The sequence below is a fragment of the Schistosoma haematobium genome, chromosome 2 (genome assembly GCF_000699445.3).
Source record: "Schistosoma haematobium chromosome 2, whole genome shotgun sequence".
In the NCBI taxonomy this organism is placed as follows: domain Eukaryota; kingdom Metazoa; phylum Platyhelminthes; class Trematoda; order Strigeidida; family Schistosomatidae; genus Schistosoma; species Schistosoma haematobium.
In genome coordinates, this window is record NC_067197.1 from 4,955,104 (window position 1) to 5,008,841 (window position 53,738).

The 53,738-nt window shown below is 35.1% G+C and overlaps 2 protein-coding genes across 2 annotated transcripts; one reads left to right on the top strand and one right to left on the bottom strand.

Moving 5' to 3' along the window:
• Positions 1–575: 575 nt before the first annotated feature.
• On the top strand, positions 576–35,460 carry TATDN3 (putative deoxyribonuclease tatdn3). Its single transcript, XM_051214167.1, has 11 exons — positions 576–1,072; positions 1,327–1,380; positions 4,879–4,985; positions 12,164–12,209; positions 13,827–13,871; positions 13,915–13,977; positions 14,052–14,161; positions 17,912–17,967; positions 24,160–24,272; positions 32,390–32,473; positions 35,272–35,460. The coding sequence occupies exons 1-11, from the start codon at positions 1,055–1,057 to the stop codon at positions 35,407–35,409; spliced, it is 834 nt and encodes a 277-aa protein (XP_051067316.1). The 5' UTR covers positions 576–1,054; the 3' UTR covers positions 35,410–35,460.
• Positions 35,461–39,455: 3,995 nt separating this feature from the next.
• On the bottom strand, positions 39,456–49,648 carry MS3_00010727 (uncharacterized protein; the record flags this gene model as incomplete). Its single annotated transcript, XM_051219122.1, has 9 exons — positions 39,456–39,466; positions 40,671–40,739; positions 41,925–41,984; positions 44,013–44,078; positions 46,058–46,114; positions 46,165–46,212; positions 47,897–47,962; positions 48,758–48,811; positions 49,546–49,648. 9 exons carry the CDS (start codon positions 49,646–49,648, stop codon positions 39,456–39,458), a joined length of 534 nt encoding a protein of 177 aa, XP_051067317.1.
• Positions 49,649–53,738: the final 4,090 nt, after the last annotated feature.

Sequence of the window (53,738 nt, forward strand, 5' to 3'; positions counted from 1 at the left end):
TTAGCGACCCCATCCTGTAGAAGGATAACTCACTACAAAAAACGCGAGCCAGAAAATAATTCAAATTATTTCTTTAATTTTCACTTTTAAAAAATGTCACATATTCATCTATATTTTATTAGCAAAAGTCTGTATTATCCGACTGTCGATGTTTAAAACTGACTTTCGATCGTACTCTATCAATATGGGGTTGTGGAGATTATTAAGTTTTTGATTGACATCATGAATCGATTGATGTTAGACCACCATTGAAGACCTGGAAGCACTGGACCGCCATTTCGTTTTATTATGGGACTTCTCAGAAGCATGCATCCATGATACGGCTCGCAGAATTCGAACCCAGAACCTTCGATCTTTTGGACCACTGAGCCGGCTGGCATCCAATGGTGTTAATATCTAACCTCAACCAATCCACGAAATTGTGCGACTCAGTGGTCTAGACGGTAAGCGTTCACGCGCAAAACCGAAGGTCTTAGGTTCGAATCTTGCCTGCCGGATCGTGAATGCACACTGCTGAGGGGTCCCATAATAGAACGAAACGCCCGTCCAGTGCTTTCAGATTTTCAATAGTGGTCCAACATCAATCGATTCATGATCTCGATCATACATTGTCAGTATATTTTACAGCCAATTGAGTGCTCAGTGGATAAAGCATTGATGTTTGAACAAAAGTGCATTGAGTTCGAGTCTCTGTATGAATATAAACACTTGTATGCAGGCACACGCACACATTTGACGAGTCAAAAATAAGAAAACAAAAACACTAGATCTTTTTCTAAAAAAAAGTGAGGATATGTATAGCGTTACATTTATGCATATTACAGTATTCATCCCATGTAACTCTTTATTCATAATAAACATATGGTTGTCTATTGAAATATTCCCAAAGAATTCTCTTTCATCTGATTTGCCCAAAATCTAAACTAAAAGATAAATAAACAAATTTATTGGATTACAAAATGATCCATATAACATATGAGTTTTGATTGGTCTAAATAGGCATAGTAACAATTTTCCACATTTCAACATTATTTGTATCATTTTTAGTAAACAAATGTCTGCATTACATAATGTAAGTAAACCGTGTTTATTTTTTTAAAGAGTTTAAGAATATATTTAAAACTGGAAAACCTAAGATGTGCACTGCTGAAGAATCACACAGTAGGACGAAACAGTCGTCCAATGCTTCCAGGTTTTCTATGGTGGTCTAGTTTCAATTGACTCATAATGTAAACTATTAAAATTACTAATAATATTCACAAAATACCTTCTGATATAAATCTAAAATCATTATAATATGAACGTTTGTGAATGTTTCCTTTTTAGAAACGTTCTGTGATTGATACACATTGTCATTTGTGTGAATCTATTTTTGATAATGTAAGTTGATCAAGTTAATAATTTGTTTTTCTTAAAAAGTTTGTGCTGGCTAATGTTTGTGTTTTTTTAAATATTAGAATTACCCTCTTATTGTATCATCATTTAGGTATTTTATCCAAGTAATTGTATAAGTTATTACGTATGTTGGTAATGAATTTCAATGTTTATTCATTTCTGTCTATTACTAATAACAAGTGTTAATTATCAGTAACTTGATCGGTGTATTCATTATTTGTTTATTTAAACACATAAACATTGGTACAAGGAGGCACCAAATAGATATGCGCCACATAAGTCATTCGATTTATGTGAGAGCTGGAATACTACCCGGGTGCCAAAACCGAAGCAGGTGGTTTTTTAGAGGGCAACACCTGGAGCCTTTGATCTAAAGGTTTAATTTACAAGGAAGTAGAGCAACGTAAGGAGATGCAGTCCCATGGTAGCCAGTGACCAACAGTAGGTTCATACGCCATTTAATCCTACAGGATACTGGAGCTCATGTGCACCATTGGTTTGGAATGAGGGTTTTCCAACTCCTCTAGGTGGACTCTCCTTGTCTACCAACCCGGTTAAAGCGCCGAACATTCGATTTTCGTCCTCTCAATTTTATAAAAAAACACCTCCAGTGCTAGAAGTAGTTGTATGCACGTGGCCATGTGAGAGCATTCCTAGAGGGAGGGCTGACTCTCCTCACTCTCGGCCGTACCAGGTCATTTGGGAGGCTTAGGGTATGAAGTGTTCTACTTTCAACCATTAAATTACCGGTCCCAAACTTCCTCACTAGCCCTCATACTCGTGACTTGTATCCAAATATACTAAGCTGTATCCAGTGAATTAGTCAAAACATTTAGCTTTCAACATTTTTAAAATCTAAATTCTAATATTTTAAATTGCCTCATGTTCTTCTTTATTCAGAAAAAACAAAACAAAAGGTTATTCTTTTTATTTCGAAGTTAAATACCTCGTTTTTCTTTGTTTTCTCTTTTTTTTTTGTAAGTCAACAGTTCATCATATAATGAAAATCTATTTGTTCAGTATAGATACCATTATTAAGGACAAAAGTCTTATTACGATAATCAATAATGATAATAAGAGATATATCCTTATGAAGAAACGTATATATATATATATATATATATATATATATATATATATATATATATATATATATACGTTTCTTCATAAGGATATATCTCTTATTATCATTATTGATTATCGTAATATATATATATATATATATATATAATTAAATAAATATATTCCCTTTTCATGTCAATATTTCCTCTTTCTTTTTTGATGTTAAAAAGCAGTTGAATACAGTTTGACGCACGCTACTTTGTCTTACCTGCATCTCAGAGTTGATGTTTGCTCCAGAACTCCAATCCAGTACCGTTCACTTCAAACGCTATCGCGTTATTTACTTAGCTACTGAGTCCTGATAGCCACCTGCTTGTACAATGGGATAAAGTTTAAATTCATCTGGTATTGTTTATTTATATCTTTTCATTGTTACTTAGGATTGTAATTGATCAGTCTCTTGTTGATATATGTGTATCAGGACTCAGTAGTTAAGTGGTTAACCCGATGGTGTTTGTAGTGACCTGTACTGGGTTCGAGTCCCAGAGTGTAGATCAACTTTGAGATGCAGGTATATCCAGATGATAAGCCTCAAATAGGATGAAACGTGCATCAAACTGGATTTCATTTCTAGCCACTATCCATCTTTGCTTAAAAAAGCTTATGACTTAAGGCTATATATAGGCGATCCGCACATATGCCAACAAGAGACTGATCGATTGCAGTCGTAAATAAACATGGGAAGATACAAGTAAAACAACATCAAGTGAATTTATTACTATTCAGTTGATTTATATTAAGTAACTGAGTCAAACTAATTATTCATCTTTTTTTTGGCGAGACTATAATTTGTGGATATACCAATCAGATTTAAGCTAGCAGATCTTGAATTTTGGAACGAAATTCATTCACTTATTTGACCAAATATCATTTTAGCATTAAAGCTGATATCAGTTTCCCTCTTTTTAATATAAACTGACATTGATAAACAAAGAAAAAAATTAGTTTAGCAAGAACAAAATCAACTCATATGAATTCAAACGTTGTTAGTTTTGTCTCTTAGGTAACAAAACCTTAGAGATAAAGAAATTTCCGAGCCTAGAATACGGGAATTAATATTTAGAAATATATATAACTATCATTGTGTGACTGAACTAATTTAATTTATGATCACATTGATTTTCAGTTAATTAAAACAGAAATGAAATCATCACATTTCTTCGGAAAGATTATATTGTGTTGTTATAACTTGTGGCCTTGTGCCCTATTAATATATATGACGTAATGATACCGCCAAATAGAGAACAGTGAGTTGTCGACCGGGCCAATGAGGCGTAAACCCATACAAGCAGTCTATAGTCTTTGCCGGTCCTTCTTTCTTCCTACCCCTGCATGTTGAGTCCAGAATACAAATCTCAGTTTCTGCAATGTGAATTATGTATTTCAAACATACTGGGCTTATATACAAATCAGACAGACCACATCGTACCATAAAATAGAAAATAACATTTATACAAGATTTAGCCAAATGTGAATGTGAATGTGGGAGACTGTCATTGATAGACCGGGCATAACTTAAGAACGTAAATCGTATAATAACAGTCCATATGTCGAAATAAGGCTTAAAATAAGAGGAACATGAATATGCATAGTTTAGTTGCATACCAATTATACTATAAAAATATATGTATTGTATTGATCCATAAATAGTTCTCAAAAGTTACCATTCATAATTGTCATCGTGGTACAACCGTCAATGAAACTGAATCATATTGACTTGTATCATTAACTTATAAGATATTCAAATGAGATCTATAGGTTTTGTATACAAACCTATATGATATCACAGATCATTATAATTAACGAAGTTCAAACAAAGACAAAAATATTATTCTCTGTATTCCAAGATGATATCAAATCATCATATAGAATAATTTAATTGTATCAGAAAAATCTCAACTCATTCGTCTCTTATCCATTGAGCGGATGTCATCATCAACAGCCTACTGTGGGAGAGAACAAACCAGCTTCCATCTGAAGAGGAAATCGGAAAAAGACGATGGAAATGGATAGAACATACATTACGGAAATCACCAAACTACATCACGAGGCAAGTCCTAACTTGGAATCCTAAAGGGAAGCGGAAAAGAGCAAGGCCAAAAAACACATTACGTCGAGAAATAGAAGCACATATGAAAAAGATGAATACCGACTGGAAAGGATTGCCCAGGACATGGTTGGATAGAGAGTGCTGATTGGCGGGATAAGCTCCTCCACGAGGAGTAACAGGCGTAACTAAGTAAAGTAAAAGTACCTATTGGTTTAGCTAATACAATACGTTATATATATATTTTTTTCAATATCAGTCAATCAAAACTATGTTCTAATAGTTGTTGTATTCTCCAATATTCATTCATTTAGGATATTGACAATGTAATCACCCGTGCAATATCTTCAAATGTTCATGGTGCTATTGTATTAACCGAGAATAGAAATGATTTTTCAAAAATATTTGAATTAAAAAAGAGGTACACTACTTATTATTCACATGTACATTTCATTTATAAATTAATTACTTAATTTATATCATGGTCAAAGCACGAAATTTATTATGCAATAGTTGAATCAGTCAATTAAGGATTATCAGAAGTAGTTTTGTGGAGATTTTAGAAATTTCATTAGTTGAAATCATGAGTCGACTTCCATGGAAAACCTGGAAGCACTGGACGGCCGTTTTGACCTGGTATGGAACTCCTCAGCGGTGAGCATCCACGATCCCGCCCCCCGCGGGATTCGAACTTAGGACCTATCAGTCTAGCTTCAATTGACTCATGAGATCAACTATAGCAATTAAGGATTATTAAAGCAAATCAAAGTAATGATTTAAAAAAAGTAATTATGTGATTCTTCACGTTCACAATTCCTTTCTATTTTCTCTTCTATTCTCTTCAACTTTACCTTCTTAGCCTTCAGATGCCAGTTTTCAATTTCGATTGGTGTTACACACTACTTATGCCTGTCGACATAAGTAGCATACAACGCATTAGTAATAATATACAGATTTCCTAGTTGAAGGATACTAAGAACAGTGTAAAGTTGTGTAGATTATCAAGCTTTTGGTTGAGATCATGAACTGATTGGTGTTAGACCATCATTGAAAACCTGGAACCACTGGACGGCTGTTCCGTCCTATTGTGGGACTCCTCAGCAGTGAGCATCCACGACCCCGCTTGCGGGATTCGAACCCGAAACCTACCAGTCTGGCTCGCGAACGCCTAACCTCTATACCACTGAGCCGACTGGCATCCAACAGTGTTAATGCCTAACCTCAACCAATCCACAACATTGCGCCACCATCTTCTATTGTACTGAGGTACATAACTGTCTCTACCTGACATGGATTAGCTCCACTGGTCACAACTTCTCACTAGAACCATATAATGAGTTCAGTTTACCTCGTAGAGTATGTTTCCCTTAAATCTTAATAGTAAATTTAATAATATCAATTATCTTTAATTTTTAAAGGACTCTAGTAATAGAATATTGTTTATTTACACCCGTTTTAAACATCAGTGCCTAGGAAGTATTTTTCTTTTAAAAATACTTGAGGGCAATGTTAAAGTATACCCTTTCTTACTTATTTAATGTATGAATATGACTTGAAAATTTTGGGTTGAATATCTAGATGTTGTACATGGTTGGGGGAATCTCTATTCATTGAAATCCATTATATATTACTTATATAAATAATGTTTAATGAAATAGTATAATCGAAATGATTTTTCTCTTCTCCTTTTTCAAATGGAAACAAGGATAAAATCAATAGCTTAGTGAATTCATTAATTCATTCATTCTCTTTAATTTTTCACAGATACTATCCAAAAATAGTAATATTCAGTGTTAGAAACAAACCAAACATCAAATGTACAGTCACTTAAACTAGTGATGATCAATCAATAGTAATTATTAAACATAAGCCTTAATTGAAGTTGGTTACAACATACAGGTTTAGATTATTGATCAATGTTGGACTGTCATTGAAAATCTGCAAGCACTGGAAGGTCGTTTCGTCCTAACATGGGGCTCTACAGCAGTTCATATTCACGATCCCATACGTGAGATTGAGGCCCAGGACTTTCGGTCTCGCGAGCGAACGCTCAATCTCCAGACCACTGAGCCGAGGTCCAACGGTACTGATGTCTAACTTTAATCAATCCACGATATTTTGCGTCCATTTCCTTTTATCTTTGGTGGGTAACTACCTCACACCCGACATGGATAAGCTTCACTGCTCACAACTTCTCATTAGAACTCCGAAAGTTCCATCCTGAATTTAGTCACTATTGGGCACATAATTATCAGTATAGGGTTGTAGGGATTGTTGAGTTTAGATTGAGATCAATATTGGAACATTACTGAAAACCTGAATTCTATGGACGGCCGTTTCATCTTAACATGGAACTCCTCAGTGAGCATAAACAATCTTGTACAAATAATGTGGATGAATTAAACTAATCGTTGGTGCAGTCAATTATCTTAGCGTTTGTTATACCAACATGATAATTCAACCAATCCGCAAAGAGGCATGCTATGCTACTGTCCAGTAGTAGCATGCCACGTTGATATTCTAGAAAGCTCCATCATGTTCTGATTGAATGGAAACTCTTCGGTTTCTTTAGGGTCTCCGGAATTCTCGGAAGCCGTCTTAACACCATTTTGTTGTGTCTAGTACCTCTCTAGCCTCTTGAAAAGCTAATTTATTCATCCTTCTTGAGTCAAATTCTGGTCTTCTTAATTATTCACTTATCAGTCTTGACTGTTTTTATATGAGTATATGTGTGCGTATTTCTTATCTAATCACATTTCTTTAACTTATTTTTTATCTGACCACAAACATTGAACTACGCATGACCCAATCAAGTTGGCTCTCTCGCCTTCTCCAATCTGTCTCGCTCCTCTCTCTCCTTTTCGCTTGTTTTTCTGATCATCTGTCTGGATCAACGATTGTGTGAAATATACGTCTTCGAAATTCATCCTAATATTTGTCTTATTTAATTCTGTTATTCATTAATGCGATTTAAGTTGATGATTATATACGAAGGTTACCGGGATATATATTTTCCTATGATAATCATAATATGATTTAATTATAGTCAGATAAAAGGTCATCACAATTCAATGATGATGATTTCGGCGAAGCTTAATAAATTAAACGTGATTAACTCATTAATTTATTACTTATAGGTTGTAATGATCTAAAGAAAAGTCACAAGTGATACTTCTGTTTACCTACTTCAGTTTTTTTAGTTTTCTTAATTAATTGTTTTGGGTTAAACACTTTTCTGATTGGTTGATAAGTGGTCAATCCCATCTGTATAGTTTACTTCTCAGTTCGAATAATTTTCTTCTAAATAAACATGGATCGCTTTAAAGTGAATATAGATTGTATTAGCTATATTAATTACTTACTTACGCCTGTTACTCCTAATAAAGTATAAGCCACCGACCAACATTCTCCAACCCACTCTGTACTCGGCCTTCCTTTCTAGTTCTATCCAATTGTTGTTCATTCTTCTCATGTCTATCTTCATTTCTAGATGTAATGTGTTCTTTGGTTTTCTTCTTTTCCTTTGACCTTGAGGATTCCGAGTGAGGGTTTATCTTGTGACGCAGTTCGGTGCTTCCCTCAATGTGTGTCCTGTCCACCTCCAGCACTTCTTCCTAATTTCTTCCTCCACCGGAATCTAGTTTGTTCTCTCCCACAGTAGGTTGTTGTTGATGGTATCCGGCAAACGGATCAGAAGTATTTTGTGTAGACGACCTTTGGTAATCATTTGTATCTTCTGGATGATGGTTTTCGTAGTTCTCCAAGTTTCTGCCACATACAGTATAATCGTCTTGACATTTGTATTGAAAATCCTGACTTTGGTGTTGGTTGACAGTTGTTTTGAGTTCCAGATGTTCAGTTGTAGACATACTGCTTTTGCTTTGCGGATTCGTGCCTTCACATTTGCATCAGATCCATCATGTTCATCAGTGATGCTGACCAGATATGTAAAGGGTTTTACATCGTCCAAATCTTCTCTGTGAAGTGTGATTGGATTGGTACATACTGTGTGGCATCGGTGAATTTTGCTTTTCCCTTTGTGTATGTCGAGACCTACTGCTGCTGATATACTGGTTGTCTTCTCCTGCATTTGTTGTTGCGTATGGGATAGAGAAGCCAGATCATCTGCGAAGTCTAGTTATATAGTTGAATTCAATCTATCAAATCTATATTTTACTAAAGTTTTGTGTTATTCAATACTTGTCAATAAAGTTAATCTAGTGTCTTCAGACAATTGATCATCCTCCGAAAACTGTTGACATAAGTCAACAGACATGAAATATTCGTTAAAGGTCTTTGACTGACTACCCATTATTATCTAACAAAGAAATCCAATTCAAACAATACTGAAACATAAAGATAACTGATTAATTTCCTATAATACTAGATCACAATACAATACTGAAAATTCCTCATTTTCGTTCATTTTTTCAGCGCAAATTATATATCCTAGACAGATATATTAATTTATTTATGCATAATTTCATTACTGTTTTGATCTTCATTCTTAACTAAAAGGTTTACCTTTACCATAGACCCCACATAATACTTACGTAATAAGGTTTGAATAAAATGTAACATTTAGTAGGTCTCAATATACACAAAGGGAAAAGCAAGATTCTCCGATACAACACAGCATGCACCAATCCAATCACAATTGACGGAGAAGATTTTGAAGATGTAAAAACCTTTACATATCTGGGCAGTATCATTGATGAACACTGTGGATCTGATGCAGATATGAAGGTGTGGATCGGCAAATCAAGAGCAGCATATCTACAATTGAAGAACATCTAGAACTCAAAACAACTGTCTGTGAACCAACACCAAGGTCAGGATTTTCAATAAAAATGTCGAGACAGTTCTACTGTATGGGGCGAAAACTTGCGGAACTACGAAAGCCATCATCTAAAAAATACAAGTGTTTATTAACTGTTGTCCACGCAAAATACTTCTGATCCGTTGGCCAGACACTATTAGCAACAACCTACTGTGAGAGAGAACAAATTATATTCCAGTGGAGAGAGAAATCAGGAAGAAGTGCTGGAGGTGGATAGGAAACACATTGAGGAAAGCACTGAACTGCGTCATAAGGCGAGCCCTCATTTGGAATCCTCAAGGTCAAAGAAAAAGAGGAAGACCAAAGAACACATTACATCTAGAAATGAAGATAGACATGAGAAGAATGAACAACAATTGGATAGAACTAGAAAGGAAGGCCGAGTACAGAGTGGGTTGGAGAATGTTGGTCGGTAACCTATACTTCATTAGGAGTAGCAGGCGTAAGTAAGTAAGTAAGTAAAATGTAACATTTCCTATCTGAAAAGCTTTGATCTTCTCAAGATGTTAATTAAGTAAACGTATGAAGCTATATTGTATTGAACAAGAACACAAGTGGGGACAATCAAATGTATTTGAATACAATATTACAGAATATCTTAGTCAATTCTGAGAACCATACAGCAAATATTTCAATTGCAAAATGTCAATCATTCGTCTTAGATTTGATTGTTCTCTTGTTTCCACACTAATCATTCTTTGTTATTGTTCTCTTTTTCTATGATCTTCTTAACCTTCTGTCGACAGATATTTCACTATCGATTAGTGATACATACTACTTATATCTGTCTAGATCAGTGGCACATACCACAATATGAGTTGTAATTTAGAAGTAGAAAATAATTTTAATAAAACACGTCAAAAAACGTTTCTAAATTAATTGAAATATCTTAGAAACAACATAATCAACTATTTATGGTCATAAAAGTTTAATTCTATGATGGAATTCGACCTCATTTAGCTTCTATGAACAAGGTAGAACAAATTTATGCTTGAATCTCATTTTGGTTAACTGTCAGTTAGTCAGCTACAACGTAGGACCAGGCACATATATGCATCGGTCCAAGTTGCCATGCCTCATTAACACACAACACCTGATTTATAAAAGTAGTTAATTCAGAGGTGGCAATATATAAAAGAAAGATTGCATATAAGGATTGGTTCGTAGAAAGAAAGATATGAAGCGATTTTATTCTCTTAGTTTAAGGGAAGACAAAGAGTGTATACACCGACGCCACTCTGATCGATTCTGAGTCATGTCGCCAAGAGTCTCCAACCACTGGTTACGACAGTCACGCGGACCCCAACCAAGTAGTCTGCATCTCCCAATATGGCTCAGACTAGAAGTTAGTGACTTCAAGCACTGGTGCCACGTTTTGGTTTGGCTGCCCCTAACTTTCTTCCAACCATCTCCAACACCACTTAGCATTGCATGTCGTGGTAATCGGTGTTCGGGCATACGTAACACATGGCTCAACCATCTCAGTCTATGAAGATTCACAACCTCATCGACTGATTTACCATCATTCCCTAGTACCCTGCGTCTAACCTCACTATTACTTACCTGGTGATCCCAGCAGACGCCAGCAATATTTCTGAGGCATCTGTGGTCAAATACTGGTAGCTTACGAGTAACTTCTACTCTTAGTGGCCATGTTAAGAGAGAACGGACTGCCGCGCAGTATACTCGTCCTTTTGTTGATAGACGGATATCTCGCCTTCGCCATAGGTGACGTAAGTTGGCAAAAGCCAAACGAGCTTTTCGAATCCGTGCTGACACCAACCCATTAGGGCTGATCAGACTTCGAAGATATGTGAAGTTGTCAACGCGTATGACTACTTCACTCCCTATCATTGATTAACTGTAGTTGTTAGAGAATTGAATAATTTATTTAAAGAACTTATCAGAATTAAATTTGATAGGGGAACTTTTAGAATTCAAATAACGATCAGGATTTGTCACGATCTAATTGAATGCTGTCAGAATATTCCAAGAATATTTCAAAATAACACACAACAACGAAAATAATCCTCACGATCATTATAAGTAGACGAAATTTCAATAGAAATATATTTGTTTGACAATCATAAGGATTGAACAAAGTCACAAATTGACATTAACACCGTTGTATGCCAGCTCAGTGGTCTAGAGTTAAAGAGATTGTGCGAGAGACTGGCGTCCCCTGGGTTTCATTTCCAGATTCAGGGTCGTGGATAGGAATTGTACAAAAATTACTCAACAGGTCCATCATATGAATGAGTAGTATAGAGTTATCTTCATTTTAATTAAGAACATTTATATATCTCCATTAGCTTCCTTGACACTATGAACATTTGGTTAAGAGGGAATGACCCTTGAAAAATAAATGGTATTATTACTATGATGCATAAATCATTATAATCAAGTAAAGTTAATGATTCTGAGTTCTTTTCAAAGTACAATGTATGATATCATAATACAGAATCATTTGTAAAATGGAGTCCTTAAAATGTTTAATTATTATTATTTAAATAGTTGAAATCATGAGTCGATTAAAGGTAGACCACCATGTAAAATCTGGAAGCACTGGACGGCAGTTCCGTCCCACTACGGGACTCCTCAGCAGTGCGCATCTACGACAAAACGGTCGTCCAGTACTTTCAGGTTTTCCATGGTGATCTACCTTTAATTGACTCATGATCTCAGCCATTGAAATTACTATAATATCCACAAAAACCATTCTGATATTATTATTTATTTTTATTTTTTTTGATATTTAGATATCCAGACTGGATTAATGTTTGCCTTGGGATTCGTCCTGTTCAGGTAAAAAAAAACACTTTACATGTGAATTACAAAAGACTATCTCATCTATGAATTCATTTAATTCCATAGGTTTATATCTAAAGTGTTACATAAATTATTTTCCACTGGATAGAAGTTTCAACGAATAACATTACAGTTATGTTTAGAAGATTTTAATGGAGAATGAATAGTCGCTTGCAATGGAATCTAATACGTGCGTTTCGTTCTATTTACGACCCGTCGTCAAACTCTTCTTATAATGCTTGTGAATTAAGGCTATATCGAGGCAATCCGTTCAGAATGCACACATGTCAATAAGAAAGTGATCATTTGCAGTTCTGAATATCATTGGGAAAATTCAATCAACCAGTGCTCAAAAATGAGAATGATTTAACTTATGGTTCATGTTCTTCATAACATGCGAGATAGTTCGACGATTACCCAATTCAGCGGTAGCCTTATTTGGGTCAATCTGTAGTGGACACAACCTATAGAGTAAAGCGATCACCACAAAACTCCCATAACTGAATTATAGTAGTCAATTTACTAATGACTTATTTCATGAAGCTCCGAAAATTCTAGTGAGAATTCCTAACTGATGAAGAACAGACATATCGGGAGTAAAGCCGATGTCATTAACAGCATTGAATGACTGTCTTTTAATATCAGAACTTGAATAAATTGAAATAGTAAAATTGGATGCAAACACAGTGGCTCTAATTGTTGGGTGTTAGCCGAGAAACTTCGAAAATCCTATGTTCGGTACTTTGTAAGTTATGGGTGTTCGGTCCGTAGTCATCCTAAATAGTCATTACTGTATCCTAAAATTGTATTCATAGTGCATTATTTAATGTTAAAAACATATAGAGAATCGAATGGAATTTCACACTTCTGACCATCTCAAGTGATTTATTAAATTGTGCTGATGACAATTGTTTAAACACCACCAATCACAACTTCACACTGAAACTTCAGAACCATTTTGAATCAAGCTATCATAGAGCCAACTATAAAAGTTTATTACTATAATAATTTAATAGTTAAATTGATGATTCAATTGAAGCTAGACCAAGACTGATAGGTCCTAGGTTCGAATATCGTGAGGCGGTAATCGTGGATATTCACTGCTGAGGAGTCCCATACTAGAACGAAATGGACGTCCAGTGTTTCTAAAAGTTTAGTTGAAGGAATTTTTTCATAGTTCAATTGATAAATTTTATTTGTCATAAAATCAATTTAATCTTCATTTCAAGATGATCATCAAGCTCTAATGTTAATTTATCACTATGAAAGTTCAAGTATTTCATCATTACATATTTATTTTAACGGGAATAACGGTGAGACTATAATTTATGGACAACTTTTGAGTGACTTCGACAGTGTCCTAATAACTAAAACCAAATGAAGATTATAAACCAGTATGAAGGATTAGAATTATGATTTACAATTGATAGTCAAGATTACGGATTAGATTTAGAGTTTTCATGACGAACTGACGTGAGCTATAATGCCGAAATGGTATTTTGTCAAATGGGTGAATGAACCTGATTAGTTCATACATAGATTATAGTCTCTCCGGAATAACTTCCAGTTCCTTTCTCCTATTGTTATTCTCGTTTTTTTTTGTTTTTTTTTTAGAAACAAGAAGGAACTCACAATGGACAACGTAGTGTGAACATGAAAGTTTGTCAATAAAATTTCATAGTAAAATTCTTATTACTTTTAGGATTTAAAACATATTCGTGATATGATCCTTCAACATAAATATGAAATTGTTGGCATTGGAGAGGTATGTAAAAACTATAATGGTAGAAATTCCTTTTCTTTTCTTTTTTCTTCAATCTTATTCTTTATATACATTAGATTGGATTAGATTTTACACCGACAATATGTTCAACTAGTGAATTACAAGATTTACAAAAAAGTATATTTACTATACAAATTCAATTGGCTAAACAATTGAATTTACCAGTGTAAGTTGAAATGTTTGTTGTTCTTGTTGTTGTTGTATTTTTTCTTCATTAAAAAACGATTTCAGTGTGATTCATAAATACCGTTGAGATGGTAGAGAAGATTTGTAGCTCAAGTGGAGTTTTATTCTCTAAGCTGTATGATTTGATGGTGGAGCTTTCATTGTTATTCTGAATGACATCATCAGCATAAACTTCAAATAGAAGTGAAGTATTCGAATTTTTCCGCATGTGACTGACAGCTTTTCCTGTAGACCTAGAAGTTGATTGATTACTGTTAACCTTTAAACTGTCATTGTTTACTTCTTTATTTTCTTTGTATCTCCTATTAATGGGAATTCCGGTCAAATATTTGTACATAATTTTACTGGTTGGTTGATAAATTGGATCGATTTCAATCAACATCAAGGTCTACAGGATAAGCTGTAAGCCATATGTGGAGAAATTCGAACACTTCACTTCTACCTGAAATTGGTGCTAATGATGTCGTTCAGAATAACGACGAAAGCTCCACTACGGAATCATTCAGTTCGGAGAGGAAAGTTCCATCAAAATAATTACCGTTATTATCAATAATATTTCATAAAATTGTTCAAACTGATAATTAAAACAGTAATCATGGACTGTAATTAGCAATGGAATCCAGAATACACGTTTTGTTCTACTTGAAACATCTTGGAATGTTATGTTTTCATTTCATTGTTGACTATAACCTAGTATTTTTCACGAGACAATGGAATCCATATTGCCACTATCTTTTTTAATGCTTATAAAGGTAATATAAAGAGTTGAAGTTTGATTTTTGTCGAAAATCCACCAACGATAGATATAAGGCAAGAAAAACTGATAGGTTATAGTACTGATTTTTAATAGCAAGAAATTACAAACTACTATAAATTGTAACCATCGAACTTGGTTGTAACGAATTTTGTGCTTATAGCAACAAGATTGTTGAAACAACATTGGACTGTTTTTCCGTAGTGTAAATTAAATATAATTTATTCAAAAAATCCATCAAATGTACTTACTTATGCCCGTTACTCCTCGTCAAGGAGCGTAAATCGCTCACCAGCATTCTTCATCCAAATCTATCCTGAACAATCATTTTCACTTGTTTCCAGTTGTTATTCATCCTTTTGATGTTTGCTTCCAATCCTCGTCTTTTCCTAATTTCGTCTTCAGTTAAAAGTTAATTTTGTTCTCTTTCAGCAACAGCCTACTATGGGAGAGAATAAGTCAGATTTTATCTGAAAAAGATATTAGGAAAAGACTATGGAAGTCGATAGGACACACATTGAGGAAATCATCAAACTCCATCACGAAGTACGCCCTAACTCGAAATCATGAAGTTAAACGGAAAAGATGAAGACCAAACAACACATCAAACCTACTATCATCTATCGATTGAAAGTCTCATTCACTCAGATCTTCAAGTATACTACCTTGGAACTTTTATTAAGTTTAAACAACACTATACGATTTATTTATGTTAAATGAAGAAACATATCAGTTTGTAAACAAACTAAGCACCTAAATATTGTTTGATCTGAACGATTTTTGTCCCAGACTGAAACCAATTGATGAAGTGTCAAAAATAAACAAGGTTGACACAGACTGTATTTATATTGTTAATTTCGTACATCCACAACTCTAAGACGAATGAGAATAGGAGCTGTACATTCATGTCGACCATAAACTGCATTTCGATGAGAAAGTGACAATCTATCTCGTTCAACCTGACAAATTTTCATTTAAAACTCTCCATCATCAAATGAAACTGTCATCATTGATTTATTTTGATTTCTTAAACCACCAACATTTCGACCATATCATCACTATTCATTTTGATTCAATAACATAGAATTAAGTTCACATTGTTACCTCATTTTTATTTCTCTAAAATAAAAGATTGAATTGTAAGTTCTCAATTGTTAATCTATTTCCCCACCACCACCTCCACCACCACCACCACCAACAACAACAACAACAGGAAAAGAAGATAGACAAAAATTAAGAACGATAATGAATTGTTCGGTATGAATCATTTAAGATTGAATTATCATTTTAATATTGTCCTAATCTCTTTTTTTTTTAAATAAGTTCTATGGTTAATGACCTAATCAGCAACTATTAACTAAATGATAATAAAAATGAGGTAACAATGTGAACTTAATTCTATGTTATTGAATCAAAATGAATAGTGATGATATGGTCGAAATGTTAATGGTTTAAGAAATCAAAATGAATTAATGATGACAGTTTCCTTTGATGATGGAGAGTTTTAAATGAAAATTTGTCAGGTTGAACGAGATACATTCTCAATTTCTCATCGAAATGCAGTTTATAGTCGACATGAATGTGTAGTGTCAGTTATTATGCCAAGCCCATATACCTTATTCGAGCTTTCGGACATCCCATTCTATTCATTTTACTTGAGCCATACATTGACCTTGTTATTTATTCGCTTATCAATCTAGACTGTTTCTATATGAGCGTATATGTGTGTGCCCATCTTATCCTATTAATCACATGTCTGTAGCTTTATTTTGTCTGACTATAAATATTGAGTAACGCTTGACAAAGATGGAGTTGGCTTCCCAGCCATCATCCATACGTGTCATTTTGCTCTACTCTTTTATTCGCTTCATATTCGAAATATATGTATTCTCAAGTCAATTCTCGTTATTCGACTTATTTAATTCCGTTATTGGATAATGCGATTTAAGTCGACGATGATATACGAGAAAAGGCGATAACAAACATCCATACAATCTAAAATGGAGTCAGATACACGGGCCACTAAAAATGTACAGCTCATATTCTCATTCGTTATAGAGTTGTGGATGTACGAAATTAACAATATAAATACAGTCTGTGTCAACCTTGTTTATTTTTGACACTTCATCAATTGGTTTCAGTCTGGGACAAAAATCGTTCAGATCAAACAATATTTAGGTGCTTAGTTTGTTTACAAACTGATATGTTTCTTCATTTAACATAAATAAATCGTATAGTGTTGTTTAAACTTAATAAAAGTTCCAAGGTAGTATACTTGAAGATCTGAGTGAATGAGACTTTCAATCGATAGATGATAGTAGGTTTGATGTGTTGTTTGGTCTTCATCTTTTCCGTTTAACTTCATGATTTCGAGTTAGAGCGTACTTGGTGATGGAGTTTGATGATTTCCTCAATGTGTGTCCTATCGACTTCCATAGTCTTTTCCAAATTTCCTCTTCAGTTGGAATCTCATTTGTTCTCTTTCACAGTAGGTTGTTACTGATGGCATCCGGTCAACAGATATTCAGTATCTTGTGTGGACAATTGTTTATGAATTCTTGTCCCTTTTTGATCAAAGTTGTGGCAGTTCTTGAAGTTTTAGCTCCGTACAGTAGGACTATCTTGACGTTCATATGGAACACTCTGACTATTCTGTTTGCTGAGAGTTTTTATGTTTCAACTGTAAGAATGCTGTCCTTAATTTGCCAATTCAAGTCTTTGCATCTACATTAAATTTTCCTTGCTGATCGATAAGGCTGTCCTGGTACGTGAAAATTTCCACCCCTTTCAGAGGTTTTCTATCAAATGCGATTCAGTTGATGTTCTCTGTATTGTATTTGAGGTTCTTGGTTTTTCCCTTGTCTATTTTGAAGCCTACTGATTCAATGGCTGCTGCTCAAATCGTCAACTTTTAAAACATATCTTCTTGATAAAAATGAACTAATCTTAATAATGTACAATAATTGTCAATTTTAGAAATGTTCATTCACGTTCTGCTGGGAAAGAAACCATTGAAATACTAAAATCTGAAGGTAAATTTGCTTATTATTTTAATAAGTTTAGAATGATATTAATGATTTGTTTCAATAACTACTTCATAACATGTATACTTTGCATATCAGTATTATATGTATTGAAATTAAGTACAGGGAGTATGCTAATTTACAGGAATGATCATAGGTAACATGTGGAGAAATCTAAGGCTACGTTAATTGGAATTGTGCTGTTCACTACTTATATAGACATAAATAGTATATTACGACAGTCAAGAACAGAATGTATTTCAGTAGAAGATCGAGAAAGAAAGAACAGGAATGGAAAGGGATTGGCATGAAAATGCAGGAACAATTGAAATCTGAGACGATGGACTGACATTAACAAAAGAAACAGTCACGTTTGAGACAATGGATTGATATTTTATAAGTATTTACTGTATTGTTCTCAGATTTTAGTGAGATGTTCTGTAATTTAATGTTCAAATACATTCGATTGTCCCCACTCTTGTTCTTGTTCCTTACACAATGACCGTATTCGTAAGTTATGTTAAAACAACATTTGTGATAACTTATGGAACATAGTTTCTGTACATGTCTGATGAATGGAAGTGTATGAAAAATATTGATACTCTCAGAAGATAGTGTGACCCGAAGATCATATACATTTCATAATGATAGATGTCTCTGTTATAATTTGTGGTTTGAATGCTTATTGTCTTGGCTCTTTTAGTGCTACTTTTTGTATCTGGTCGTCGCTGATTACTATGTCGGAAACGCTTATCACTTATACTCGGAATGAGAGACCTTTGCAATTCCGACGACGCGAAAGTAAGAACACAAAGACTGGTATTAGTGGTGATTTATTAACCCCAAAATACGACGACGACAACTCTAGTAGAAGATACACTCATTTATATACTGATTGTACACCCATTTTGATTAATAATTAGAATGAAATCACATATATGAAAAATACTTACTGTTATAACAAATTATATGCTAAGCATAGTTCATGTCAATGGAATATAAGAACATCGCATATTATACAGAATCAAATATCATACAAGACAATAAAACAAATACTACATTGAGTAGTCATTACACTGAATCAAAACAGAAGTAATGTAATGAGTAAATCAATCGAAAATTGACTTTTCTTTCCATCATATCAGTCTCGTCTTTGCCATGGAAGAAGTATTGAACAATTTAGTTGCTAGTGTTCTGTATAGGATAGGGTTTATTGTTACTATTTAAGAAGATTTGGTCCACCAGGGTGCTTGGTACCTGTGTGGTTGCACCACAGGATTGAGCTGTACTATTCAGATTGTAGCCTTAAAGCCTATACGGTGTCTGGTTCTCCTGTGAAGCGGGATTGGGCTGTACTGCTCGATTTATAAAATGTAAGCCTGGGTGGTGTCTGGCTCTCCTGTTAAACGGGGTAGAGCTATCCTGTTTGGGTTGTCACTTGAATGTCCGGATGGCATCTGGTTCTCCTGAAAACCCTGGCCCACAAGGGTATATTATATGAATGTAACTGTGTGATTTAAGAAGATTGTATAAGGTATTTAATTTATAGAATAGATACGAGTTCACTGAATCGATACAACAAGTCTGTTGACTTATACTCAGAATTTTAATTGATATTTCGATCTTGGCTAAGTTTATAGAGGTATCACCACCATTGGCTCAGTATTTACTCAAAGAAAAATAACTGATTTTCTTCACTTTTTGTGTAGTATATTTGTTTTATTATTAAAATAGATAAATTAGTCCTTGTACAGAATACATAGAGCTTTTAACAATCTGGTCGAATCAATATTATCTGTGACAGTAGAACAGTCATCCAGATAGCAACCATTTATAAGACTGTTGTTCATTATGTATATCCACATATATTATGTCCACATTATTTAACTGCTCATAAAAATAAATTGAAGATACTGTAGCAACCAAGAACACAAGTGGGGAGAATGAAACGTATATATATAAAGTTACAGAATCTCTCAGTAAAATCTGAGAACTATCCAGTAAATTTTTCTTTTGCAGAATGTCAATCAATCGTCTTAGACTTCATTGTCCCTTCATTTCCACACCAATCATTCTTTGTTCACGTTCTCTGTTCCTGAATCTTTTTAACCTTCTGCCACTTGGCATTTGACTTTCTACTGATAATACATACTACTTATATCTGTTGACATCAGTAGCACACATCATAATACCATTGTAATTTCATGGTATTTCAGGTTTGTTTTGTGATTAAGTACATTAGTTTATTCATCATATAACTTGAGGTGAAATGCAATGATATACAACAAAGTTTGACATTGAATTCAGTTTCTATTCAATGACGCTCCAGAACATCCTGTTTTATTGAGAATTTAAGGGCATTGAACTTTTCTTTGTAACTCAGACAATTATTAAAATGCTCCAGAAATCAAACGTTTCTTTATGAATGAAGTGAATTTCTTTCTCATTATCAGACAGCTTATAACACACAGAGAAACGTCCCAGATCTTAGTTTCGTAAAGATCCACATATTTGAAATCTTGATAAAATTATCGCTTCCTATAAAATTCGAATTAACATCATAACTATTTTCACTTGGTATTGTTTACTTGAATCTTCCCATTGATGTTTAGGACTGTAATTGAAGACTTCAATATTGAGGCAATACGCACAGTATGCACATATGCCAATAAGAGACTGATCAATTACAGTCTTAACACGATAGCGTATGAAGCGAACGGTGCTGGGTTCGAGTCACAGAGTGAACATCAACTCTAGGATTCAGGTACTTTCGGCGAATGAGTCCCAAATAGAACGAAATGATCGTCGTAGATTCCACTGCTAGCTACTATCCATTTTTGATCATTGTTATTTATTTTATTATACATATATTTGAATTATTGATCCTAATGAGCTTTTAACACTTGTTCATCACTAATTAGATAATGGTGTTACAAAAAAACTTTAGATATGACTTTATCAAATAGGAGTACTGTTTTCTTGTTTCTGTTTTCAAATATGTGTCTACAAAAGAGATTATATTTAAGTTGAATTTTAAGTAGTGTATAAACAAATAATAAATAATAAAAAGAGATATTCTGACAGTTGAGATCATTAGTCAATTGAAGCTAGACCACCATGGAAAACCTGGAAGCGCCTGGCTCGAGACTGATAGGACCTGGTTTCAAATTCCGCCAGGCGGGGTCGTGGATGCGCACTGCTGAGGAGTCTTACAATAGGACGAAATGGCCGTCCAGTGCTTCCAGGTTTTCCATGGTGGTCTAGCTTCAATTGATTCATGATCTCAACTGTTGAAATTACTACAATCTCCACAAAACCCCTTCAGATATTCTGAAGTTTCATAACACAGTGTAAGTAACTTCTTCAGAGAATAAATAAATAACCAAATCAAAATGAATCCAAGTTTAATTAGTATAAAGGAGCAACTCAACAATATGAAGTACAATCAATCTAATTTTTCTATTCATTGAGATATCTACAAATAAATACTATTTCTATTTATAACAATTTATCCAGTGCTCCATTTATTCGAAATTATCAAATCAAAACATGGTAATGATACCTACTAAAGTAGTAGTAGTAGTAGTAGTTGTTGTTGTTGTTAAATTCTTAGGAAAGAAACATTTGTAGGTTGTTCCATTTTACTTTAAATTAATAATTACTTATGCCCAACGACCGACTGCCTCGACGTGCGATGTTCAGTGGTACATGAGTAGGTTAGAAGAAAGCTAGAGGCGGCCAGACCAAAACATGGCACAAGTCCATGAAGTCATTGATAAGTGGAGTGAGTCATGTTGGTAGGTGTAGACTACATGATTGGGGACCGCGAGATGATAGCAACTGATGGTTAGAGACCCTGAATGACATGGGTCAAAATCGTTTGCAATGGCGCAGGTGCATACACTCTTTGTGTTCTCCCAAATTCTAATCTACTTATTCCTCCTTGTCTCTTTTTTCTCTTCCCAAATTTATTTCACTGTATTATACTCTTTAAATAACATCTCCAAACCCTAATGTTTCCGATTACTGTTTATACTCTTACTACCTCTACCACTAAGGGATTTGAATCGACAACTGCATCTCTGTGCTAATGTAATGTGGTATAGCAACTCGAACTGATGTAATTACGTGCGAAGTTCTACATTGTTTCTGACTGACTGACGGATTAATTTTGTTAGAAATTTTGTAGAAAGAAAAAAAATATTGTTAAGTGATATAAGATTATTTGAATTTTCAAACATCTGCTTATAATGTATAATATAACTATTGAATTGATATAAGTATTAAATAACAAAATTTCATTATTTTTTATGCCTTGTATATACTCAAAACTAATCTGTCTGTATAGATTTAAGCCAAAAGTAATCATCATCATTTGATTGAATACCATATGTTTGAATACAGTAGAGAATTCCCATAATGAAATAATGGTTTGTTACAACAGTTGGTTGTTTGTTTGTTTTTTTAATCACTGAACTTGAAAATTATTCAGATGAAATAATTTATACGAATATTGATTAATAGTTTGAGGAGTTCCATACTAGGACGAAACGGCCGTTCAGTGCTTCCAGGTTTTCCATGGTAGTCTAGCTTCATTTGACTCATGATTTCAATCTGTGAAATTTATAAAATCTCCATAAACCCCTTCTGAGAGTATAGAAAAGTCAATAGATGAGCAAAATTATGTTTGAAATAATAATCTCAGTGATTGAAATTTAAAATAAAACATTCCAATGTTTCGTCCAACCAACTTGTTTGAACTTCTTCAGGATAATCATCGAAATCAAGATTATCAAAGAAATATATATATATATATATATATATATATATATCGTTTAACAACCATAACAAATCATATCTATACTGCGCTAATCCAATCGTATTTAGAATTGACTTGAATAAATAGGAGAATCATGTGTAAAGCTCAAGATGTGAAAATAAATGACTGAATGTAATGTATGGTGTTGGTCATCATGTTAAGCCCACATATCTCATTCTCGTTTTCGGACAAGCTAATCTATTCATTCTACTTGACTCACATTCTGACCTTGTTAATTATTCGCTTATCAATCTTGACCGTTTTTATATGAGTGCGTAGGTGTGTGTGTGCACTTCTTATCCCATTACTCATCACATGTCTATAACTTATCTTTGTGTAACTATAAATATTGATTAACGTTTGGTTAGACCACTGAATCGGTATCCATTAGTGTTAATGTCTAACTTCAATCGATTCATGATCTTGTACAACTCTTTATCCATTGTCTAAGGTAGATGACTATCTCACACCCGATACAGATTAAACTCCACAGATCATGGCTTCTCGCTAGAACTTCATAAAATCCATCTTGAAGCTAGTCACTCATAAGCAGATGATTATTATCAGAATGGGAAATCGTGGAGATTATAGTATTTTCACAAGTTCAGTGCTTCTACTTTTTCATTGGTGGTTTACCTTAGATCAATTCATGAATTCAACTGTGAAGAAAACTATTGTATTAACGATAATCATTAAAAACTATTGTATCATTAATACATGTTGATGGCCTTATCAATATGTTAAGTTTATTTATTTATTTATTTTAACATATAAATATTGGTACAAGGAGGCACCAAATACATATGCGCCACATAAATCATTCGATTTGCGTGAGGGCTGTGATACAACCTGGGTGCCCAAACCGAAGCAGGTGGTTTCTTAAAAGGCCACACTCGGAGCCTTCGACCTGAAGGTCTGGTCCAAAAGGTAGTCACATGGTAGTCGGTGACCAACGATTGGTCCATACGCCATTTGTTCCTTCAGGATACTGGAGCCTATGTACACCATTGGTTTAGAATCCGGTTAAAGTGCCGAACATTCGCTTTTTGTCCTCTCAATTTCGTAAACAACACCCCCCAAGAGAAGGCATTGAGTAGGACTTCCCTGGCAGAGGCTATATACGCGTGGCCATGTGAGAGCATTTCGAGAGGGAGAGCGGACTCTCCCCACTCTCGGCTGTCTCAGGGCATTTGTTAAATTATTGTTCAGTGTTTTGTTGAATGAATGTCATTAAAAACCTTTATCATTACAGGTAAAAGTATAAAACGTTTTCTTTTCTATAACTTTTTGTTTTTTGTTATTCATTGTTAATCTACAATTAGCTTAAGTATTAATGTATTAATTTTGTTTATAAATAAAATGGTATTAATTGATGATTTTAGGTGTTACAAAAGTTCAACTACATGCTTTCGATGGTCGACCATCCATTGCAATGATTGGCTTAAGTGAAGGTTATTACTTTTCAATACCATCTAGTTTACCAAGAAGTAAACAGGTAAATAATTCTGTATAGTGTTAGGGTTTCTTTTTTAAAGAAAGTTTATTTATTTTAATTGTTGAATTCATGAATCAATTGAAACTAAACCACCATGGAAAGCCTGAAAAAACTGGATGGCCATTTCGTTCTAATGAGTTACTAGTCAGCAGTACGCACCTACGATCCCCCACAAGAGAGATTCGAACCCAGAACCTATTAGTCTCACGCGCGAGTGCTTAACCACTAGACCATTAAACCGGTATCCAACAATGTAAATGTTTAAATTCAACTAATCCACGAAGTTGCGCCACCGTTCACCATTGTCATCAGTGTGTTACTATGTCACAACTGACCTGATTGAATTTCACCGGGTAGTTTGTAGTTTGTTTCTTTGAATAGTTTTTATTTGTCTAAGTAGTCATTTGTATCGGTGGGTTTGTTTAAATGATATGTTGCTAAGATAATTAAAAGTGTTACTTTTATTTTATTTAGTTGTCTACATGTTAATTATTGACGATAGAATTTGATGTGTTATGTATGATTATGGTTTCACATGCGGGATAATGGATGCGCACCTCTGAAGCATCGTATACTAGAACGAAACAGTGCTTCCAGGTTTTCCATGTTGGTCTAGCTTCAATGGGCTCATGATCTCAACTGTTGAAATTACTACAATCTCTACAAAACCCCCTTCTCAATATAAAACTAACAATAATGTAATCATTCAAATAAATCATGAAACATATCATTCTCTTTACACTAACATATTACATCACTGAATTTCTTTTTTGTTTATTACATAATAATAAATCATTTCATAATAATATTGTCTATATATTTAGGGTGTTTGAAATTTAAATGAATGATATTAAAGTTAAGTTGTTAATAAAGATAGAACAATATTTGATATCAGGGGAATACTTCTCTCCTTTGATAAATTTCTATGGATATTGTTTAAGCCTTCAATGATACGTTAATGAAATGCAAATAGAATGTGATATATAACTTAGTATATATGGACGCTTTTTTGTAGTATAGTTAGTATGATATCAAGAACAAACAATAGAAAATGAAACAGTGTTTTCATTCTAGTATCTAATATCTAACTGATGTACACCATAGATACCATTAAAGTTCGAACCAAGAACATTTAGTTGTAATTGCTGGAGTTTTTTCTCTGAGCTAGATGGTTTAGTCGTGGAGCTTGTTATGTTCGTCAACTTGAATGCTACTACTGATTCGTCTTACTCAGAACGGAACGAAGAATCAAGAATTCAGAGGCTCGATAGGCTATACTGGTCCGTTGTCCCCGACTCAGCTAACTCGATCCAGAAGTCTTGGTAAGATGTAGAAAGTGTATTCTACAGACAACCAGAAGATACCAGGTTCATGAAGCACACAAATCAAACGTATTTATACAAAATATATATAATCGATATTGCCATGGAAGTTTTTAACATTTAATCGATAAGTTCGTCAACCTACAATTGCGTGGATGGTAAGAAATGACCAAGCATACATCTGCATACAAGCTTTACAAAGATAAAATTACAAAATATGAGTTTTGGAGATCTAACGTCCCCAACAGAGCTCCACATCATCCACCTGAGCTACAAATCTCCTCCACAATTTAGGTGTTATGGCAAGTTAATCGACTAGATTTATAAATATGAACCATTAAAATGTCATTTTAGTAAACTCAAATTAACAGAGTAGCTACGAGTCCTGATATTCCTTTGCCTCATTTGTATTAGTCGTTTCAGTATATTAGTAATCAGTTAAATAGTAGAAAGAAACAAATGTTCACTGATGCTTGATTTTAATTGTTTGCTTAGCTAGAACTAGCTCATAATATCAACTGTCATGGGAAGAGTATATCTGTACCGAATTGTACATCTACAAAGAAGCATCTCGTTACTATGCCGAATTTAAAATAATTATAACACGTTAGTATGCTATTTGCAAATTTATGCTTGTTCAACAAAATGGTTATAGGAGGCACAATATTTCCACACAAACGCGTACATAAAGTTACATGGGCTCAACGTATTATACTACACAGAACCAGATTGATAATATCTGTGTCACTGAAAAATTCAAAAGGTCAATAGAAGATGTGAGAACAAGGAGAGGAGCTGACGTAGCTTCAGATCACCACCTGGTGGTTGCCAACATGGAACTGAAGCTAAAGCACTGGAAAAATGAGCAAACAGAATTACTAGGGTTCAATACAGCCTCCCTTCGAGATACTGACAAACACAAAGTAGGGGTGGCGTTCTTACGGTTGAAAGACATATGGGACTTAAAATAACTGTCAACCAATATCAAAGTCAGAATCTTCAATACAAACGTTTACAGAGTTTCACTGTACGGGGCTGAAGTCACCAGAACTACCACAACCATCATCAAAGCAGTATAAGTATTCACTAACAATTGTCTACACAAGATACTCAATATCTGTTAACTGGATATCATCAGCAACAGCCTACTATGGGAGAAAACAAACCGGGTTCTATCTAACAAGTAAATTAGGAAAAGACGATGGAAATGGATAGGACACATGTTGAGGAAATCATCAAACTGAATCACGAAGCAATTACTAACTTTGAATCGTTAGAGGAAACAAGAAAGAGGAAGACCAACGAACACATTGCTTCGAGAATTGGAAGTAGACATGAAAAGGATGAATAGCAACTGGAAAGGATTGTCCAGGACAGATTTGGATTGAGACTGCTGGCGAGCGGCCTATCTTCCTTCATGAGGTGTAACAGGAGTAGGTAAGTAGATATGCTATGAGAAAAAACCTGAAAAGTGCACATGAAATTACATATGCATTAGAATAAGTGTTCAGTACCTTATGCTCTTATTTTAGAGATGTTCAACGATTTGTTTTAGAGCCACTTCTATGAATTCCAAGCTCTTTTTCTCATCACATATTACTCTCACTGATTCACAAGTACAAGAAGTCGAATTCTTTAGAAGTGTGAAATTGTACAGAAAGTAGGAGGAAGGTAGAATAATCTCTGTGAATCTTGTACATTTTCCTGGGGCCATGGTATTCCAGCACGACAACATAGTCCTCTAGAGGATTAACATTGCATCTGTTAATGGGTCGTTAGTAAAGTAGCCATCCTAATCAGAGCATAATTTTCACTAAAATCTCCTAGCCTAAAAAACTTAAAACACCATGTTGTTACTCTCTGAGAATATTATTAACACTGTATTTAGTGTGTGGATTGGCAAGGAGAGAAAACACTTTGCCAAATCGTGTTACTGTAGGTGTCATGCTGTGACATAAGAGCGAGTCCAAGACATTTTTACCTTGTATAGGTTGTGTGACATATTGTCTCTGGCTATAAGTTTCTATGGCGACAACGTTTTCTTCGTGTCATTGAAGAAAACTACCTGTCCTACAATTGATTTCAGGGAGTTTTAAACCACCAACGATCTGTTTAAAGTCAACATTCAATTTTGAAACATGCGAGAACATTTTGGAAAATGCCGTATCATTTTCAGTTTTTGAGTTTGGTCCCCTATACACACATCCCATAGACATCTTTTAACTAGAACTACGTACAGTATGAATTGAGCAGAAGTAATTATTTCACAACTCCGCCTGTAGCTCTTATAGGGTTGCTGCCGGTCCCAAGCCCGGGTAAAGGAGGAGGGTTTGGCATGGCGTTAGCGTCCCCATCCCGTAGAAAACTAACTCTAAAAAAACGCTTACCAGAAAAAAATAATCCAAACCATTTTAACTCTGCCCTGGGAGTTAGAAGGTCTTCATTTAGAAGAATTATGACGCTTCATGGTGAAAGCCGAGTTCCTTCGGAAGCCACGAGGCCGATGCCCCTTCTAACAACCAGAGCAAAAATTTTTATAGGTACATGAAACGTTAGAACAATGTGGGAAACCGGGAAGACCAGCCAAATAGCAACGGAAATGAGGAGATACAACTTGGCAGTACTGGGAATCAGCGAAACCCACTGGACCCAAGTTGGACAGAAAAGGCTAGCTACGGGAGAGATGCTGCTATACTCCGGTCACGAAGAGGAAAATGCTCCACACACACACAGGGAGTTGCTCTTATGCTGTCCAAAGTAGCACGAAATGCACTTGTAGGATGGGAATCCCACGGATCCAGAATCATCAAAGCATCATTCAAAACAAAGAAGGAGGGGATCTTAATGAATATTATCCAATGTTATGCACCCACCAATGATAGCAACGACGAAATTAAAGATCAGTTCTACGAGCGGCTGCAGTCAATCATTGAGAAATGCCGAAGAAAGGACCTAACTATTCTGATGGGAGATCTAAATGCCAAGGTCGGAATAGACAACACTGGATATGAAGATATTATGGGACGACATGGACTGGGAGAGAGGAACGAAAATGGAGAAAGATTTGCAAATTTGTGTGCATTCAACAAATTGGTCATAGGAGGCACAATATTTCCACACAAGCGTATACACAAGGCTACATGGATCTCACCGGACCACACTACAGAGAACCAAATAGATCATATTTGCATCAACAAAAAATTCCGAAGGACAATGGAAGATGTGAGAACCAGGAGAGGTGCTGACGTAGCTTCAGATCACCACCTAGTTGTAGCCAATTTGAAACTGAAGCTAAAAAAGAACTGGACAAGTGGACAAACAGCAATACAAAGGTTCAATACAGCCTTCCTTCGAGATACTGTCAAACTCAATGAATTCAAAATAGCTCTCAACAACAGGTTCCAAGCCTTACAAGATCTACTGAAAGAAGAAGAAACTACTATGGAGGACAACTGGAAAAGCATCAAGTAAGCAATAACTTCAACGTGTCAAGAGGTTCTCGGTCTAAAGAAATACCATCATAAGGAATGGATCTCTACAGAAACACTGGACAAGATCAAAGAAAGGAAGAACAAGAAGACAGCAATTAACAACAGCCGAACACGAGCAGAGAAAGTCCAAGCACAAGCTGAATACATAGAAGCAAACAAACAAGTGAAGAGGAGCATTAGAGCCGACAGGAAGAAATACGTGGAAGAATTAGCAACGACGGCAGAAAAAGCTGCTAGAGAAGGAAATATGAAACAGCTCTACGATACAACGAAGAAACTATCAGGGAAATACAGTAAACCAGAGAGGCCGGTCAAAGACAAAGAAGGCAAGCCAATCACTGAAATTCAACAACAGCGAAACAGATGGGTAGAATACTTCGAGGAACTCCTGAATAGGCCGGCTCCAATGAATCCACCGAACATCGAAGCAGCACACACAGATCTTCCTATAGATGTCAACCCACCAACGACGGAAGAAATTAGAATGGCCGTCAGACAAATCAAGAACGGGAAAGCAGCAGGACCCGACAACATACCAGCTGAAGCACTGAAATCAGACGTCGAAGTAACCACAAGCATGCTTTACCCTCTATTCAAAAAGATTTGGGAGGAGGAACAAGTGCCAATGGACTGGAAAGAAGGACACCTCGTCAAGATTCCAAAGAAAGGAGATCTGAGCAAATGAGAAAACTACAGAGGCATAACACTACTGTCAATACCAGGGAGAGTCTTCAACAGATTGTTGCTGAACCGGATGAAGGATGCAGTAGACGCCCAACTTCGAGATCCACAAGCTGGATTCCATAAGGATCGGTCGTGCACAGACCAAATTGCAACACTACGGATCATCGTCGAACAATCAGTTGAGTGGAACTCATCACTATACATCAACTTCATTGATTATGAAAAGGCATTCGACAGTGTAGATAGGAGGACATTATGGAAACTTCTTCGACACTACGGAGTTCCTGAGAAGATTGTCAATATTATCCGGAACTCATACGACGGACTACAGTGCAAAATAGTGCATGGAGGACAGCTGACAGATGCATTCCAAGTAAGGACTGGAGTCAGACAAGGCTGTTTACTCTCTCCCTTCCTCTTTCTTCTGGTGGTCGACTGGATTATGAAGACCTCAACATCTGAAGGAAAACACGGAATACAATGGACAGCTCAGAATCAATTAGACGATTTGGACTTCACAGATGACCTAGCCCTCCTATCGCATACACACGAACAGATGCGGATAAAGACAGCCAGTGTAGCAGGAGTCTCTGCATCAGTAGGCCTCAGCATACACAAAGGGAAAACCAAGGTCCTCAAATTCAAAGCGGAGAACAGCAATCCAATCACACTTGATGGCGAAACTCTGGAAGATGTAGAGTCCTTCACATACCTGGGAAGCATCATCGATGAACAAGGAGGTTCAGATGCAGACGTAAAGGCGAGGATCGGCAAAGCAAGGGTCGCATTCCTACAATTGAAGAACATATGGAACTCAAAACAACTTTCAACCAATATCAAAGTAAGAATCTTCAATACGAACGTCAAGGCAGTTCTACTGTACGGAGCTGAAACTTGGAGAACTACAACAACCACAATCAAGAAAGTACAAGTATTTATAAATAGCTGTCTACGCAAGATACTCAACATCCATTGGCCGGATACCATCAGCAATAGCCTTCTGTGGGAGAGAACAAACCAACTACCAGCTGAAGAAGAAATTAGGAAAAGACGATGGAAATGGATAGAACATACATTACGGAAATCACCAAACTACATCACGAGGCAAGTCCTAACTTGGAATCCTGAAGGGAAGCGAAAAAGAGGAAGGCCAAAGAACACATTACGTCGGTTAATAGAAGGAGATATGAAAACGATGAATCACAACTGGACGGAGCTAGAAAGGATTGCCCAGGACAGGGTTGGATGGAGAATGCTGGTGAGCGGCCTATGCTCCTTCACGAGGAGTAACAGGCGTAAGTAAGTAAGTAATTATTTCACATTTTCTTTCGAGTTTGATAGAAATGAATTTTATGTAAAAGATGTTTAGTGATCAATGGAGATACAGTTGAGAGAACGAATAAAATAATACACACTACTTAAACAAGAATTATAGACACTTGTTTATCGAATAGAAATAGAGATACTAATTAATGGAGTCAATCCGATGTGGTTATAAACCGAAGACAATCGAAGGTGGCTGTGCAATGTCGTGGATTGTTTGAATTTGAACATTAACATCAATGTATCCCGGTTCAACGGTCTAGAGATTAAGCGTTTATGCATGAGACCAATGATCCTGTGTTCTGTCTCCGCGTGCGAAATCGTCTATGTGAACTACTGAGCTGTCCCATTCTAAAACGAAATGACCATCCTTTGTTAGCAAGCTTTTTAGTTATCATCAGTATTACATCAGTGCATGATTTGGATGAATTGGAACTATCTCTACGAATCCATAACGAGTACACTGTATGCATATAAAACGGTTTGTCTTAGTAGCATGAGCATTATGAAGACCAAGATAATAGCTAAACCAATACAGCTTCCCATAAATAATTACTACAGAGATATTGCTGTCCTATTACCTCATAGAATAAATAAACTGTTAGAATCTACTGAAAACATATGACTAAATTAATTATGTTTAAAAATTGTTTCGTTGTAGTTCTTTTGGTTTGGGTCACATGTGATGTTCGTTGACTGTTCCTCACATAACAGTAGATAGATATTTTTGTATTGAGATCATAAACTGATTGATGTTAGACCACCATTGAAAACCTGGATGCAGTGGACGTCCGTTTCGTCCTATTGTGGGACTCCCCAGCAGTAAGCATTCACTATCCTACTCGCAAGATTCGAACCCGGGATCTATCAGTCTCGCTCGCGAACGCTTAACCTGTATGCCACTAAACCGGCTGGCGTCCAACATTGGTAATGTCTAACCTCAACCAATCCACGACCATCTTCCATTCTATTGAGGTAGATACCTGTCTCTACCCGACATGGATTAGCTCCACTGGTCGCGGCTTCTCACTAGGTGGATATATCCATGAACGTATATCAACAACTTTGTTCCCGTCACCAGTTATATCTGCTTCTTCATGATGTTCGAATTGAGGAGTTTTCCTGTTTCAATTATTACTACTCTATAGTGTAAAATAAACTTGAGTGAATAATTTTACTGCACTATGTGAGCTTAAGACATAAATCCTGACAAGTTGATTCTCTGTGAATATTTTTTGCTAAACGTGATAATCTCAATGTATCTTCATAAATTAAATTAAAATATTTCTTTTTATAGAAACAGGAATTTGTCAAAGCTTTACCATTGGATCGTATTCTAGTTGAAACTGATGCACCAGTACTAAGTTCATCTTCAATACAGGTAGATGACAATTTTCTATTTAAAAAAAAGATGTTTTCCTTCTTTTTACTTAGAAAATATTTTATTATTCGAAGTTACATTTATTTTATGGCAATAAATTAGAATATTGTTTCTTTAAAGTTCAGCAGATACCATCTTATATCAACATAGTGCATGCAATGTCGAGTTACTTAGACTGGTGGCCATATTGTAAATTGATCGATAAAATTTGATCTGCACTAAGAAGGATTTGACATACATGACATTGACCACCACTCAGTGATCAATCAATTGTAACTACATAATAGTCCTACAGGAGGTCATTCGCGGCCCGGATAGCTCAGTAGTAACGTCTATGACTGCGGAATTGGGTGACACGAGATCGGATCCATCAGGGAGAATCAGTTCCCTCAATATTACAGATACACCTCGCTGAAGAGTGCCAAGTAACACGAAACCTAGGTCCAATGTTGACTACCTCTAAACACGATCTTACAGAAATCGAGTTATACGAAGCTGTCTTTGATTGTGTTTGTACATGTTTTTTTCTTGAGTGAAGACTTAAAAGTGAACACTCAGCCAGTCAAACTTATCTACTGGGACATCGATGTCTAAGTGAACGTTCAGAAACGAGTACTAAAATATACAAAATGAATAAATTCAGCATTTGCTACGCTGATCACTAAATATCAGCTCTACCTTTGTGTAGTTAAAATTTAACAGCACCCCTCTTCTTGTCATCTCAAAACAAATACATCAGTTTACATGCATGCATCAAAGTATACAGAATGGATGAAGAGTGTAAGATGTAAATATTCACATTTTTGTTCACATTCCACGTAAACATTTATCTTCTTCAATTCGTTCGTCTTAACAACCAAAAACACCCCGATTTTACAATTTGTTATTAGACGAAGATAAATCTATTTTACTTAAGATTTGATAACAATTATTACTGGAATGAATGTTTATGAGTGATATAATAATTATGAATTCAGTTGATATTGTCTACTTGAATCTTCCGATGTTTAGGACTGCGACTGATCAGTCTCTTGTTGGTATATGTACATCCTGTGCGGACTATCTCCATAATACCTTAATTCACAAGCATTATAAACAGAAATGGATAGTGGCTAACAGTGAAATCCAGGACGTGCGTTTCGTTCAGTTTGCTATTCCGGTAACCCGCAGTCTAGAACTACACAGAGACTTGAACACCAGAGAGAAGACACAAGTATGAGAGAAAATACTTTATCCCAAGGTTCATTTTTGTACAGAAAATCATAGGTATTTATAGATGTTGGCGTCTGTTAAATCAACATCATACTTCAGCCAATCCGTTAACTGACCAATAGTAGCACGCTACATTGAAATCCCAGAACGTTCCATCATACTCTGATTGTCTAGGTCCCTTCGGCTCCTTTTGGGTCTCTGGAGGCTCCGTTGAAGTTCTCCGGAAGCCGACTCAACACTTAGTCACAAACTGAATGAAACGCGAGTTCTGGATTCCTCTGCTAGCCACTATCCACCTTTACTTATAATGCTTAATAATTATGAATGTTAAGACATTTCTACCTAGAAACTAGTCATTGTCAGTTAAGTGAAGATTCTATCTACATTTTATCATGTTATAAATGTTTTCACTACACAATAGTTTATATATTGTTACTATGTCATCTCATAATAACATTTTATTGTTAAAGATGATTATTCCAACTGATGTACACATGAGTTGTGAATTATCTTTACAGTCAGCTAAAAACACAATTCAATTTCAAACGGACTGAAAATTTTTTACTGCGAACAGAATTATGTGGAATCATCTATAAGTTCATTGCAGACTGAAATCAGTTAAAATCCCATTGACCAACAACGACAAAAAAAACACACTGTATAACTGAAATGTGTTAGTGTGTGGCTGTTTCGACATATAGAATTTATAATCTTCAAGTCTCGTTTCAGTCAAAGTACTGTATTATTTGGCCAATGCAAATAAACTAGTGCCCCTTGTGATTGTGTTGTTTACTTCAAGTGATATCTACCAGTGAAAAATATCCATTATAAGTTTAACAATTATACACGAATGTAAATAAAATATTAAACGGTCGATAATAAATGTTTATTTTTATTATCAAAATTGGAAGTTTTAGAGATTGTAGTAGTTTTAACAGTTGAATTCATGAGTTCATCTAAACCAGATCACCGTTGTAAACCCGTTTTGTCCTAGTATGGCACTCTGTATCCACGATCCCACACATGAAACTTGAACTCAGGACGTTCGGTTTCACCTGCGAACGTTTAATCACCAAACCACGGGATCCGCATCCAACAGTGTTAATGTCTAACCTCAATCCCTCCATAATCTTACGCTACCCTTCATCAACTTACACTAATCCCCATTTTGATAAATCATCTGCTCACTAGTGGCTAGTTTGAAGATGGATTCACTGTAGTTCTTGTGAGAAGCCATGATCAGTAGAGTTCAATCCGTATCGGGTGTGAGACAATTATCCACCTGAGACAAAGGGTGAGAGGTTGTGCGAAGTCATGGATCGATTGAAGTTACACATTTACACTATTGGATAGTGATCCAGTGATTTGGCGATTAAACGTTCACGTGTCAAACAGAAGGTCATTGATTTGAGCCTCGACTGCGTATTCGTGGATGCACATTCCTGAGGAGTACCACGCACTGACAAAACGAGAGTCCAGTGCTTCCAGGTTTTCAGTAGTGGTCTAGCTTAAGTCGACACTTCAATCCAACTGTTAAAATTTATTTTTATCTTACATCTCGCATTGTTCATCATTTTGAATTACAGAGCCGTACTGAACCAGATGAAGCTATCAAAGTTTGTGAACATATTGCAAAACTAAAAGGAATAGATTTTGAAACAGTTTGTCAAATAACAACTGAAAATGCATTTAAACTTTATGGATCACTGAATGTGAAATGTTGAATTCACGTGAACTGAAACTGAACAAAATATACTATGATATTCAAACCAAATTGCATTTTTACAAAACCATACTTTATTCAATTTATTGTTATAGTGAACTGTAAAATACTCGGTTTATTGTTTACAAAGCATCCCAACCTATCTCATGAAACAGAAGTCCATATCAGTAGTAAAATGTCGAGTGGAGTATATGATGCATATGCCTTTTAAGTACTTACTTACTTACGCCTGTTACTCCTAATGGAGCATAGGCCGCCGACCAGCATTCTCCAACCCACTCTGTCCTGGTCCTTCCTTTCTAGTTCTATCCAATTTCTGTTCTTTCTACTCATGTTTGTCTCCATTTCTTGGCGTAATATCTTCTTCGATCCTGTCTTTTCCTTTGGCCTTGAGGATTCCATGTGAGGGCGCGACTTGTGATGCAGTTCGGTGCTTTCCTCAGTGTGTGTCTTGTCCACATCCAGCACGTCTTCCTGATTCCTTCCTCCACTGGAATCTGGTTTGTTCTCTTCCATAGTAGGTTGTTGTTGATGGTATCCGGCAAACGGATCAGAAGTATTTTGTGTAGACGACTGTTGGTAAACACTTGTATCTTGTGGATGATGGCTTTCGTAGTTCTCCAGGTTTCCGCCCCTTACAGTAGAACTGTTTTGACATTTGTATTGAAAATTTTGACCTTGGTGTTGGTTGACAGTTGCTTTGAGTTTCAGATGTCCTTCAGTTGTAAATACACTGCTCTTGCTTTACCGATCCGCGCTTTCACATCTGCATCAGATTCACCATGTTCATCAAACGCTAACCAGAAAAAATTATTCAAACCATTTAAACTCTGCCTTTTAAGTAAATAGCATCTAATTAAAGAATAATTACAGGAAAAACCTATTTAAGTAAACATTTTTACGGTAGTGACTTAATTGAACAGTGAATGGTCATAAATACAGTAATGTTGCAGTGAAGAAGAAGAAGAAGTCAGGTGGGGAAGATCAACTTACTAAATAACGCAAAACCCCAGAGTTCTTTCTTAAAATATGAAAAACCATATATTAAATACGTCATTTGCAAATCTTCCATCATTTCTTTAAAACTTCATCGTTCCTTCATTGTTATTACAAATACTCTCTGTTTACATTCTCGTTCTCTTCAATTTGATCTTAACCGTCTGTTGTCAGGTCTTCCACTTCTGATTATTATTACATACTACTTGTATCGACAGATATAAGTAGACTACCGAAAATGACTGACTCATCTTAGATGCATGACATTTTTGAATTGAATCGATTACAATTTACCTGCTTTTGGTCTATGTAAACTTTCCTTTGGTCATGCTGAACAGTATTCATGAGAATGATAATGTAAATTCCTGAAGCGTAGATCAGTATAACCTGCTTAACAAAACAAGCTTAACTGACAAATGGTTGTAATTTAAATATACAAATCATTCTTTAGGCAATTCTGCGTCATATTTGGATAAACAACTTCCTAGCTATATCACCTCTGAAACATAGGCACATTAATATAGTCGTGTTTTACTTTCAATAAACTACTTCATCAGATATATGTTTTTCCGTCGAAAACAAAACATTCGTTTCAAATCATTGAATACAAGTAAACTCATATATCAGTATACGGTTGTAGAGATTATTAGGTTTCTGATGAAGATCATGAACCGATTGATGTTAAACCACCACTAAAACACTGGAAGTACTGGCCGGTCATTTCGTCCTATTGTGGGACTCATCGGTAGTGCGCATCCACGATCCTACACGTGGGATTTGAATCCTTCGGTATCGCGGGATCGTGGATGCGCACTTCTGGGGAGTCCAACAATAGGACGAAATAGCCGTCCAGTTCTTCCAGGTTTTCAATGGTGGTCTAACATCAATCGGTTCATTATCTCAATCATAAACTTATATAACCTGTGTACTTTCTTATTTATCAACTCTAAAATATTCAGCTTATTTTTAGGGAAAAATTTCACTTAATTGAATCTTATTTTACTTCACTATTTCACTTGTAGTATGGTTCGCACTCAATGACATAATCCTTAGTCTCATAGTGATAATTTAACCACCTATTATAAATGGTGTATGATATTTATATACGCAAACTACAAACGTATTATTATTAAAGAAAGTCGTCTACTCATTAGTGACTAAATTCTTGAACTTTTGGTGATAGTTATGATACAAATAACATCAGCTTTCTAAAATACTTGAACTTATAAACGTAGACCATCGGAGTTTAGCATAATGGGTCGAATATAATGTGATCATCGACAGGTTTAAAGTCCTGAATCCAATCTTTAGAAGAATAGTTGACACACTTTATCGATCTTATGCTTTGATCAAGTCACGTTTTGAACATTTCTCGATTTTAGTGGTCAACTAGCTATAATCAGCCTGTGAATCGATGTAAAGTTATAAATATCACTTTAGTACGTCCGTAAGTGAATGCACATATCTATGAATTGTAGGTATTAGTGTCAACAGCAAAGCCATTGATACAGGATACATTATCAATATCATACCATGTACAAGAAAACCGTTTATTTGGAAGTGCTTTAGAAAATATTATTACTTACGGTATCAGAATCACAGTCAATGTATTTTACAAAGTTATCAATTGCGGATAAAGCTGTACAATGAGTGTATCGGATAAACATGACTAGATTACTTGTAAGTAGTTACTCACCCACTTGATAAGTCGATCTCATCCTTTCTGAGTATAAAGCCAAGGTTTTCTACTATCGTAACTGAGTTATGTATACTACTGATCGAGACTAAATAATGATCTACGTAAAAGCTTCTATCTGCACCTTCTTGTACGCCGTTCACCAACTTTGCATCAAACATATCTACAATATGAGATATTATACCCTATTAATTCTTCCGCTGTCCGAACTGTCGTTCAGTTAATAGATCTCCACCACTGCGCAGAAGTGTGATTTACGGTCATTATGTTTCTTGACAATTCTCTACCTCCAAGAACTTACTGGTTAGTTGCTTCTCCCCATAAGAGAGAAGTTTAAGAAGTAAAAACTAAAGAGATGTAAGTTTTGCAACTCACTTTGATACCACATAGGTTGATTGGAATGACGTCTGAACAAACATTCATCATAGTCTTATCAGTGGCTTCTGATACCCTATTCTCTAAATCTGGTGGTGAATAAGACATAATGGTTTCCAGATTGGCTGTGCAGTCTATGTTGGACTAATATTTCATTTGTTCGTAAATTATATTTGATCTAATGGTCGATCATGTCATCTGCTGAACATTCAATAGGCATATGATTAAGCAAATCTACACTAAATTAACGAGAAAACAGTTTTTCCCTTCCATATAGATTATACAGAATTTATCTCGCTCTGTCATTAGCCAAATGACAATGTAAAATGATCCAATACTAAAACTCCATCCTGAACTTTTCTATGCGGTAGTAAAGCACCAATCACAAGAGCCAATACTACTAAGCTTAAGCAGGTTTCCAAATTTAGAGCCATGTGATAATGATGTACAATAAGGCATTTTCTGTATAAGAGGTAGAAAATCATTAAGATCATCTTCCTTATTGACTAACTCAACTCGAATTGTCTTCTTTTATGAGGATGGAGTCATCGCAGGATAAGTTATATAATCAGCTCAAACTTCACGTAGACGTTTGTGCTGTAGATAACCCAGCTCAGTGGACAAAACTTTATCAAATTCATTCACCTGAGCTACAAATCTTCTACACCATCTTAAGTCTTTACATCATATTCCTTATTTTATTCTTGTCTCCATCAATCACTAATTCAATTCTCGTTGTAACTGAATGATGTCAAACAGCGAATTACGGACAAGTAATTTCAGTCAATATTACATTTTGTCGAACTGATTGTCTGATGAAGAACTCATAGGAGATACATGTTAAGATTTTATACTGTTAATATAAAAAGAGGAAAGCGTTTATTCGTTACTTTGACAGAAAATTACTGATTACAGATCATAGTTAAACTGGAAATCAATAAAGTACGGATCGTCATTTTGGAACTATAGTTCGATCAATTTCAATTATTACCTGGAATTTAATTGAGAATATTTGTGAGTAATTAGTAATATGATCAACCAGCAAATACACTTACATTCGGTATGAATGGTTGTACAAATATAAAACTTCTTAATCGACTCTGTTCAACATATATGGATTCATTTGATCAATCACGTCGTAGATCTCACCAAAAACTACCATATGTTTGAGTGTCAATTAGGAATTGAAAGCACTTGTTTGAATTGTCACTTCACTAGACTACATCTAAAACATCTATTTAAATAGACAATTCAGTTCAATAGGTATAGTGTATGTAATCTATTAAACTGATCTTTAGTAACATATAACACTATTTAACACCTCTCCATTGTCAAATCACAATAATTTAGTTGACATGCAACAACGGAAAACGTATTAAGTATTCATTGACAAGATCATTATTAGTAAGTCATTCGATCCGTTACTTACGTAGCATATCTATGATTTTCGAGATTAATTTATACTGATCTGAAATTTAAGTAAATGAGTGATCGTTAACGCTGACATCTATCTCATTATTGACAAAAATAAGAAATTACATCATTAGATATTTCCTGTTTATCTAACATAGATCTATTGTATACACATACGTTGAACTCCTTCATAAGTGTGCTTGTAGAAGAAATATTTAATTGAATAACTGAAGTTTATTTGATGCCCATCTAACTTTGGCTACCGAGTCAGTGAGACAAAATACAATTTCACAATGCACTCGTTGATCTTCTTAAGTTAAACTGTTTGACATATATGGTAGGTCAACTGTGTAATTAAGTTTAAACATGACTATGATTTCTTAGAGAACCAATAAACTGAATGCTAACACTTTGAAGTTACTTCCACTAACTACAATTAAAAACTGAATCGTTATTAGACATTATGTATTACGAGCAAAGATGGATAGTGGCTAGCAGTGGAATCCAGGACGCGCGTTTCGTCCTGTTTGGGACTCGTCAGCTGGATGTACCTGCATCTCAGAGTTGATGTTCACTCTGGGACTCGAACTCAGTACCGTTCGCTTCAAACGCCATTGCGTTATCCACTTAGCTACTGAGTCCTGATAGCCAGTTGCTTGTGCAATGGGTTGAAGTTTAATTCACTTGATATTGTTTCAGTTTATATATCACCATTGTCTAGTCACTTACAAATCACACAGTTACCTGATAAGTAAATGAAACATAATTCATATCTTGCTTACATAGATTGAAGTTAAACTGATAAATTTCATAGTATTTCATACTAATATAAACATTTATTTCTTCCAAATCTAAAAAGAAAACAAAAGAAAAGTAGAAAAGTTCCTTTCAGAGAAGCATCCATAAATCTTAGTTGTAAGCATTAAGCCAATAAAAACCATTGTATAACGAGATTGGATTATGGATATGATTTAAGTAACTGAACTGCAGAACATTATGATTTGTTCATCTCTTCCTCAAATTCTCAAATAACTATCAAAATTATAAGCAAAGATGGATAGTGGCTAGTAATGGAATTGAGGATGCGCGTTTCATTCTACTTTGAACTCGTCAGCTGGATGTACGTGCGTTTCAGAGTTAATGTTCACTCTGGGACTTGAACGTAGTACCGTTGGCTTCGGAAACCATCAGGCTGTTCACTCGACTACTATTCAGGACCTGTCAAAATTATTTTGATTATTTAGTCCATAAAAGAAAAATATTGATTTCACCATTGTCTTAGCTGACTAGACTTACATGACACCATGAAATGCTTGATTTCATAAGTGTCACATCTGATATTCATTTTGAATTACAATTTAACTCAAGATGATGGCATGTATCCTTTTATTTTACAAACGTTCTATATACAATTATTTCAATATGATTTTAGACAGGTTATGAGCTATTCCATGACTTTATTATTATAATTACCTTAGTTCATTGTATTGTGGTAAAACAATTAGATACTATAGAAAACGAGTATTTAGTCAAATAAAAATAATACTAAACATGAATTTTGTAAATTAATGTTTATATTGGCAACTATTATTATTTTAATAGTTGAGATCATGAGTTCATTGAAGCTCGATCACCACAGAAAACCTGGAAACAGCAGACGGCTGTCTCGTACTAGTATGGAACTCCTCAGCAGTGCGGATTCACGATCTCGCCTCGCGAGATTCGAACCCAGGACCTATCAGTCTCACAAATGAACGCTTAAGCTCTAGACCACTAAGCCGGCCGACATCCAACGATGTTAATGTCTAAGTTTAACTAATCCACGAAATTGAGCCACCGTCCACCACTGTCTTCAGTGAATTACTAACTCACAACGGACCCGGTTGAACTCCACTGGTTACTGCTTACAAGTTTTCTATGGTGGTCTAACTTCAATTGACTCATGATCTCAACTAATAAAATTACTATAATATCCACAAAACCCCTACTGATATTATCATTATTATCATCATAAAATATAATTTAAGTAAAGTTACCTGAGGTACTGTATCTTGTCAGCATTTGACATGTTTCTTCACTGTGATCAAACTTCCTTTCTAATTATTTGAAAAGGAGAAATAAAAAAGAGTATTCACTTTACCAATTCTTATATAAAACCTAATTGATTATTTCATTCATAATATATATTAATTATTAACATTTTTATAAGAATGGGGGTTTGTGGAGATTTTAGTAATTTTATAGTTGAATTCATGAGTCAATGAAAGCTAGATCATCATGGAAAACCTGGAATCACCGCACGGCCGATTCATCCTAATACTGGACTCCTCAGCAGTGCGCGTCCATGATCTTGCCCCTCGAGATTCGACTCCAGGACCTATCAGTATCTCACGTGAACGCTTAACCAATAGACCACTGAGCCGGACGGCATCCAACGGTGTTAATGTCTAACTTTAACTAATGCATGAAATTGAACGACACATCCACCATTATCTTCAGGGAGTTACTACCTCACAACGGACCCGGTTGAGCTCCACTGGTCACGAATCCAACCTTACTATTGATATCAATAATTGTTTTGGTTTATAGTAAATAAATTGATGACATTCATTCATTATTGCGAATGTCATCACGAATTTAGCGGGAACTACGAAATATTTGGTAATATATGTGATGTACTTATATTGCATAGGAACTATGCATATATCTGTAGACAATTATATGTAAATATTAATTTCATTCATTAATTGAATGTAATAAGAATTTCCATGTAATCGAACTTGAGCTATGGGTATTGGGTGTACTGTAAGCCTTATCATGCTGAAATTAGTATGAAAGTAGACATTTGCAATAGAGGTAAAAAAAATTATATATATAAGATTAAGTTACTTTATTGTAAGTATGCAAACGGTATTTGTGAAATAGTAACACCCAAAAACTGATTACAAAAACACTAATAAAGATAAAATAGATAGAGTCAACTGTAATTGTCAGATACAAATACAATTGTGAATAAAATGGTGTAATACCATCTACAGCGATCTGTGAAGTGTGAAACAAATGTAATTATTGAGAAGCAAATAACGTAGATCATGAATGGGAAAGCAGAAGGACCTGACAGCTAAAGTACCGTAGTTAAACACAGAAGCAACTACATAAATGCTTGACAATGTCTTTAGAAAGAGTTGAGAGGAAGAACAAGTACCAAGATACTAGAAAGATGGATACCGAAGAAAGTAGATTTCAGCAAGTGTGAGAACTACAGAGGTACCGTGCCACTATTAGTATCAAGAAAATTTTTAACAGATTGTTTTCTAACCACGTGAAAGATTCAGTAGACTCACAGCTTCCAGATCGACAGGTTGAATTCTGTAGAGATCGGTCGTACGTTGACTAAATCGTGACACCAGTTAAGCGGAACCCACTACTTTATATCAACTCCCTTCATTATGAGAAATCGTTAAACAACTTGTATAGGAGAATCTTATCTGTTGTTCTTAGACAAAACGGTGTACTTGAGAAGATTACAAAGAACTTTTGCAACGGATTACTTTCCATACTAACGTCATGCAAAAGTACTCACTTTCACCTGCTGGTTGAATATGTTGTTAGGACTACCACATCTTAGAGAAAGCAGGGAATACTATGCACAGTTTGAAAACAGCTAGACGATTTGGACTGCGCAGATAACCTATCTCTTTTGTCCCATATACAGCAATAAATGCAGGTGAAGACAGCTAATGTAGCAGGTAACACATTGTGAAAATCATCAAACTGGATCACAAAGTAAGCCTTAACTTGGATTCCTCAAGGTAGATAAAAGAATACATTATTTTGGTAACCGGAGGCTGATATCAAGAAACGAATAGCACTTGGAAGCAACTGGAATGAAGAGTTTGGGACGAAAATGGTTATAGACTACTGATTGACAGCCTATGCTCCACTTGGAGTTATAGGAGTAGGCAAGTAAGTGAGTGAGTAATTAAGTGAGCAAACGGGTAAGTGGGTTAGTAAGGCAGGAAAGAAGTAAATAACATGGATTGAATTCGATTAAAACATTTGAGGCATACAAACTACTGAGGTGTATGCCAATAAACTGCAGGTAATTCAAGATTTTGACTTACTCTTATAATGTACAGCAACTTCATTAAAACATATATTCAGTTTCGTTAAATCCAGATGGATTGTCGCTATGTGGAATTGAAAATATTGCAAAAATATCAACTTTTACGTCGCTGCAGAAATACAGCAATTCAATATATGTAGTACCAAGGGTTTGTGACTCCTTATGCTCAGTAATCAGAACCGAATTTGATCATTCACTATCGCCACATTTGCATTTTGATCAAAAGAAGTTAAAATTATACCCTAATATACTTGATATGGAGATACCGACGGAGTGCAGGACGTATTTCATTAACTTTTAGATACATCAGTCGGACTTACTTACTTCCAGTATTGATGTTCACTGTAGATTGTACAGTATAGGTTTGAATCTAAAATTACTGGGTTCAATCTTCAATGTTAACGTTAACATTGAGATCCGGATATACCCTACCGACAAGTTCGTGTTGTTGTTGTTGTGTTTCTTTTTTTGAAATTTATACAAAACGAGGTCTCGTATTCCCGTCTTTATATGCTTAACAATCGTTACAGTAAGTCAAGCTGACTCAAATAATAAAAGATTTGGAGTTATTAAGAACACTTACGATATTGAGCTTTTATAGCTTCTGCATAATTCATGAAAGCTACAAAACAACTCATTAAAAACATAAATGTAAACTATTGGGAATGTTTGTAAAGAAAAGAGATCTGATGTAATATTAAAAATTATAATAAACTTCAACTAATTATTTCTGTCATACGCAAGGACAATTGAAAGTAATGAGAATACACCTATAGGCTCCAAAATTTATAAATCAACTAACTCCTCATAGAAGAAATGTCAGAAAACTCTCATTCATAGAAACTATTTTATTTCAACTGACCATGTATATTGATCTGAATAAATCAAATAAATGTGCATTCTAAGCAAAGATGAATAGTGGCTAATAGTGGAATCCAAGACGCGCGTTTTGTCTTATTTGGGACTCATCAACTGGATTTACCTGCATCCCGGATTTCGTGTTCACTGAGGGACTCAAACCTGGTACAGTTCTCTTCAAATGCCATCGTATTATCCAATTAGATACTGATTTCTGATAGCCACTTACTTAAACAATGTGGTGAAGTTTCAATTGACTTGGTATTGTTTACTTGAATCTTCACATTGATGTTTAGGACTGCAATTGATCAATCTCTTATTGGCATATGTGGAAACCTTTACATATCTGGGCAGCATCATTGATGAACACTGTGGATCTGATGCAGATGTGAAGGCACGAATCGTCAAAGCAACAACAGCAGATCTACAACTGAAGAACATCTGGAACGCGAAACCAATGTCAACCAACAACAAAGCTAGAACTTCCAGTACAAATGTCAAAACATTTCTATTGTATGGAACGAAAAATTGCAGAAAGACGAAAGCCATCATCCACAAGATACAAGTGTTTGTTCATGGTTGTCCACGCAAAATGCTTCAGATCCGTTGGCCAGACACTATCAACAACAACCTACTATAGGAGAGAACAAACAAGATCCCAATGGAGGAAGAAATCAGGAAGAAGTGCTGAAAGTGGATAGAACACACATTGAAGAAAGCACCCAACTGCGTCACAAGACAAGCCCTCACGTGGAATGCTGAGGGCCAAAGAAGGAGAGGAAGACCAAAGAACACATTACATCGAGAAATGGAGACAGACATGAGGAGAATGAACAAAAATTGGATAGAAGTAGAAAGGAAGGCGGAGGACAGAGTGGGTTGAAGACTTCTGATCGGCAGCCGATGCCTCATTTGGAGTAACAGGCTTAAGTAAGTGAGTAAGCATACTGTGTGTATTGCCTCGATATTTCTAAACAAAGATAAACTATATGATGCCGAATTAGCATTCTCAGTCATGCTCTAGTCATTATTAAGAACGAATAAAATTCTTAGATATTGAACTTCATCCACTTTCCCTTATGAAATTGATTTGTAGGTTAATAGATTTGAAAATCAACATGGAACGCTTAAACAATGAAATGTTGCATCAATATCAAATAATTGAATGTGACTAATTTCTCTTACCGGACATAGAAATAAGAGCTGCATCAGCAGCCTCACGTTTACTTTTGCAGTTGATATCTAGAATCATTAGTGTAATTAAAACATTGAATTGTTTCCTTTCCACATACATTCGTTTATTTCCCAAACTTCATCGAGACTTTCTTTGGTTAATTCATCTGAAATGTACACACGAAAATTTAGGGGGAACTTGTTTATCATTATATTATGTAACATGGAGAAGATTTGTAGCTCAGGTGAATGATTTTGATGGAGTTTTGTTCTTTGAGTTGGATGGTTTGGTCGTAGATCTTTCGTCATTCTTCTGAACGACATCATAAGCAGTAACTCCTACCGAATCATCCAGCTCAGAGAACAAAACTCTACGAAAATTATGTAACGTACATTGCAATACTCAAATTATCAAGTGTCCATATTATTTATCGAATCTATTTGTAATCAGATAAGAGGTTTTCTTATAAAATAAATGATAACTGATAGGTGTGCTCAAGTTACAGTGACAGACAATATCGAAATGAGAAAGAGTAACACGAATATATGGAATCTGATCATCTGAAATAAAAATGATAATGTAGATGAACTTCTTCTAGTATTCAGACGATGTATAGCTCCATCAAACAAACATATAATGCGTGAGCTCAGAATTTTCAACGCCAATTACACTCTGCTCCAGTCATTTAATGTGACAATACTGGGAAGTTGAATAACTCCGCCTATAGCTCTTCTAGAGTTACGGCCGGTTCCAAGCCCAGGTAAAGGGGGAGAGTTGGGTATGGGTTTAGCGAGCCCATCCCGTAGAAAACTAACTCGCTAAAAAATCGTTAACCAGAAGTAAGGGAATCTGAATGAAAGTGATCTGATTATGGAATTATCATGTTAATTATTTACTATCTATACAATTCAGAAAACTGATACATGAGAAACGATTGGAATTTCTCTAGATTTTAGCATTTGCATTGTCTTCATACTGGAACTTTTGATGCTTAAATCATCACAATGGAAATGGTTATAGAGAGAGTATTGACATGGTCAAACATCAAGGCTGAGGTTTTGTAAACCACGAAACTTTGACACTGATATTCCTATTTAAGACTGTCATCAATACCTAATTATGTATGTTAATCATTTGTACTTAATTCAATTAAAGTTTCACAACTTATCGTGATTCAAGTCACTGTGAAAAAATCAACAAGTACCATCAAAGAGGTTCAAACAAACAATCTTGATATTTCCTCTTTCATGTCAATAACATTATTTATATTATAAATATGACAATGAAACAAAAATAGTTTAAACAAAGAAAGCTGAATGTGATAGCATTAATTTGACTTCACAGTTACTGACATTGGTAAGTGCTTATGGATTAGAATGTAGGGCCAGTGAAATGTCACTGAGTCCTAACCAAGTCATTCATCGATCAAGTCACTAAATATCGAACAGTTCACTGATTCTCGTCAAGTTCAAAGACAACCAACGGGCATCAATTAACCGCATTCCATGGACTGGTCCATGCGGTGGTGGTTTCAATATCTTCCTTGTGCCTACTCTTACTGATATATTTCTGTAACAACGTCCTTTATGTTATAAGGTCTTCAAAGCATTCATAGTACCTTGATAGGAAAAAAGGGTAATAATCCACGTTAGGTGTCGACAGTGAGGTGTGACTTAGACCCCCAGTCATTCGACACAGGTCATCTACGTTAGTGATCTACACGAACTAGCTTCATTAGTTGAACAACTGGAAATAATGAATACAAACAATCATTCATTGTGTAAAATTTGATTTGACTATACATTTACGAGCATAAAACATTGAAATGCACAACTACAAAACGAAATTACTTTTAAGTTTTGTTATTTCTTCATTGTAGTAGCCAATTTCTCCTGAACCATAATTCAGTAAATAACCTATTTAAACAAATATATCATATTAATCAAACAAATTTTATGGATTATCAGTATAGGGTTCAGGAGACCATTACGTTTTTGATTAGGATCATGAACTGATTGATGTTAGACTGCCATTGAAAACCCAGAAGCACTTCACAGCCGTTTCGTCCGATTGTGGGACTCCTCGACAGTGAGCATCCAAGATCGCGCGCGCGGGATTTGAATTCTAGACCACTGAGCTGGCTGGCATGCGACGGTGTTAATCTTTAACTTCAACCAATCCACGAAATTGCGCGACCATCTTCCATTGTCTTGAGGTAGATACCTATCTCTACCCGACACAGATTAGCTCCGCTGGTCACGGCTTCCCCCACGAAGCTAGTCACTAGTGAGCACATGGTCGCTCAACGGTGTAGAAGTCAGGCGTTCGCGCGCGAGACTGAATTTTCTCAGCTCGAATCCCGCGAGCGGGATCGTGGATGCGCACTGATGAGAAGTACCACAATAGAAAGAAACGGTCGTGCAGTGCTTCTCGTTTTTCAATGGTGACCTAACATCAATCGGTTCATGATCTCAATCAAAAAAATTTTTATTGATGTCTGTATGTTATAGACTATTATGCACATCATACCAAACAATTAGTCTACTAACATTATTTTACAAACAATATGATACACATATCAAATTCAAAGTAATGAACACAAACGGGTGAACAAAGATTTTCTTTATTCATATAGTATGCAATACTGTATGTAGTCTGAATACGTTTGATAGTATAATAAATAGACTGTAAATATCAAAACTGTTACTTACGTTTAATGACAACAAGTTCAGCTTCAGCTTTCTTCAGATATTCCGAACTTATATCTGTAAAGAAGAAATAGTATTTGTTTCAACAATTTTCATTAATTTTTCTATGTTGATCTTCACATTCAAGTGAATTGATTCTGATTACTTACAAGATATTAATTTTTGGTGGAGTTTTGTTCTCTGAGCTGGATGGTTTGGTCATGGGGCTTTCATCGTTCTTCTGAACGACATCATCAGCATAAACTTCAGATAGAAGTGAAGTGTTCGAATTGCACCATATGTGTTTCACAGCTTGTTCTGTACACCTTGATGTTGATTGGTTCTTCTTGACCTTAAATTTATCATTGTTTACTTCTTTGTTTTGGTTGTGTCTCCCATTCAGCTCAGAGAACAAAACTCTACCAAAATCATCCACCTGAGCTACAAATCTTCTCCACCATCTCAAGATATTAATGTCAATGCACTGAAATGAAAATTATTCATAAGAAATCTGTTGGAATGGATTGTCGGTCTCATTGAAGTTCATGATCATTCGATTCACAAACATTTCATATGGTTTGATTAACAATGTCAATTATGTTAAATTACTACTGAGATAACCCTTGGAAACTGATATTTCAAAAAGAAGATTAGTGATTAAATATTATCAAAGTACTCAACTCAAGTAAAAGTTTCGACTTAATCAATGGTGTGATCGATCTTTGTCAAATGTTTGAGTTCTCCTATTGAATTGAAGTGGTATACTTTTGTTTAAATTCCATCTCAATACTATTCAAAAACTAATGACAAACCAGACAAGTTCAACAATCCACATGAATAATGATCAGCTTTAAATATCATTGATGATGATGATGATGTTGGTGGTGTTCTGATTCTATTTCTACACCGGATCATATGTCATAATGAGAGGAAGTGCATTTGCAAAGGGTAGTTTAAATAAACTTGTTAACTCACCAGTCTGTATGGATATGTGAAATAGGTGAATAAGTAGGATGGCTTGAAACAAAACTGAATAATACATGTTGATTGAATCTGATGGATTTCTTCTCTTCCTTCTTGTTATGTCCTAGTGAAGATTGAATTATGAGTAACTTCTGAGATCTATTAATGGACTAATATTTTCCATATATTTTTACGGTATAAATATTCAGTAATTAGATTATGTATTTCTGTATTTTCCTTATTATGATAAGCTTCATTTTGACCTATAATTTATTATCATACGATTTACTGTTCTTACGTTACATTCAGTTTATTGATTACAGTCTCCCACGTTCACAACTACTTTTTGGCTTGATCTTGTATAAATATGTGTGGTGTAATGCGACCTGTTTGGTTAGTATATAAACCAAGTATGTCTGAAATAAATGCATCGCATAATAGAAGCCGTTATTGGCATTGTGAACTTGACTTTCAGAGCTAGGCAAACAAAATTCCAATAAAGGCTCTACGCTGCTCATATCAGTCGTATGTCATTGATTTGGCACAGTGCATAAATTGAATAAGTTTTATTTCAATTGGCGAATAAATCACATAATAACTAATCGGGTTTGAAGTCACAATAAAAAGAAAGTACACAACACTTCTATAATCACTTTGTCTTCGTCTTTCCCTTCTTATATCCTCTTAAATGATGGATGGAGGTGAATGCCAAATACAAATTAAAAGATGAAAATAATGAATTATGTGTTGAAAGCATTCAGCAATAAAATATAATCTCATACATTGAATACCTTCTTTCATAAGCAAACATCCCATTAAATTTATGCTTAAATACTAAAGTGAATATTCTATTTTGGAAAGAATGTTGTCATTCTTTTATAAACTGAACTGATAAATAATGAAGTATAATAGAAATATATTTTTTGAGGAGAGAAGAAAAGTGAAATCAAGTCATCCTAATGATTAGTTGCTTGTCATACTACTACTACTACAACTATTACTACCACAAACACTACCACTACCACTGCTACAAATACTAATACTACTACTAATAATAATAATATAAAAAGTATATATAATACAACCTTGTGAATACTGTATGTTGTTTATTTACCTGATAAGATTAATAAAGAGGAAGAATATATGTTTGTAAAATCTCAGCGAAGGGATTTGAAGTAAATTGAACGTTTCACCTGGCAATCTGATCCAAGCTTTTTCAAGGAAATATAATCAAATAACAAAATTATCGAATATAAATAGGTACCATGATTCTTCGGTTTACTGTATACTGAATAAGTCATCCAATCAACGTGAACAACGTTTAAAGTAGGTATTTACATTAGTGTGTAAGAGACATATGGTATGAAACGAAAAGTGTTAAGATAACGGCATGAATAAAATGAAGACAAAAGAATGACCTAGAATGAAAAAGTTTGTGATATCGAGGCATACGCACAATATTTACATATGCCAATAACAGACTAATCAATTGCAGTCTTAAACCTCAATGAGAAGATACAAGCTAAACAATACCAAGTGAATTCAAAAGAATGAATTTTAAAGAGGAAGAATGTATTTTTAATTGAAAGTTTATGTTATTTTAATGTTCCAGTTAATTGTTTAACATATTCAGATAATATCAGAAGGGGTTTTAGTGAATATTATTGTAATTGGAATAGTTGAGATCATGAGTCAATTGAAGCTAGATCACCATGGAAAACCTGGAAGCACTGGACGGCCGTTTCGTCCTATTGTGGGACTCCTCAGTGGCAGTGCGCATCCACGATCCCACCTCGTGAGGTTCAAACGCAGTCTCACCCGTCTATTTTGAACCAATCCACGAAATCGAGTGACACATCCACCATTGTCATCAGTGATTTACTATCTCAAAACAGACCCGATTAAACTCCACTGGTGACTGTTTTTCACTAGAACTCCAGGAAACACCTCTTGAAGCCAGTCACCAGTGAGCATGTGTTGATTAATATCAGAACGGGTCCAGATAAGATATCTGATTAGAACCGTTGAATGTAATTTCTGTTATTCAGTTAATACAAGATAGATCAAATGGAATAAGGTTTATTGAAGCCTTAACCATACGAAAATTCAAACTCACTTTATGTATTCAAAAAACAGTTTGTTCTCACCTTAAACCTACCCTGGTAACATTAGGTTATTATTCAGAGTGATGAAGTTCCAAATTGTTTTCACATTATTTCTTTATTATCCTTGTCTCCCTCTTACCCTCCATTTCTAGTCTAGTTGACCTTTTATTTCTTATATATATATATGTTCTTAACAAGTATATTATGAATGATCAGACTGTTCGAAATGTAATGCACTAATGTATCCACATAGTTCTGATAATCATCGTCTTCTTACTACACTATTGAAATTTATCAAAGGGACTAATCGTTTTGGATTGATTACTTGTAAACGAATAGGAATTTGATTCTCTTATTATTTGGATAGTAAGTTACGAGTAGATCAATCGACCAAGCTTCAATAACAGACGAGAGCAAAATTTAAACTTAACACTGTAATAATTCTTTCTTATTACAAACCAGCTATTTCTATTGCTTAGTACTCTTGGATACCAATTCACTCAACAAGTCCCTAAAAAAGAACATGGTTGAACAGGAAACAAATTATATTCCAAATAACAACGGTAGATGAAAATAAGAGGCACGTGACGAAAGTCGAGTTCCTTCTGAAGTCACGAGCCTCATTCCTCTTCTGACAACCTGAGTAACCATTCATTTAAATACATGGAATGTTTGTACAATATGGGAGAATGTTTCAGAAAATGATATCATCGTAAACGAAATTCTCTTCATTGAATCTTCTTCATTCTTTTAATGAATCAATCAACTACTTCCGTTTTCTCAATTATATCTTTTGTTGTATTCAATATGAATTGAAATATTTAGAAAGAACTATGTGAAATTTCATGCCACAATGTATTTATGTGAGAAATATGGTTTACAATGCTTCAATAAAGGTCATATATTTCTGTAATCTTCAATATTGATAATGTGATTTATCAAAATGAATCTGTTAATTAACAAGCGGTTAATATTTTCAAAATCTGTATGTTAAGCATTCTGATTTCTATCTACATTCAAATGAAAGTTGTACTTAGCTGAGAAATTCTATGGTTGCACAAAATATCTATCCATATATTTTTTGGTTATTATTTGTTGCACTTCTGAGGATTTCCATACTAGGACGAAACAGCTGTTGAGTGCTTTCAGGTTTTCAATGGTAGTCTAAAATTCATCCATTAATAATATCAATTTAAAATCCAAATTTTTCCACAACCCTATACTGATATTTGGAATTAGTTTGATGTCTGAAATATCGTCAAAGTTAAAATAATTTACTTACTTACGCTTGTTACTTCCGATGCCGCTGACAAGCATTCTCCAACTCACTCTGTCCTACTTCGGTTTGGGCACCCGGGCAGTATCACAGCCCTCACATATACCAAATGAGATTTGTGTGGCGCATATGTATTTGGTGCCTCCTTGTACCAATATCTATGTGTTAAAATAAATAAATAATAACTCTGTCCTGCGCCTTCCTTTCCAGTTCTAATCAGTTCTTGTTCATTCTTTTCATGTCTGTCTCCGTTTCTTGGCGTCATGTGTTCATTGGTCTTTCCCTTCTTCTTTGACCCTCAGCATTCCGTGTGAGGGCTTGCCTTGTGACACAGTTGGGTGCTTTCTTCAGTGTGTGTTCTACCCACTTTCAGCACTGCTTCCTGATTCCTTCCGCCACTGGAATCTGGTATGTCCTCTTCCACAGTAGGTTGTTGCTGATAGTGTCTGGCCAACAGATCCGAAGACGCAGTTTACAAGCCTTCAATTCCAATGTACACATATTTAAAGTTCCATGCATGAATACATATAGCTCCCAGTTGTTTAAAATATTTGAGAATAGTTAGCTATGTAGAAAATCAAAGATAAATGTCTTGCTAAAATATATTAACGTTTTTACAATCAGACAAGTTGCTACCAAATGCTCTGGTACGGCCGAGAGT

Bases quoted from the DNA above. Each gene is read 5' to 3' on its own strand.
- TATDN3 (XM_051214167.1), top strand. The intron at 12,210-13,826 runs GTAAAAAAAAAC...TTTTTTTTTTAG, and splicing joins TTGGGATTCGTCCTGTTCAG to AAACAAGAAGGAACTCACAA. The intron at 14,162-17,911 runs GTAAGTTGAAAT...TGTCAATTTTAG, and splicing joins AAACAATTGAATTTACCAGT to AAATGTTCATTCACGTTCTG.